At 40.0% G+C, this 60,948-nt stretch overlaps 3 protein-coding genes, 2 long non-coding RNA genes and 1 pseudogene across 5 annotated transcripts in view; 3 read left to right on the top strand and 3 right to left on the bottom strand.

Moving 5' to 3' along the window:
• Positions 1 to 4,264: 4,264 nt before the first annotated feature.
• Positions 4,265 to 10,771, top strand: LOC116255766 (G-type lectin S-receptor-like serine/threonine-protein kinase At4g27290). Its single transcript, XM_031631753.2, has 7 exons — positions 4,265 to 5,820; positions 6,927 to 7,043; positions 7,404 to 7,573; positions 8,423 to 8,633; positions 8,868 to 9,105; positions 9,190 to 9,340; positions 10,073 to 10,771. Exons 1-7 carry the CDS (start codon positions 4,506 to 4,508, stop codon positions 10,385 to 10,387), a joined length of 2,517 nt encoding a protein of 838 aa, XP_031487613.1. The 5' UTR covers positions 4,265 to 4,505; the 3' UTR covers positions 10,388 to 10,771.
• Positions 10,772 to 13,198: 2,427 nt separating this feature from the next.
• On the bottom strand, positions 13,199 to 18,545 carry LOC116255747 (receptor-like serine/threonine-protein kinase SD1-8). The gene is made up of 7 exons (XM_031631704.2): positions 17,074 to 18,545; positions 16,789 to 16,902; positions 15,964 to 16,196; positions 15,545 to 15,755; positions 14,834 to 15,074; positions 14,240 to 14,390; positions 13,199 to 13,933 (listed from the first exon to the last, which is right to left on the bottom strand). The coding sequence occupies exons 1-7, from the start codon at positions 18,449 to 18,451 to the stop codon at positions 13,628 to 13,630; spliced, it is 2,634 nt and encodes an 877-aa protein (XP_031487564.1). The 5' UTR covers positions 18,452 to 18,545; the 3' UTR covers positions 13,199 to 13,627.
• Positions 18,546 to 20,601: 2,056 nt separating this feature from the next.
• LOC116246257 (uncharacterized) lies at positions 20,602 to 31,874 on the bottom strand (annotated as a pseudogene).
• Positions 31,875 to 34,777: 2,903 nt separating this feature from the next.
• On the bottom strand, positions 34,778 to 39,735 carry LOC116255817 (G-type lectin S-receptor-like serine/threonine-protein kinase At4g03230). The gene is made up of 7 exons (XM_031631851.2): positions 38,983 to 39,735; positions 38,270 to 38,383; positions 37,448 to 37,572; positions 37,115 to 37,322; positions 35,924 to 36,161; positions 35,669 to 35,819; positions 34,778 to 35,174 (listed from the first exon to the last, which is right to left on the bottom strand). Exons 1-7 carry the CDS (start codon positions 39,632 to 39,634, stop codon positions 34,872 to 34,874), a joined length of 1,791 nt encoding a protein of 596 aa, XP_031487711.2. The 5' UTR covers positions 39,635 to 39,735; the 3' UTR covers positions 34,778 to 34,871.
• A 2,317-nt stretch (positions 39,736 to 42,052) lies between these two features.
• LOC126409708 (uncharacterized) lies at positions 42,053 to 47,209 on the top strand. The gene is made up of 6 exons (XR_007572315.1): positions 42,053 to 42,282; positions 42,429 to 42,627; positions 42,774 to 42,966; positions 43,365 to 43,490; positions 45,728 to 45,916; positions 47,133 to 47,209. It is a non-coding gene; the product is annotated as an uncharacterized LOC126409708 (long non-coding RNA).
• Positions 47,210 to 58,240: 11,031 nt separating this feature from the next.
• Positions 58,241 to 60,948, top strand: part of LOC116255854 (uncharacterized) — a 7,651-nt gene continuing 4,943 nt past the window's right edge. The window contains exons 1-2 of the long non-coding RNA XR_004172981.2: positions 58,241 to 58,393; positions 59,545 to 59,709. This is a non-coding gene — a long non-coding RNA (uncharacterized LOC116255854). The remainder of the gene's footprint in view (positions 58,394 to 59,544; positions 59,710 to 60,948) is intronic.

Genomic DNA, 60,948 nt, shown 5'->3' with positions numbered 1-60,948 from the left:
TGGAACGATTCAAAATGAAAGGCTTCATCCATGAAGTTTAATCTTTTTTTTTTAGTTTCCTCCAATCTTCTATATATTAGTTGAAACGTTTACTTCAACTCATTAGATTATTTTGTGGTAGTAGTTGCAAATGCTTTGGATTTATCTGCCCACAATGTACTTGTGTTTTTTTTTTTTTTTTTCATGAGGAAGATGCTTCAATCATCCTTGATTCCTACCCACCCACCAATTTCAACACAGTAGAGATGAATGAAGCAGAAACACAAGCCAAATGGAAGTTATCTAATTAAACAAAGACATAGATATGAATGATATTTTTACAAGTTGGAGCTTGATTTAACCAGGCTATAATTAAGCTGACCAGGGTTTTTTTTTTTTCTTTTTCGTATTAAAATTGGTTATTAGGTTTGTTTGTTTGTTTTTTCTCTTTAAATATCAAACAAACTGGATGATTTGAAAGAGCGAACTGGATTTAATTAAAAATTTGAATACCGTGATTTCTACTAAATTAAAAATAAAAAGTACAAAATTAAGAAAAATGAAAGTAACATTACCAACAAAAGTCGACCTCGAATAATGATACAAAACCGCCTTTTAGTTTCTCTAGCGCCTTTGAGTGTCTAATTACCCCGCAAGCACCATGGGTGCTATTCTATATGCATTCAGTTATATTTATATGACTTAAGGCACAAATTAAATTGTATAATATTTCAAAATAGCAGCCTTAATGCTTTCTCGAATTATAAAATTCAAAACAGTATATTCATTGAAGTTTCAATGAGTTTTCATCCCCATATTTTCATATACTTTGCATCTATTGATATGTTTTAATTTATATGAAACAGCTTAAAATATTGGTAGGTGCACATGTAACATAGAATTGAGTATCAGCGGGCTGCCGAATGTTGCCAGATATCTAAATATTTAAAAGCTATGGGTAAATGCAGTATAAAGAACTAGTATATATACCGTAAACCTAATGCTTGCATGGCACTTTCAATGCAGACAGCTGGATTTCAATATCTCTGTCTCTCTCAGAGAGATAAAAACTAATCCTACTGACAGATGCAATATAAATGGGAAATTAAAAAAAAATGAAAATGGGATATCTGGGATGAATTTTATGAGATGAAGAAGACAAGATAATTATTTTTGGTACTTTACAAAACGTATTTTATACTTCCGATCTAGTCCTATAGATATCAATCTTTTGTAAACTGGTACGTATCAGCCGCCTTACTTTTAAGATTAAGAACAGAATCAATATTTTTTGGCTTAAATATGTCGACAGCTACATGCGAAAGTGGAGGAAAGTTTCTATCGCGAGTTAGATTGCTTCGAGAAACTAAACAAGTTGAGAGCAATACATTGTGGAGTCGAGTGACTCGGTCTTTTGTTCCTCAGAATTATGATTTAAGAAATCGAATGATATCGGTGCACTTGACAACGGCCAACAAAGTTAAAAGAAAGAAGAAAAGAGAACAATAGTTTAACCTTATGAACATCCAAGTGATCATTAAAAATTCGAACAGTTTAACCAAATCGAGAAAGAAGACGAAAGATTAAAAAAAAAATAAAAATAAAAAAGGCCACCTTACAGGACTTTGGAGTTTCCAGTTAACAAATTTGTTTGCTCTTTCCAACTTTGCGTTTCATTTCTACTTTCTTTTTCCAAAAAATTAGACATGCATTGGGTAGTTTTTTAAGAAATCAGACATGCTATGGAGAACTTATGGAAACTTAAACCCTACTGTTCAAAATTTTTCACAAAACTAAAGAATGTTTTGTAAAATTTTCTTGAAGTAATTTCTGAAAGAAGATTATGCAACTATACCTATCTAAAACAAGTTATTTCAATGAGCTTGAATAATTGAATCTATAGTTTCAAAATTCTATTACGCGTCACGGATATGCACAAGTTGTAAGTATTCCCAGAAAGGGATTCATATTGCATAAGTTAGTTTGTGGTCTCGTTCGACAAATTGCCATCACATAGTTAAGTTGCGGCCTCATGTATTAGTCAGGATTAATTTATTAAGTTGGACTGATTTTACAAGGAGAAAACATATGAACAAGACAGTAAAGGAGAAGCCTTTTAATGCCCGGAAAACTTGACTATCAGTCCTTAATTTCCTTGAGAAAGAACACCTACCAAGGTATTTAATATTGAAAGTAGTGCTTGAATTTATCAGAGACCATTCCTTTGGTGGCCCTTGTGATGAAGACGGAAAGGATCAAAGAGCCCAGCAAATCACGGTGCTTGTACACAGACAAAAAAATATTGGCATTTACTCATCTTATTCCCATGTTACTAGAACCTGTAATTGTTCTGTAATATGTTAAAAAAATTGAAGCAGATTCATCAAACACTTTAAATAAGTGTTCTAAGTGTTTTATATATGAAGATTCATGGAACAGTTACAGACTGATCCCTCCGAGCGGAAACAAAGATACGGAAAAATGAACGAGGGGAATTGTATTCACATTTTTTTAACTAGTGCCCCCAACAGTGAGTTATCATGAACACAGATTTTCAAAAAGGAGTATCTTCTGTCTCAGCATTAACACTGGTCGTACTTCTTAAAATCGTGAGAATGTCGAGCGTTTCACCAAGTAGAAAGTCTGCAGCATACATGGAACTGGAATTCTTTGTTTCTCCCTGGCCTACCGAATCAGAAAGGATCAGTGCAGAAAAAATCAGTACATTAATCGTTTAGAAAGTGATCAGAAATTAAACCAAAAGTGATCTCACAAGAATTTCTTATCAACATGGTAATTGAACAGTTAAAATCCGTTGCTTTGAGAGGTAAAATAGCTGAATCGTTGGGCTTCAATGTTGTGGGAGAGACCCTTTTCACGAAACGTTTCAGGAACTAATAAATTGCACACGTGAGTTTACATATATACGAGGAAATGCACGTATAATATGCATTAATAAGAAAAACACCCAAACAGAATGAGCTAATTATAATTCTACGCTGGCTGGGCCAAGATGAAAGAATTCATAGTCTGAGTTTACACAAGATAAACATTGTTTAGGAGTGCTTTTAACAGGAAATTAATTACAGTGAGTGCTGTTTATCCATACAAATTACTCGTATGACGAGATGCACGAGCTTTTACTTATATGTACGTGTTCCTCGTGGCCCAAAAGGCATTGAATCTGTATCTAACTTTCAAGGAAAGAAAAAGATAAAAAAGATCTTCGAGTCAATGGCTTCACTTATCTGAACCCGTATTACATTACAGATCATGGGATTTTAACTTTCGGAATTTTTCTTTAGCAAACCAAATTAGCGTGAGTTGCCACCATTTTTTTTCCCGAAAGAATCCAACCCATTCACATTCGCAAGATAATATCGGGTTGGAAAAAATTATAAGAAGCATTAGATTAAAGAAAAACAGCTTAATTTCCGTGACATTTTCTGCCTTGTATCTTCTACTAAGAATTACCTCCTCTGTTTAAACGCACTTCTTTTTCACTTCAGTAAAGTAAAAAATGTCAGAAAAAGAAAAAGGAAACCTTGCTCTTCAACTCTTAAATGCGGGTAGGCCTGTGGCACCTTTCCTGTAAGCCTCATTTATGAGGAGGCCAGAGAAAAGGAAAGACATTTACTGTTGCTTTCCCGTCCCCGTTGTGCGCAAATTGTCTTCTGTGGACCTAAAAAAACAGGGCACGTCAAAGCTCGTGCATCTCGAGTCTTCTTCCCTTTCTTCATCAGGCACTTCGCTATGAATTCTCAAAATCCCAGAGTTGTTCTAGTGTTCAGAACGAGCAACAAATTAACGGTTGACTTGTTCTTGCATTCTCCATGGGTGCACTTCTGAAAGAGTCACCTAAGAAGTTGATCGATCTGAGTCTGGGATGATATCATGATTGTCGACTCTTTAAGCAACCTGCGATCCTGCCACACTTGAATCGCAAAATCCATGTGTACAGATCAGTTTAACATAATCTCACATCCAAAGGCACTTAATGAAGAGAATGATGATCATATAAGTCTGAACACAGTTACTATCTTTAGCATATAAACACTCATTAAGTTTAAATGCTAAACCAAAGCCAGGTTTTGGATGGGGATGGGTCGAAATCCGCTACACCGCGTAATCCAGTGAGTTTCGAATTGGGTCCTTGTTTGATCATTAGCCAGTTAGTTCAGATAAGTAGGTATGTACTTAGTTGAACCTATATCTGACCATGATATTGTCTCAGAAACAAGAACAGTAAGAAGATCTGATTGCATACAAGTTGGTTGGTTTATAGGTTTGCCTCCTGGTCGTCTTCTATCCCCTTACTTCAATGCTGAATCCGGTGATTGGTCCATTTTGAGGGACACCATCGGATGTATTAATTTTGAGGATTGACGCCACAGGGACGGGGGTTGTTTGGTGCAGCACATAAAAGACCAACATGGCCGAGTCCCCAACGGCAGGAATGGCTTCGCTGCATGATAAATCAAAAAGGAAATCCTTGGTTTCAGATCATGAATGAGCGAGAAGGCTAAATGGGTGTCTTGTTATCGCAGCTATTGCTTGAGCCGCTGTTTCTTCTCCTGCTTTTCTGCCTCTTACAGGATCCTCTTGCTATTGCAACCGACACCCTCCTTCCAGGCCAAGCTCTAACAGGAAGCACAAGAATCACATCTGCAGATGGGGTGTTTGAGTTAGGCTACTTCTCACTTGGCAACCCAAGCAGATACTACGTAGGCATACGGTTCAAGGAAGTCCCAATTGACAACGTGGTGTGGGTGGCCAACAGAGACAGACCTCTTGAAGACAGCACAGCAGAGTTCAAGATATCAGAAGATGGCAACCTGGTCATTCAGACCAAACCAAAATCCTTGTTTTGGTATACCAACCTGACTTCAGCTTCATCCTCATCATCAAGGGTTGCTGTTCTTTTAGGTAATGGAAATCTTGTTCTGAAGGATATGAATTCTTCCGTCCTGTGGGATACTTTTAGTCATCCAGCAAATACTCTGTTGCCTGGCCAAAACTTGGCACTGGACAAGGTAACCATGTCAAGCCAATATCTGACTTCATGGAAGAGCTCATTGGACCCTTCTCCTGGGCCTTTCACTCTGGAGTATGGACCAAACGGAACTGCCCAGTTTGTCTTGGTCTGGAAGAAGACACAGCAGTACTGGACAACCGGGCTTTGGAATGGCCAAGTTTTCGGTGGGGTGCCTGAGATGGGAGCCAGATACCTCTACAATTTCAGCTTCTTCTCAAATGAGACCGTAAGCTATTTTCGTTACACATTCAACGAAACAGAAAGGTTGACAAAGCTTGTGGTGGATGTCTCGGGGCAGATCAAGCAGCTGGTGTGGGTCAAAGCGGCCAACCAGTGGAGTGTGTTTTGGGCACAACCCAGACAGCAGTGTGCAGTTTATGCCATGTGTGGAGCTTTTGGAGTTTGCAATCAAGATGATGACAAGAACCCCTGCAGGTGCCTTGAAGGATTTCATCCAGCATTAGCTCAAGACAAGGGTTTGAGTGCTTGGTCTGGAGGGTGCTTGCGGGAGACAAAATTGCAGTGCAAGACTGATCAGTTTGCGCTGTTAACAGGGATTAGGTTCACAGAGAATCCAAATTATGTGATAATGGAAATTGGTGACAAGTGCAGATCAACATGCCTGAAAGATTGCTCGTGTACGGCTTATTCTAACCAGAGTGGTAGCTGTTGGATATGGAAAGGTGATCTTCTGAATCTGCAGCAGCAGAATGATGGCGGTGGTGATGTTATTTACATTCGTCTGGCGAGCCTGGAGTTCACTGAGAAGCAGCCATACACGATAAGCGTTGGAGGCTCAAGTGAAGGTACCATAATTTATTTAGTCATTTATGTTTTTGTTACTTTGGTTATTCACAATAAGCTTGGATGATCAAGTCTCAATTCTGCGACTCAGTACCCTTAAGCTTTTCCATGGCAAAGTTCCAACTCGAGGTTCATGTCTCAGGGGACGGACCCATTTAGAAGCCTGGTTAAGTGGGAGTTCTTTAATGCACGATACAGAGAGGGTAGAACAGAAACTAAGTTCGTTCTGCGGGCGCAAACATAAGACACTGACTCTCGCTGCTAAATGCACCGATGAACACGCTGTCTCGCTGTTCTGCCAAATCGGTGGAATGGTGGAACAGGCGAACAGCGTTGTTCTTTGCATCAAACGCCCTCTTAGGCCCCTTTGAGCTTAACATGTGTCACCTAAATATGTAGATCCAAGACAGAAGATAAACCCATTCATGCACACACCCTGCTCTTTAGATGCACATACACAGGACCGTGTACATTTTTAGGCCCAATTGCAGTACTCCGGTTCTGCAAGTTCATGAACACGGTCACATGTAAACTCCTAAGGCTTGGCGGACCCGCTGCCCTGTTATAGGAACTAGATCACATGGGGTAGATACTGGATGCAGGTGGCACATCTGCTTTCTTCAGGTCCCGTGCTGCGGTCGTCCGCTAATGTTCCTTGCACAACGAAAGCGAAGTCCAGGAGAAGATTGTATCCGTCTAGGAATTCTGGGGGAGAAGTGGCTGCTACAACATCCCCATGGGCCCAAGAGCTATATAGTCTTTAATGGTGGCCATTATAGCAGCCGGTAAGGAAGCACGTTGGCACTTTCATGGCAGGCCCGCCTACTTGCACAACTTGGCAGAATGTAGTTAGAGCATTATGCATGATGCCTGCTGCTCGGACAATTGGCTTTAAATGCTGTTACTGTACGAACAATTGGGTCGAGTCCTCTTTTCTTTCCAGCTCAAAAATAAACCATGAATGTTTCTTAGATTCCAAAAGGGACCTCTGCTCTGCAATCAAATGGGTGTTACTGTAAAAGTGTATGCAAAAATGCGCTAGTTAGAGAGAAAATAGAGATACGAATTGGAATGCAATAGCTGAACTGATATCCTTATTTTGTTGTAGATAGACAAAAGAAGCGTTTAATTGTTACGATCTTCACTACGATTACAGTAGTGGCGGCATTTCTCTGTGCTGTAATAGGAGTGTATTCATTCAGGAGCTGGAAGGCTGAAGCAATCGGTAAGTGTTTCCTTCATTTACTTAGACCTTCCGAATCATTCATGTGGTCGCTTCCTTCGGCCCATGTGTCAAAGCATACTCTTCCTTTTCTCGGAACATCATGCTTTTATTGCATTATTGGCCGAACTGGTGTTGCTGGCTTTGGTTGCTTCAGTCTGGCTTGCAGTTGTAGGTGGCTAGAAAAGCAGAATTTTCCTTTTTTTATTTAATAATTAAATTTGGCCATTATATAGCCTTCTGGCTTCCATCCTTAAAAGTTAGGAATTCAATACCATAATATGCATTTGTACTTAGACCATGTTTCAGCTCGCATACTGTTTTTCAGTTCCTCAGGCTTAATGGGAACTTTTGGGCTTTTAGGTGGTACAGACTCACAATCTGAAAGACCTTTTCAGCCAATGCTACTAGGAGACGAAATGAAAGAGAACACAGGTCCAGAGTTGTTTGATTTTCAAGTAATAATGGCAGCAACCAACAACTTTTCAGAATCAAACAAGCTTGGACGGGGAGGATTTGGGTCTGTTTACAAAGTAATCTCTCTCTCTCTCTCTCTCTCTATATATATATATATATATACACACACACATCTGATTTTTCATTTTTTTGGTACATTATATATACAATGCCAACCAATGTACCAACAAAAAAAATGAAAAATCAGATGTTTAACTAAATTCTCGTGAACTAAAAGGATTAGCAGCTCAGTTTAAGACCTTTATAAAATTTGATTTACCTATTTTTCTTTTGGCATACGGATCTGGACACTCCGCATTTGCATGTTCTGATTGAATTTTTAGTCACTTAAAACTGCAAAGCATGTTCAGTCTCGAAAACAGAAACTCGTGTTTGGGGCCCTTCTTATGCCATTACCTCTCATGTGAGTAGGCCGACAAAGGGGGGCCCGGGATAAAGAACCTTGAATAGTCCAGGGACGAACACTCCAAAGCGGTCTCGTAAACCTGTGGAATATGGCTTGACCCTTTAGAAAACAAAAATAGTTGATGACAGAGTCCTAGTGAAAGATTTTAATGCCTTTTCAATCTATTCCAGATTTATTGAATCCTAAACTCAGGTTCTAGATTGTGAAAACATAATACTAATCTAAGGAGTGTACGCCATTGTATCTGCTCTTGTCAAACTCTGAATCTGTATCGATCTGGATTAGATCGAAGCGATACAGTAGGTAACTAATGTCTCCATTAGTTTAGGGTATAACCCAGATAAAGATTGTTTCCTAGTTGTGGGTGAAATCTGATATAATCAAACATAAGGACATTTCAGATAAAATTTGATGCCCTTCAAAAGAGTCGACGGAGAACCTTTTGGAAGAAAAAAGAAAGAACTGAATCAATATGGTGCTTATTTTCATTTCGTTGTAGGGTAAGCTGGGAGGGGAGATAGAAGTGGCGGTGAAGAGGCTGTCAAAGGGTTCACAGCAAGGCCACCAGGAGTTCATGAATGAAGTCAAGCTAATAGCAAAGCTTCAACACAGAAACCTGGTTCAGCTCTTAGGCTGCTGCGTTGAAGGACATGAGAAAATTTTGGTGTACGAGTACATGCCCAACAAAAGCCTCAACACCTTCCTCTTCGGTTCGTCACTCTTATTTCCTTTTCCATATTTTTCTTGAGAAATCGTAACAAAGTTGAGAATGGCGTTTAAATTTCGTTGCATGCTATGTCATTTGTGAAAGAAAGGATCCTCAGTTTCTTGGAAATCAACTTTCGGCTCCGCGAAACAGATCTTATTAATAAGAAACACGTTCCAGCAAATCTTAACGTCATGGGGTCTTTTTTAACGTCTGCGGCTGCAAATCATTTTTACAGATGAAGCCCTAAGAAGGCAGTTGGATTGGGCTAAACGCTTCGAGATCGTGATGGGAATTGCTCGAGGGCTTCAGTATCTCCACCAAGATTCACGACTGAGAGTGGTTCATAGAGACCTGAAGACCAGCAACATTTTGCTGGACGGGGAGATGAACCCCAAGATTTCAGACTTTGGTCTAGCCAGAATATTTGGTGGTGACCAAACTCAAGTTGATACCAACAGAGTGGTCGGAACCTAGTGAGTATACTCCCAACACCCCCTTGCCCCTTCTCTCTCTCTCTCTAGCAATTTTTAATGGCAATGGGCGTACACAAAATGCAGTGGGTACATGTCGCCGGAGTATGCATTGGAGGGCCGATACTCCACCAAATCTGACGTCTTCAGCTTTGGAGTCATAATCCTTGAGATTGTGAGTGGACAGAAGATGACAAACTTTTATGACACGGAGCACAGTCTCAACCTTCTTGGGCATGTAAGCATCTATACGTTACTCTTATTTGCCACCGCTATTATCATCAACCCACGACTAGATGGTAGTACAGAAGGTCTCTGTGATCAGTATGTCTCACGATTTGGTTAGTCTACAAATCTTAGAAAAGATGGTGCCCACAGAAGTCTAGCCGGGTCTAAAAGGAATAAGCGTTTCAACATTTTGGCGAAAGTCATTCATGAGTCAAACCTGAGAGCCTGTGTCTGCTTATTGTCTTCGGTCCAGTACAAGACTTCCATGTGCATCTTGACGCAGTTGCTGCGAGACTCAGATCTCAATTAATACATGCTCTTCAAGCACTAAAGAGTGGCCATAGGGCTGGGTGCCTGAAGGGAAGTAAATACTTGGCCTGGAATGCCTGGCACCGGCTGCAGTTTTGCAGATTACGGCATGAATCTTTCGCAATTTGTGGTTGTACCTCGTCTTCATCTGGTCTGACCGTCCGGTGTATTTAGCAGACCCCTAAATACAAGCTGCAAACAGAGATCTGGTGAATACTGGATCCATATTGACTACTGCCCATAAACAGAGAATACGCTTGCTTAGCTTGAATTCGATGTCAATCTTGGGGGTGACTTGAGCTTGGTCTAGCCTTTTTTACATTGGGGCGGTGGCCTGATGTGCATCTGTACTAATTGATTAATATAACCATCTATTAGCTTTTAACAACAGATATATTTATTAACATTATGATTATTGCGTTGTGCTGTGCAGGCATGGAAACTTTGGAATGAAGAAAAAGGGTTGGACTTGCTTGATCAATCGTTAGGATGGACATGTCACTTACAGCAGGTGAAGAGGTGCATCCATGTTGGTTTGCTCTGCATTCAAGAAGATTCAACAGATCGTCCCACTATGTCCTCGGTCGTTCTTATGCTGAGCACCGACTCTCCGATACTGCTGCAACCCAAACCACCAGTCTATTCTTACAGGGGCAAATCCTCAAAAATAGGTTCATCTTCTCTGGATAGTGAGCCTAAGAGTTATTCAACCAATGATTTCATAATTTCATTAGTGGAAGCACGGTAAAGGTTCACACCCCCAAGTGGACTAGATGGACATATTCAGCACATGAGAAGCATCCCTTCGCCGCAAGGTTGAAGGTGGGTTGTGCTACTTGCTTGTCCATGGGAACCGCCAGGGTTTCACCAATCAGAGGCCTGCCAAATGTCTGGCCCAGTAATAGTAGCATTCTTCATTGGATTAGCCTCAAGACTGAAAGGATCAATGTAAATTTGCTCTTGAAAGTCAACACTTTTCTCAAAATTTTGGTTTATCATGCTCTTTGTTGGTCAAAATTTTATATTGTCATGGCCTTGAACTTTTATAAAAGGTTTGGTCTAACAAAAAACATGTGCCGAATTGATTGTCTTAAATATGGGACCAAAGTTTGCTTCCCCAGGGAGGTCCGTGTACATAGACTTGGTGAGAAATGGATGCTAGTTTTACTTCTTCGGTCTTGTTTGGTGGTGGATTTTTCCAGTCTTTCGGACACAACTGGTACATTCCAAAATAACCTTAACTCTGGGGTTTTTACCCTTGGGCGTAAATCTCCTTTATATTTTGGATTCTCTTCTTCAATCTGAAATAGAAAGGAGAAAGGGAAAAAAAAAGGAGTTGCTAACTTGAAATCTAATTATGAAAGATTTCGTTGCAAATTGCAATCAATAGAATAGTGTAATACATGATACAATTATTTACTACAATTCAATTACTATTCTTAATCTCAGTATTTTATTCCAGTATCACTTAAATTAAGCATCTTATCTAATATTGAATATCCAAGCCTAGATCCACATTTATTTTTCTGATCTCCCTCTCTTTATTCTGCCCGGAATCCGAGTTTTGCTGAGGTTTAATTCACTTTTATTCTTTTTATTTCCCAACTCCTTGTTGGCAATTAAGTTGTCCAAGAAGTTGTATCGTATTTGTTAATTAGCAGGTCATGGAGTTGCAGTCTTCCTTGTTACATGACAATTTGGTTACACGTCTGCATGGAAGGCCTAGTTGGCTGATCTTCAATTTAGCCCCAATCCATTTGGGCCTTCCCCTTTCTCATCTAGGAGGAATTGACAACGGATACCAATCAGTGTAGACAAAGAAAAAGGTCTCACTTGTCTGGGGAGACCAAAATAACCACTTCTTCCATTTCTCTGTGTCTCACCACAGGCAAATTAACATGCACCTTTTAATCTTTGTTTGCACCCTCCAACTCTCACAAACTTCTTTCGAACTCCCTTTCAGCTCCTCAAGGTACTCTGCTTTTCCACCCTTGTCTCCCTTCTCTCTTTGTTGCATAGGCCACCTCCCTGCCAATTCATGCTACAAAGGTGAAGGCAGCGGTTTGCTGTCTTAGCTGAAGCAAGTTGCCTGGTTTATATGGTTTTTCAGCAGAGTTGTTTCGGCTCTTCTGTGACGGTGGTTCAGCAAAATGTTACTATGTTCCTAGTTCCTACAAGTCTTACCATGTATTCAGGCAGGTGTCAGCTATCCATCTTCAGTAGGCCACTTGTAGTGGCCTTATTTACTAAGGTTTGTTTTAGTTGTAAGTTCGTCTTGCTTCCTCTCGACTGTCTTGGCCTTCTGGTCTTTCATCTGGAACTTACCCTGAGTCCGATACTAGACTTGAAATGCATCTATAGTTCAGGGTAAAGTGCTATCAATTAAGTTGCTATTCTTCTCTCAGGGTGACCCTAGTAAGTCATTGCTTGTCATCCCTCCCCATGCATGCTCTAGTCCTCTTTCCTATGCTAGCAATTATCATCAACCAGTTTAACCATATTTTACATACCTTTCTTTGGGATTCAGACATATCTTTCTTGCTGCACAAACAGTAAAATGAGCTTCATACCTTCAATGTAAAAGTTAATTTATAACTGCAATGGATGCATTTTCTTCCAAGCAGATAATAAAAAGTCAGGAAAAAAAAAGGTGCGGTTACTTGGCAACTGTAAGTGTACGCATTTAGTTTGCGATGTCGATTACAGCAGCATCTCAAACTTGTTGAAATCAAGACATTAGAGCAATTAAGAGTTGACTTTCTGTGCATGGTATCAAACATGTCGGCACTTTGTGACAAGGAAAAAGTAGGATTTGATCGAAGCTGGTCCCTGCAGTATAAACATCAAGCCATAATATCTAGTAGAGGGGACAGTTGTCGGTTTACATCCATGTGCTATTCTGCAATAACTGAAATGTACTATTACAGTTGGGGTACTGAAAGATATTCTACTTGGTGCTTAGGACATTAAACAATTTGGGACCAAGGTTAAACATATTCTGTAGGTCATTTTTAAACAAAGGTAGAATCTGTGTAATTAATGGATTGATTTAAACATGTCATTTGCGAAACCCAGTGAAACAGAAACAGGGATGAAGATAGGTCAGTGGGTTCGATTCGACAATTGTACATTTTTGTAGTCGAGTTTGAGTTCAGATCAAGACAAGAAAGGTACCAACCAAAGTTCCAATCGACATTTTTCTTAACAGTCTGATTCAAATGTGAGAAAATGAACTGAACGCAAAACTTAATGAGAATTTATTTCCTGTCTGAACTATCATTAAAAATTAACAAGTTTCTTTAAGCTTTTTTCGTGGGGTAAGGATAGGGAATTTAGTTTTTGCTCTTTTCTTCCCCAAAAGCACGCGGTTACTAATTAAGGAATCACGGTAATTCCCATCTTTTTCTTACTGAAGGAAGTTATGAAAAAAGTATCCAAATAGTATGACTCGTAAATAACAGAGCGCCTAATAGATATTAAAATTGGGAACAAAAAAGGAAACTTATTCAACCCAATTTTTTAGTTAATCGGCGAACCATCAATTGGAAGCAATTGCCCATCAATTCAGGTAACATTGTTCTATTCGCAGTGAAACAATGACATCTTTAAGTTTTGGCTCACTGCAACATGCATGCATGAGGCCCGTTAGTAGCTCAAGAAGCGCCACAACCACTAATTCTAATTAGTGGTCTTGCTGGCTGACATTCATGCTGAAAAGACTTTGATAGCTAATTTATGATGCTACCATTAAAGATAGTGAAGAAGTGGCAGGAAGGGTCTGTGAAGGGTGTTAATTGAAAGACCCTAGATCAAGTCCGGACTTCTTCATTTTGTTTTCTGAGATCCGCTTTGGCGTCGTCTCCTGGAATCACGTTCTTGACTTCATCATGTTGTTGTCCGCAAGATCGAAAAGATGAACTTGCGGATGAAGTAAGACATGAAAAGAGCGGAAAAACTTGCAGAATAAAGTGATTATGCACTGACGTTTTCACCGAGCTTCCAGCACAGAGATTGTGTCTTCCTTGGCTGCGGATTCACTTTCTATAGAAGAGGAACCCACTTCTGAACTTTTACCTCTATAAGAATAGGCTGGCTGTTTGGGTTTAGGCAATTTTGCAGACTCACTGCCAAGCATGAGCACGACAGAGGACATGGATGGCCGATCTGCTGCATCTTCTTGAACGCAGAGCAGGCCCACATTGATGCATCTCATCACCTGACTCAGGGAGCAAGACTTGCACAACAGATGATCTAACAAGTCCAGCCCTGCGCCCTCATTCCAGAGTTTCCATGCCTGCACACCAATATTCGTCAATGTTGTCCCTTTGTCAAACTCACCATTATATCAAGTGCGCACAACAATGATCAGAAATTTACTCAGAATTGGCATATACGCAGCTAGCTAATTAAATCAGCTCCATAGGGAGGACCAATATCGAAACACTAGAATCCTATGTACTACCCAATTTCCACAAAATACAATGAAAAAATGGCTGCGATTCTTTAAAATAAAAAAGCAGTTCTAAAGTAAATTTACAGGAGGCAAGTTAGGAAGATCAATTTTGTGACAGGAGAGAGGAAGTGTAGCTTGGAAGCTTACATGTCCAAGAAGATTGAGGGAGTGATCGGCGTTATGGAAATGGGAGACCTTCTGTCCACTGACGACCTCAAGGACTATGACCCCGAAGCTAAAGACATCAGATTTCGTGGAGTATCGTCCTTCCAACGCATATTCAGGTGACATGTATCCGCTGCATATCAGTCACCAACTCAACTACTTTAAATTAAAGAGTACAAGTTTGTATAATCAGTACCAACTACCAAGTTAAGTTTATTTTTATTCTATGATCGTTACAAAACAAATGGCCTCTCACAACACACTGTCTGATGCATTGCATCGGGCGTATGTTTAATCACGCCCCCCATGCAAGGTACCGGGCAGCCATGATTAGACGGAGGTCTGGATGGCTAGCTATATATATATATACATATATATATATATAAGAGAGAGAGAGAGAGAAATAATCTTAACTACTGCATACATGGCTTTCTCTAATACTCTTTCCTTTTTTCTCTTCATTTAATGCTAAAGAGAAAACATTTGCAAAGGGAGAGGAGTCAGGGAATGTTGTTTTGTATTTTGCAGTAGCCAGAATATAATTCGCAGATAGACGGAGGGATGTAGAGAGCTTACTAAGTCCCCACCACCCGCTGGGTCTTGACTTGAGCTTTGTCACGGCCATCATAGATTCTGGCCAGACCAAAGTCTGAAATCCTGGGGTTCATCAAGCCATCTAGCAGGACATTGCTGGTTTTGAGGTCCCTGTGAATCACCGTCAGTCTTGATTCTTGATGAAGGTAATGAAGCCCTCGGGCAATCCCCAATAGTATCTCAAAGCGTTTCTCCCAATCCAGCTGCTTGCTGAGAGTTGAATCTATATACGTTTGCAAGTACAATAGTTTAGTTATTTAATAAAAATCTTTGTTTAATGTACTCCTTTCACACCACATTGACATAAGTTTCTCTGACTAATTGTCTCTTTTCTTATCGAACATTAAAGTAATATCTCATGAAGAGAGGGAGATAGTCTGAGTATTCACAATCTTAACAACCATGACTATTGTGTTTATCTGTAAAACTACATTCATCTAAGGAATGAGAGCAGAGAGTGACAGGATGGGAAATCAAGCTTGTTAAGTTTTTTCGGTTGTAGGATCAAATGTTATATATGCTGCGTCTGATCATGTTAAGCAGAATATGGTCTTACGTATTGCCACACGAAAAGTTTTTTTCGAAAAAACTAATGTCGACTAAAAACTTGACCTTAAATGAACTGATTGGTTCACACAAATCGCAAATAACAACTATAATAGATCAACTAAAGAAGAAACATGACCAACCTACCGAACAATAACGTGTCCAGGCTTTTGTTGGGCATGTACTCATAAACCAAAATCTTCTCTTCTGCCTCGATGCAGCATCCTAATAGCTGGACCAGGTTTCTGTGCTGAAGCTTCGCTATTACCCCGACTTCATTCATGAACTCCTCTATACCTTGTTTTGAACCCTTGGACAGCCTCTTCATAGCTACTTCTTTCCCGCCTGCAAGCTTACCCTATGCAGGGAACATAAACTGCCGTGTCATTTCAACTTCTTACCCAAATCATGACTTAAAGATATTAGTTTTTAAGTGCAATTATATAAGACCCAATTAATTAGATCTGAAGAAAGTAACCATGTGTAAGCTTGTGGATGTTTAATATATGTGTGTGTGTGTGTGTGTGTGTGTGTGAGAGAGAGAGAGAGAGAGAGAGAGGGTCTACTCTGTAAACAGCCCCAAAGCCTCCCTGCCCAAGTTTGTTCGTTTCTGCAAAACTGTTGGTAGCCTTCATGATAGCTTTCAGAGCAAATATTGGCAATTCAGGTCCTCTATTCGCCCTCATGGATTCTTTAAGCTTAGCCCGTAATGCAAACAATGGCAACTCCGTCCCTCCTGCCGCTCTCTTGAATTCTTCAACCTCAACTGGCCCATGGGATAAAGTTTTACTTCTCACAACTGCACCATATCAGACGTCAAAACATTATTCTTGAGTGAAGAGGGAAAACCTAGAACTTAACCCTTTAGGAGAAGCAGTAGATAAAAACCTCTCATGTACATATAGCATTTTTTCCAGCAGGGGAGACGGTGAAAAAGTTTAGTGGAACCTGATATTGCTAAGCGCAAGTTTGGATTGAAATGCATGCAATACCCAAATTAACGTTAAGCAAATCTCTGCAAAGGTATGCTAACAAAGACATACTTCTAGTATACATTGAACTCGTGACCTATTCCAACTAGAAAGTCATGCCGGTTTCTTGGGATGGGTGGAGGTCTTGTGCAAGTAGTGTCACAAGTTTCACAACTGGATACTGTTCAAGCTCTAAGCCTCACAATATTTTGAAAATACTGAAAAAAAAAGGACGTACAAAAGAGAATGTTTAATTGATTCTAAAGTAAAACATAATCCGCAACTATCCATATGGAAACGTTCAGTTTTGCATTAATGTCACTGTCGTAAGATTATGATATATACATTGAAAATGTCGAAGGTTTGTAAGGCGATTGATGTTGAAAATTCCTCAAATTAATTACAGACCAGTTTACTCACCAGTTGTCTTAGATTTGCACCGCCAAAAAATAGCCACCACTGCAACACCACATGTAATTGGCACTGCAATAATAGTTGACAAAAGTCTAACTCGGGATCGTTTTCTCGCTCCATCTGCAATAAAAGTAAGTCAAGTTTCATTAATCTTTTTTGGCTACCCATAACGACCCAATGCAACATACTGATTACCTCCCATGCAACAGGCTGAAAGAAACATGCAAAGCTCTGTTTGTATGACTTGTTGAAATTATTAAAAGCAATATTGACAAATGGGTGAAAATTTACCGTCAGTTAAGCTTCCATTGAATAGAGAAGGGGTCTTTACTGCATCAGTCCCGCCGTTGGAGGTCTCCAAGCTTGCAACACGAATGTAGATATCATCTCCACTGCCATTAGAGCGTTGCTGGAGATTGAAAAGATCTCCCCTCCATAATGAGCACCTGCTGCCCTGATAAGAGTAAGCAGTGCAAGAGCAATCTTTTGTGCATGCTGATTTACACCCACCTTCACTTCCCACTGCCGTTACAGTATCAGGATTCTCAGGAGATCGCATCCTTGAAAGCAGAGAAAACTGATCACCACCACACTGCAATTTGGCCTCCCTCATGCACCCTCCAGACCAGTCATTCAGCTCCCAGTCCTTAGCAGACGTCGGTTTGAACCCGTTCACGCATTCGCAAGGAGTCCGATCATCCTGATTACAGATCCCAAAAGCTCCACAGACATCATAAACAGCACACTGCTCTCCGGGTTGTGCCCAAGCAACATTCCACTGCTTAGCCTCTTTGACCCATACCAACAGCTTGATCTGCCCAGAAACATCCATCATAAGCTTCGACAAGGTTCTGTTGTTATAGGCTGTGTAAGTTAAGTACTTCCCGGCCTCATCTATAACAAAGCTGAAGTTGTCGCTGAGATTGGCTCCCATCTCGGGCCGCCCACTAAATAGTTGACCATTCCAAACCCCTGTAATCCAATAGTTCTGCAGCCTGCTCCTAAGTATAATAGATTGGTTTGTTCCAGTTGGGCCAAACTCTAGACTGAACTGTCCAGGGAAAGGGTCTTCTGTGTTCTTCCATGAAAAAAGTAATTGGTGGAGCCTCAAGATCCCACCTGGCAGCAAAGTATTTGTGGGGTGACTGAAACTGTCCCACATGACAGTACCAGATGAATTCCCATCTCTCAGAACGAGATTACCATTGTCTAGAAGAACAGCAGCTCTTGAGAACGCAGATGAGGTTGGATTCAGGTTGGTGGACCAAATCACTGTGGCGTCCAACTGGTTCCTAATGACCAAGTTGCCGTCCTCCGTGATCATGAACTGTGATGTGTTGCCCTGAAGAGGCTTGTCTCTATTGGCTACCCACACCACATGATCAGTCGGGACCTCCTTGAACCATATACCTATGTAGTACTTGCTTGGGTTGCCGAGAGAGAAGAATCCCAATTCAAATATCCCACCGGCAGAGGTGATTGTTTGGCCTCCGGTAAGAGATTGGCCTGCAATGATCGTGTCTGTTGCAAAACAGTGACGGGTTTGTAGGAGATGGAAGAGCAAGAAACATGGGAGAATTATATCCCTTGGCCTCCATGACATCTTGGCTCTCGTTAGGACATCCCCTTCTCTGCGAGTTTCCATGGCAGAAGATGACGTTGGTGGCATTGCAGAAAACAGAGCAAGAGGTCAGAAAAGAGGAAGGGTCTGCGGGTGAGAAGAATGAGAAAATATTATCAAAATTGAAGGGATTGTCGATCGATAGGAGACACCATGCTTGGTCCATGAGATTTTGCAATCAGATGTTTAAAGCCCACAACCAGCTTGCACGTTTGCATCTTGCCACGTCTTTCTCACCATGTGAGACTATTTAAGATTGCCCTTTTCCGCAGTAGACGACTCGAGAGGACAGCACCCGTCCGAGAAATTCAAGATGATGATTATGAAGTTGCAACAGGCTGCCAAATTGCCAAGGCTCAGGCATGTCAACTTGCATACACATATAAAAATCTTGAAAAATATCATTCAATCTGTACAAATTTTGAAAATACTAGTCGACTTGCCTAAAAAAAGTTGATTTGCTCCGCCTCTAATTTAAGCCACTTTTCTTACTAACCAACCATAACCATAGTAGAGAGAGACCCATAGGGTGTGAGAGAACGAAGCCGTGTTTGAATGGTTGGACCGAGTTTTCATGCAACTTTGGTTGAAACAAAGAAATCGACCAAAGTTTTAAGCTGCTTTTTCCATTAACCAGCCATGGAAAGAGAGATCCATACAAAGCGACAGAATGAAGGCGTGTTTGAATGGTTAGACCGAGTGTCAAAGCATAACTTTAGATGCTCCATTTCAACCATATCACCGCTGAAACAAACATGCCATTCAAAGTTTTAGGCCACTTTTTATGTTAACCAGCCATGGAAGAGAGATCCATTGAAAGCGAGAGAATAAAACCGCCTTGGAATGGTTAGACCGAGTGTCAAAGTTTTAAGCCACTTTTTCCATTAACCAGACATGGAAAGGAAAGCGAGAGAAAGGAAGGCATGTTTGAATGGCTAGACCGAGCGTCATGCTACTGACTTTAGACGCTTCACTTCAGACTTTAAACCATATCAGGGCCGAAACAAACGCGTCAAACAAAAGTCCTAAGCCATATTTTCCATTACTTTTTGTCGCACCCTTAACACCCAAGTTGTGACACACGACTACAGCAGGGGTAGCCATCCCTGCATCTCTAAACATGCTTTCATCTGGGAGAAAATATGCTGCATTGCACCTAGGATTTTTTTTTTTTTTTCTGTTACTTTATGATTCGCAAAGAAAATCTTCAGACCTTTTAGAACTTTTTTTGTAGCTTCTTGTTTTTGAAAAAATTAAGAATATAAATAAATTGTACGGTTTCTATGCATACAATATATTAATTATGATTCACGCAATCAATTTGATTGATGTTTTATAAAATTAAACGTATAAATTTAATTTTCTAAAAGGTGGGTGACAATTAGTAGTTTGATTTTGAAATATAGTTTTCAATGTGAATCATATAATTAAACAATCATCCAGTGAATCGGAAGGCTTATAATCACCATAAATAATTCACATGTGTCTCTGTGTGTGTATGTATATATATAGTGCTGAGAAATTTTCATCTTTGATTTAAAAGTTGAGTGGCGACTTTTGCCCAAATGTCAGACCTCTTATTCGATTTTTTCTTAATGAAGCCAAATATTTCAATTGATTTTTTATTTTTCGGAAACTTTCCTTCGTTGATGCTTGATGGTACAAGAAACGTAACATATAGCAACATCCAGGCTGAATTTATCAGTCGGTTAGATCGTGTTAATGAGCTTAATAAGTCTATTCAATCAAACAAAAAACCGATTCAATGGGGCTTTAGCTCTGATTTGTAAGGAAATTCTCCCTGTCTAAGCTTAGGGTTTCTGCAGCTACCTGCAGAGTGGCATAGCAGAGCATACTTAGTAATAGTGATATAAAATGTCTGGATCCAGGAGAATAAATTATAGAATGGAAGTCAGGCTACAAATGAATTGGTACAGCCAAAAGACTTCCAACTGGACTCATCGGCCGGTCGCACAACTTTTAGTTCAAAAGTTGAGCTTCAGGTTTTTCTGGTTCTTCGGGAATTCTAGTCAAGCAAAGACATCGTCATATTCCAGAACCAAGATTTGCACACAAATTGAGATTTTTCCAAGAATAACATTTCAGAACATAAGGAGATGGTTCCCTTGCATAGTAACGTGCATCACAAAATAGCTTTCGTAAAAAGATAGAGCTACATGTGAGCTTCTGTCGGCAGATGCCTCCAAAAACTTTATTTATTCACATATTGGTTTCCTAACTATTTGATTTATTTATGCAAACGATTGCCACACGGTGCAATCGAGCTTGGATGTCGATGGTATATGGCTTCAGAATACGTGAAATAAGGAGGACAAAGATCTAAGAAGTTTTACAGACCCTGAAGGGATCAACGCAGCTAGATTGCTAGCTCTCTATCGAGCTTCGACCGCTGACATTGGAATTGTTGTAGGTTCACTTCCTGTAGGAGGCGAACTTCCATCTATAGGCTTCCTCTTGTGAGAGTAGGCTGGATGCTTAGGTGCAGGGAGTACTGCGCCGTCTTCGCTCAGCATGAGACAGATGGAAGCCATGGTCGGACGATCTGCAGCATCTTCTTGCACACAAAGCAATCCCACATTGATGCACTTCATCACCTGATCTAAGTTGCACGGCGTTCCCAATAATGGATCAAGCAAATTCATTGCTTTATCTTCATTCCACAGTTTCCATGCCTGCCCAATACAACTCAAAAGCATCAAACACAATGACCAGTTACAATGAGAGATGTGAATGACAAAGCAATTGAGATGACTGGCTGGCAAAGAAGAAAGGATCAAGAATTCGTACGTGGCCTAAAAGGTTAAGGGAATGCTCCATGTCTTGGAACCTCGTCATCCTCTGCCCACTCACTATCTCAAGGACTATGACCCCCCAAAGCTGAAGACGTCGGATTTTATGGAGTAGCGGCCCTCCAATGCATATTCTGGTGCAATGTACCCACTGCCATTTTCATCATGAACTAATATAGCAAGCTTGAGAGATGATGATGGAAGTCCTTGTAAATGGTGGTATAAGAGAGATGGAGAGAAAGCACTCACTAGGTGCCCATCACTCTGTGGGTGTTTTCTTGACTTTGGTCACCATCCAATATTCTGGCTAAACCAAAATCGGAAATCTTAGGGTTCATCTCTGCATCGAGGAGAATGTTGCTGCCTTTGAGATCCCTATGAATCACTCTCAATCTTGATTCTCTGTGCAGATACTGAAGCCCACGAGCAATCCCCATCACTATCAAGAAGCGTTTCTCCCAACACAGCAGCCTTCTAAGACTTTCTTCTGCATCATGGTCAGTAGTGCAGATGTTGAACAATTAGTTGAGGGGAGAAGGAAAAGGAAATCGGAAATCAATCTCTAGTACTGCTGAAAGTCGTCAGACGACTTGTTGACGGAAGAAAGTAAAAAAAATCAGAAATCAATCGCTAGCCTTGCACATTGGCACAAAACAGGACAATTTATCTTTACATTGCACTGAAGCATGTATACATGTTAATCGAGAACAGATCCCAGCAAAGTGAATGAGAGTGACAGACCGCCGAAGATGAATGCGTCGAGGCTTTTGTTCGGCATGTACTCGTACACCAAAATCTTCTCTTCTCCCTCAACGCAGCATCCTAAAAGCTGGACAAGGTTTCTGTGCTGAAGCTTTGCGATTAACTTCACTTCGTTTACGAACTCTTCCACACCTTGCTTGGAATCCTTGGACAATCTCTTCACAGCTACTTGCTCCCCTGAGAGGTCACCCTTTTTCGACGTATAAACCGCCATGTTAGTTTACAATTGATTACTATTTTCTACGTAAAACAGAAAATATATATATATACATCGCATTGAGGGAAAATCTATCGTCTATATCTGCCAGATCTATCTTCAAAGGTATTTAGTTATAACTGCTGATCAATTCACCGGATTCCAAAGCTGGTCAAGGTTAAACACCACTGCAAGTAAACGTTTTGGCCAGAACCACACCGAGACAGAGACAGAGACAGATTTGGAATTTCTGAAATGGCGATCTTACTTTGTAGACAACACCAAAACCTCCCTCTCCAAGCATGTTTGAATAAGAAAAATCGTTGGTTGCAGCAGCGATAAATCGAAGCTCATAAAACGGTAGGTCAGGTCCTCTGCTCTCTTCCCCTTCTCCTCCAAGATCAATTGCAGAATCAAGACCTGCTTCATTTGGTTCCCCTGCATCATTTGGAGCCCAAAAGCATTTCACAAAGTTGAGAAGAAGAGGAGAAAGAGGTCCTGATATGAATAAGGAAGCTAAAAGCCTCGGTTCTTTTTTTCAGGCCACTGCACTTAGGCGACACAGAGCCAAGGAAAGCAAGGCTGCGTGACACATGAACGCTCTCATGTCAGCCAGCTTGTGAACTGGAGAGACTATATCATGAGAGGCTGCGTGTATCTAGATGGCAACGATGAAACGAAAATACAACAAATTTTGCTGTCCCCAGATCATAATTGGTCAGATTAGTCGCTTACCTCTCTGTTTGGCATTGCGCCTCCAAGACCAATATGCTCCTACAGCAATGCATACAACTGCTACCAGAGGAATTGCTACAAAGACTAGAAATCGTGCTGATTTCGGTCCTCGCCCACCTGAGATAAAATAAGAAGAGTTTCCACTGGAGTTATGGAGTCTTCTCTGATTGATGGCCCTGCCCTATAACTCTGTCAAAATTCATTCCGGACCGACTCAGTGTTGTGAATTTTTATTTTTTCGACCGAGTCATTCTTCTAGAAGATTAAGAAAATTGACCGGATGAAATCGAATTGTTTTTAATTCAGAATTGTAAAAGCCAGAAAAAGAACGTTAAGAAAATACAAAGGATGTATAAAACATATTACAGTTTTAATCTTCAATGAATTGAACATAAAGAAATTTCAAGGAACGATTTTGAATGCAACCAATAATTTCTCTAACTAGGAGAAATTTCTTTGTGTGGTCTGGCAAATTTCTGTATGGGAACAACGCCTGAATTTTTTTAAGGATGGCGAACCCAATTTACCTCTAGTTGAGGCTTCAGTGATCACAGGAGAAGGCTGCGTCTTTGTGGTCTCATTCGTGGCAATCTGCAAGGCGCCGGCAAGACGAACGTAAACGCCGTTTCCACTACCTTCAGACAGCTGTTGGAGATTGAAAAGGTCTCCCCTCCATATAGAACAGTTAGTTTCCTTATAAGAATAAGCGGTACATGAACAATCTTTCAGACAAGCTGACTTGCACTCATTTGCACTCGCGAGTGTTGTTGAAGCATCAGGTTTCCCAGGGGCATTCATCTTCGGCAGTAAAGAAAACTGGTCACCTGCGCACTGCAATTTGTTCTTCCTTGTGCATCCATCAGACCAATCATTCAGTTCCCAGTTTTTAGCAGATGCCGGCTTGAACCCCTCAACGCATTGGCAGGGATTCAGGCTAACCTGATCACAAACCCCAAAGGCTCCACACAGACCATAGACTTCACAGGTCTGATACTCTGTGGGCTTCAGCCAGAGAAGAGTCCATTGTGATTTATCTTTGTCCCATATATATTGCTTGAGCTGCCCAGTATGATCCACTATATACCTTGACATGCTCCCGTAGAACGCGTAAGTGAAGTAGCTCACTGTGTCGTTTGTGACATAGTTGAAAGTTATGGCTGAATAACCTCGCATCTCCGGCGAGTTAGCGAAAATGTGGCCATCCCAAATCCCAGTGCTCCAGTACTTATGAGTCCTGTTCCACAGCAGAAAACATTGTGCGGTTCCATCTGGATCTATCTCAAAAGAGAATGGCCCAGGGGAGGGGTCCTGTAAATTCTTCCATGAAGTGAGAACTTGGCGCTGCTTGGTTACCTTGTTCAGTCCAAAAATTTGACCAGGCAAATAGGTGTTTGTTGGGTGGCTGAAACTGTCCCAGAAGATGGTGCCAGACGAACTGTTATCCCTCAGAACAAGATTACCACTGTCCAGAAGGACAGCAACCATGGAACTTGAACGTGGGCTTGGATTTAGGTTGGTAGACCATATCACCGAGGACCCTGATTGAGTTTGAAGAACCAAGTTACCATCTTCGGAGATCTTAAATTCTGCTGTGTTGTCCTGTAGAGGTCTCTTTCTGTTGGCTACCCAAACCACATTGTCTCCTGGCTTATCCTTGAACCAAACGCCTATGTAGTATCTGGCTGGATTCCCGAGAGTGAAGTAACCCAATTCAAATGCTCCAGCAGAAGATCTAATTGTCTGGTCAACCGTTAGAGCATGAGTTGGGTAAATCGTGTTCACATAAGAACATAAAATCTTTTGCACGAAGCAGCACAGCAGAAAGCCAAAGAGAACTGTAGGTGATGGCTGCCTCGTTAAGCCTCTCGGCTGTCTGCATGTTTCCATGGCAATAGGTAATCGATGCAGGTGTCTCCAAAAACAAAGATGAACCCCCAGATACTTGACATCTAGCCTTTTTATTTTTATTTGTTAGCATGCCGGGATCAAGCACAGTACATTACCCCTCTGATCGAGTGAATGCTGAGAGTGATAGAAGCGACAGAGAGAGCAAAAGTTGAATAAAGTTATAAAAAAATGACGATAACAAAAGCAACCAAGTTGACCACAAGAAATGACAGCCCTTTTGACAGTAGTTGGGCCCCTTGAATGTAAGCAGAAGAATTTGTTTCAAAATGGGGCTCCATCTTTTGTCATAAATATCGGGTTTTTGATAGAGACGTTCATTTCTATCAGGTGATTTGTTGGAGAGCTTTTTCTCCGGAAAAAAAATTGACAATTTGTAAAAGAAAAATAGGTAAAATAAAATAAATGAAAAACTAACCAAAAAAGACATAAAAAAATCATTAGACAAAATTATAAAAATAATGTTTTTAGCGATGATAAATAATGTACGGTAGGATTCAGGTTTAATCTTTTTCAAAAAAAAACTTCTTTTTCTATTTTTTAATATTAATATTTTTTTAATGAAAATAAACATTTTTGGGAATCGACAATTCTATATGGGTGAAGAAGATGTTTGTGTAAAGGGAAAACTTAAAACAAAATGGAAGAAAGAGAAAACTGAATTGAATACCCACGAAATCGAAAATTAATGGACATTCATTTTTTGTATTTTTATATATAAGAAAATTAGATTCTAACAACTGCCTTTTGCCACCACTTTTTCTCGGTAACGAAGGGAGGCTTTAGATTTTAAAAATGTGCAAAAAAGAAGTGCCACTGGTAATTTATTAAAATTTTTAGGAGCAAAAAGATAATTTAAAAAGAATTTTGTATAGGTCATCACATGTAACCGATGATTTTCAAGTGATCATAAGTGAGTGAATTAAAAAGTGTGATGTTTTCATGTTTGGCTATTTGGACGTTCTTTTCATCAGAATGAGACCTACGGCCTTTAACGTGAGAGTATTTAAGATCATTTACGACCGTATGATAATGGTATGCCTCCAAATAAATCTTCTTCTTCTCACAGATGCGAAGACATAATAGCAATAATAATGACGAAAGTAAGGAACAGATATATTGCTTTGACACAAGGGAAATTGGTGGATCGAATTATTCTACGCTTACTACGGGTTTTAAATTGAGGGCACACATCCTAACAACAGAAGCAACCCATTTTTTGTCATATGTATATAATAGGGCATTCATTTTTTTCTGGAACAAGTTTATGGAATAAAGAATGGCCAATTACCTTCTTAGGAACTGTTTGGCAACGAGAACAGACAGATGATAAAGTTTTGGTGTTCTTAGGATCGGATTACCAAGTTCATGGTGTTAAAAGAGCGGCAGCCAGAGCTATGGCTCCATCCAGATGCTTCTCTAGAGCTTTGGACCGACTCGGAAATTCTGTAACAAGTTCCCATGAAACTGCCAGCATTGGATTTTATTTTTTATGTTTTTTTTTTCAATTTTCTCCCTTACAAAGAAAATATTTTAGTAGATATATACCAAAAGTTATCGCTGTTTCCTAATTCTAGGATGATGAGGACATTTTTCATATATAATTTTTTGGAGTACTTTATCCAAATCTTGGTACCATTACCAATCAAATTTGGGTTCAGATTCAAAATGCAATTTCACAATTAAATGTCAATACAATTAAAATCTGGATGACTGATTTCGATGATTGCTGGCTCGAATTTGAGCTAACAATAATTACTTAAACTACATCATCAACTTCGTAGAAGCAAAATATTCCACTACATTTCATCGCCGGAGGCATTTATTCTGTTATGAGAAAGAAAAGCCAGCAAGAAGGAAAATAATATATAGCAGGGCGTTTGATCTTCACGTCTTACTTTATAATATTCGGGTGCACGTATGACGACTGTAAAAAGCATTTTTGGCAGCCTGATGTTATTTCGATATTTAGACCTCAATTTCAATATTAATCTGAATTCAAACTCGGTTAGACGTTATTTTTATCTGATGTTAATTTTTTTCCGGTGACTAACTTTTTTTTTTTTTAAGCAGTCTGATGAGACACCCAATCCATTGACATTTTTACCCTGCTTAAGGATCGGGAAAAAAGTTAGAAATTTTGTCTAGGAGGGGCCGAACTATACTTCTTAAACCGTATTAGAGCAGAAACAAACACGGCAATCAAAGTTTACACCTCCAATATTTTTTAAAAAAATTATAAAAAACAAATCACCGTTCAATTTTTAAAAGTTTACAAATATGAACACAATTTTTTGAGAAAAAGTCTCAAGGGGCTGCCTATCTCACAAACAAACATCGACTTCTAATTTAAAATGGAAAATACCTCTTATTAAAAAGAATCACTTCTCTATCGGTCAATGAATGATGTTTTGTTTACACAATTAAGTTTCAAAAATTAACCTTCAAGGTGTTTTCTTTTTTGTTGCAGGGTTGTAGCCATACAAATGCAATCATCAGAATTAATCCAGGACCTACAAATGCAATGCAAAGAAATTGAGATTTCTCAAAGAATAACACAACATTTTAGAACACACTGTATAATAATCTGCATGATAAAAATAACTTTCCATAAAGGGAGTCACCGTATAAAACGTTTGCCATATGACGCATTTGTTGATCAACAGTCAAAAAGTATTTACGACTTGTATCAATAGAACCGCAAAGTTGGATGTCCGTGATGCATTTAGAGCTAGAAAATGGTCGGAGCGACGAGAAAGATCTTATAAAGTTTTAGAGACCCTGAAGGGATAAACGCAGCAAGAGTACTGCTAGCTTCCTACCGAGCTTCCACCGCTGAAATCGGGGTCGTTGTAGGCTCACTTCCTATAGGAGGCGAACTTGCATCCACAGGCCTAGCCTTGTGAGAGTAGGCTGGATGCTTAGGAGTAGGGAGTGCTTCTGCGTCTTCGCTCAGCATGAGACAAATGGAGGACATGGTCGGACGATCTGCTGCATCTTCTTGCACGCAGAGCAGTCCCACATTGATGCACCTCATCACCTGATCTAAGTTGCACGGCGTTCCCAATGATGGATCAAGCAAATTCACTGCTTTATCTTCACTCCACAGTTTCCATGCCTGCAGCCCAATACAACTCACAAGTATCAAGCACAATTTACCAGTTACAATGGGAGATGTGTATCACAGAACAATGGAGATGGCTGGAAACCTTGTCATCCTTACATGGCCTAGAAGGTTAAGGGAGTGCTCCATGTCTTGGAACCGTGTCATCCTCTGCCCACTCACAATCTCAAGGACGATGACCCCAAAGCTGAAGACGTCGGTTTTTATGGAGTAGCGGCCTTCTAGTGCGTATTCTGGTGGCATGTACCCACTGCCATTTTCATCACGAATTAATTTAGCATGCTTGAGAAATGATGGAGGGAAGTCCTTTATAAGAGAGAAGCAGAGAAAGTACTCACTAGGTGCCCACCACTTTGTGGGTGTTCACTTGACTTTGGTCACCATCGAATATTCTGGCCAAACCAAAATCAGAAATTTTAGGGTTCATCTCTGCGTCAAGGAGAATGTTGCTGCCTTTGAGATCCCTATGTATCACCCTCAATCGCGATTCTCTGTGGAGATATTGAAGCCCACGAGCAATCCCCATCACTATCTCGAAGCGTTTCTCCCAACCCAGCAGCCTTCTAAGACTTTCTTCTGCACCATGGTTTGTAATGCAGAAAATTGAACAATTAGTCGAGGGGAGAAAAAAAAGGAAATCAGAAATCAATCCCTAGGGCTGCTGGAAGTCGTTGGACGACTTATTGAGTGGAGAAAGTAAAGAAAATTAGAAATCAATCGCTAGCCTTGCACAATAGTCACAAAACAGGGCAATTTATCTGTACATGCACTGAAGCATGTACATGTGTTAATCGAGAACAGATCCCAGCAAAGTGAATGAGAGTGACAGACCGCCGAAGATGAATGTGTCGAGGCTTTTGTTCGGCATGTACTCGTACACCAAAATCTTCTCATCTCCCTCAACACAGCACCCTAAAAGCTGAACAAGGTTTTTGTGCTGAAGCTTTGCAATTAGCTTCACTTCGTTCACGAACTCTTCGACCCCTTGTTTGGAATCCTTGGACAATCTCTTCACAGCTACTTGCTCCCCTGAGAGCTCACCCTTTTGCAATGTTTAAACCGCAATGTTAGTTTACAACTGCCGACCATTTTCTACGTAAAACAGAAAAAGAAAAGGAATCACATTGAAGGAAATTCTATTGTCCAATAGTAAATCGGGTTCTCTGCCATTTATGACTACTGATCAAGTCAGCGGGTTCTATAGCTTGTAAATGTTAAGCGTCACAGGAACTAAACGTTGTCCAGAGAACCCTTGCCCCTGTATTCACTTTGCTCCAAGAATAGTGGGAAAAGAGATTCATCAATTGCGACAGATTGGGATTTAAAATTTGTGAAATGGCAGTCTTACTTTGTAGACAGCACCAAAACCTCCTTCTCCCAGCCTGTTTGATTCAGAAAAATTATTGGTGGCAACCATGATAGCTCGAAGCTCATACAACGGCAGGTCAGGTCCTCTATTGAATTCCCCTTCTTCTCCAAGACCAATTGCAGCAGCTAGATGTGCATCGCTTGGTTCACCTGCATCATTTGGAGGCCGGAAGCACTCCACAATGTTCATGAGAAGAAGAGGAGCAAGCATTCGTAATATGAACTAAGGAATATGATCTATATGCAGATAGCAAGCTGAAAGCCGCAGTTCTTTTCTCATTTTCAGGCCACCAATGAGCGATAAAACAGAGAGCTGAAGAAAGCAAGGTCGATCGCTCTCATGTCAGCCAGCTAGCTAGTTAACAAGAGAAACAACTTACTAGATTGGAGACGATGATAAGAAAATTAGCAACTTGTGCTATTCCAGAATCATAATTGGTCAGATGGATGATTACCTCTCCGTTTGGCATTCCGCCTCCAAAACAAATATGCTCCTACAGCAATACATAGAACTGCCACCAGAGGAATCACTACAAAGACTAGAACTCGTTTGCGTTTCTGGCCTCGGCCACCTGAAATAAAACAAGAAGAGTTCTCGTTAGGGTTAAGGGGTCTTCTCTTATAGATGGCCTTGTTCTCTAACCCTTACAAAATTCATATTTCTGGGCACAACTCGTTGTTGTGAAATTGTGATTTTTGGATTGAGTCGTTCTCTCAAGAAGATTTAGAAAATTGACTGGACGAAATCGAATTGGAAAATTAGGAGTATACTTTTCTTTCTAATTCAGAAATGTAAAACACAAAAAAAGATTAAGAAAATTCAAATGATGTCAAAAAAAAGGTGAAAAATAAAATGCATAATATTTCGAATGTTCAATTAACTGAATATAAACAATGTTTAGGAATAATATATTTACAATGTAACCAATAAATTCTCTTAGTGGGGAAAAGTTCTCTGTGCAGTGGGCAAGTTTCCGTATGGGAACATTAATGCCTGAAATTTGTCAAGGATCCAACCACTACAAGGATGCGAACGACAGTAACAGACGACGATGGCTAGAGAAATCAATGTACCTCCAGTTGATGCCTCGGTGATCACAGGAGCAGGTTGCTTCTTTGCAGTCTCATTTGTGGCAGTCTGCAAACCGGCAAGGCGAATGTAAATGCCGGCTCCACTACCTTGAGGCAGATGCTGGAGATTGAAAAGGTCTCCCCTCCATATAGAACAGTTATTTTCCACATAAGAATAAGCTGTACATGAACAATCTTTCAGACATGCTGACTTGCACTCTGCTGCACTTCCCAGTGCTCTTGCAGCATCAGGTTTCCCAGGGGATCTCATGTTTGACAGTAAAGAAAACTGGTCACCTGCGCACTGCAATTTGTTCTTCCTTGCGCACCCATCGGTCCAATCATTGAGTTCCCAGTTTTTAGCAGATACCGGCTTGAACCCATCAACGCATTGGCAAGGATTCAGGCTGACCTGATCACAAACCCCAAAGGCTCCACACAGACCGTAAACTTCACATGTTTGATACTCCGTAGGCCTCACCCAGAACAGAATCCATTGTGATCTACTTTTGTCCCATATGAATAGCTTGACTTGCCCGGTATGGTCCAATATAAACCTTGCAATTATGGTGCTACTGTAGAAGGAGTAAGTGAAGTAGCTCACAGTGTCATTTGTGACATAGCTGAAATTGATAGGCCGACCTCTCATCTCAGGCACTGCACTAAAAACGTGGCCATCCCAAGTCCCAGTGCTCCAGTACTGCTGGGTCTTGTTCCACATCAAAATCATCTGAGCAGTTCCATTTGGATCAACCTCTTCAGAGTAAAACCCAGGGGAAGGGTCCTGTAAATTTTTCCATGCACTGAACCGTATGATCTGCTTGGTTGCCTTATTTACTCCAAAAATTTGATTTGGCAACCAAGTGTCCGTTGGATGACTGAAAGCGTCCCAAATGATGGTGCCTGCAGAAGAGTTTTTATCCCTCAGAACAAGATTACCACTGTCCAGCAGGATAGCAACCATGGAATTTGAACGTGGGCTTGGATTCAGGTTGGTAGACCATATCACTGAGGACCCCGATTGGGTTTGAAGAACCAAGTTACCATCTTCGGATATCGTAAATTCTGCTGTGTTGTCGTATAGCGGTCTCTCTCTGTTGGCTACCCAAACCACATTATCGACTGGGATATCCTTAAACCAGATGCCTACGAAGTATCTGGCTGGATTACCAAGAATGAAGTAACCCAATTCAAATATCCCACCTGAAGATGTGATTGTCTTGTTCCCGCTCAGAGACTGAGTTGGGTAAATGGTGTCTGTAGAAGAGCATACGTTCTTTTGCATGCAGCAGAAGAGCAGGAAGCACAAGAGAAGTCCAAGCGATGGCTGCCTCGTCAAGCATCCCCTCTGTCTGCAGGTTTCCATAGCAACAGCTAATCAATGCAGGTGTCGAGAAGGAAACAAAGATGGGGTAGCAGTGGAGCTAGATGCTAATAAGAAGGAAATAGTACCACACCCAGATTCTTAGAATGCTCTCATGTTTCTTGTTAAGTTACATCTTCTACAATCCACTTTTGGTGACTTGATTGTCTGGCAACAGATCCGCATGCAGCCCTAGAGACTTAACATCATGTCCTTTATTTTATTTTGGTTAGCATGTTCGTTACAAGCACGGTACCTTACCTTTGGATTGAATGAATGCTGAGAGTGACAGAAGATAGCCGTATGAAAGTCGGCACACAGAGAGAGAGAGAAGAAGTGGGGCCCGTTGACTTGATCTGTTCTCTCTCCCTACCCATTCAACGGGCCCCACTTTTCTCTCTTTACATGCATATGTACACATACATTTTATATATAAACGTGAACAGATCTAAACAAAAGCCGAGCCGATCAAATGGAAAATTTATTCACAAAATTGGTGACGAGATGAGACATGATGAACATATCAAGAGAAAGTAGTCCACTTTAAAAACTGGGGAATTGCCCACAAAATCGACAATTGACGTTCATTTGCTGCCTCTTTATAAATAAGAAAATTAGATTCTAACAGCCACTTACTTTGGTCATCACATATCACCGACGACTTTCAAGTGACTGTAAGTGAGGTCGTGAAAAAATAACGGTGGTGTTTCGTGTTTGGCTATTTTGACGTGAAGCCTACGGCCTTAATGTGAGAGCGTTTAAGATCAGTTACGACCGTATGATAATGGTATGCCTCCAAATAAATTTTCTTCTTCTGGAGAGATGTGACGACATAATAGCAATAATGATGACGAAGGTAACGAACAGACACATGGCCATGTCAAAATTGCTTTGACGCAAGGGAAATTGGCGGATCGAGTTATGCAAATTGAAGGCGAGGGAGGGTACACATCCCTTCGCAATCATCTGAACAACAGAAGTTATTGCATCGGCGTCCCATTGAAAACAAGAAAGAGACGTGAGAAGGTAAGGAGCCCATTTGTCAGGGACCATCTTAAGGAGCATCTTCTGGTGAGCCAGAAGAGGTGTACAATGACTGCTTGGTGGTTTTATGTGTTGAAAGAATGGAGGTTGTTTGATGGCCCTGAGGAATTATTCAGGAACAGGTAGGAATAGGTCAATCATACACAATCCAAAATGAAGGTGTGGTTGATGAGCAGGAAAAGAAAAAAATCTGGTTACCTTTTAGTTCACGATCCTCTTCAGTGTGCTCAGCTACTCCCCTCATTCCAACATTCATGGCATCGAAGTCGACATTGGCTTTGGGACCGTAACCTGCACCACCCTTCGATCTCTTTCTCGTTGCCATATAGCTCAGCATAACCGATATGCCTGTATCCTGCCTATGATGACAAGAAGAAAAAAGGAAAAACATACTTGGTAAGACAGTGTGTTGGTGATATCTTAGAATGACTGCAGAAAACTGCTGCTGCAGGGGACCTTCTTTATCCGTTTCACAAACCAGCTGAAACCAAATGCATCTAATCAAGCAGTCAACATGTGCCCCTATCATGCTGCCATTAAAATAAACAAAACAACAAATGATGGATTGTTGTTTTAAATAGTTACACAGAAGAAGATTGTTGGGAGCTGCGACGAAGTGTGAGAGGGTGGGGGGGGAGGGAGCGGCCGGGGGCGAGGAGTGGGGGTGGGAGAGAGATACCTTGTAGAATTGGGCAGCGAGGGAAGCGGCCTTGTTGGAGATGGCGACCTCCTTCTTGTACGCCATGGGAAAATGGAGGCCCTGCTCCCGGTACTGAGCTTCTGCTTTTTTGAGAGAAGTCAAAATTTAGGGTTCGAGAAGCGGTGGACAGACCGGCTTAGGTGATGGTGGCAGCGCCAGCGAAGAAAGACGAAGGGTGGGACAACGAGGCCTTCTTCGCGACTGCGCCGAGACGGTGAAGAATGACGTGAAGCCCTGACGGGTACCTTTTTTCATCCCGGGAAAATTGTCCGGCCCCTCTGCCTGTGGGTCGGAAAAGTTTTCCGGGGTTCGAAGACTTTTCTGTAAAATTTTCCTCTGGAATCAGCTTTTTGTAATGCAGGGATGCTGCACAGTACCATTCCGAAAATTTCCGGTTGGACTGTGTAATTCACACACGGTGTAAACGAAGGGATACGATATTGGCCGGATGTGCGGCTAATGGCGGTGACAATGGGCAGCATTCCTAATCTGATACAGTTGAGCTTGTTCAGACACTTCCTTTTTTTGTTCACGCCAGATTGATTCTGCTCGATCGATGCCCACATATATGTGTACCTGTATTAACCTTTCGGGGCTTAATCGATTCTGCATTTCATTTTTCTTGAGTTAACTTCATCCGTAAAAATAGAGACTACAACCCTCTCCCCTTAGAAACCCAGTTAGCGATTTGTGGCTATTTGAACCACATTAATGGTGAATTCATGATGAAACAATGTCCTGGGTCGTTTCTCCAATTTGAAGAGTTACTATGGTTGAAGATATGGGAGAGTTGCAGCACTGGCAACACAAGAGTAATGAAGAAATTAAGAGGAAGTGGGAGAGGAGGAAAGCATCTACCGTTTGGTTCAAAGAGAAGTTTTTCATTTTTGTGCTATTTCAATGTGCTAAGGTGCTTATTTGGTCCCCTTTGAATTCCCGCGAGCCCAATTGCTGCTGCTGAAATGCTGCTTTTCAATAATTAAGATTATTAAATAAGATTTGTAATTTTTTTTCTTGAAGACAGATTAACTAGGATTTTTTTATCTCATTTCCACAAGGCATGTCCTGTTGGTTCTCAACTGGCTATGCTCAGAATCCATTTTCCAGCCTCTACTTTTCCCGGTTATGTTGGGGCCGCCCGTGAATGACCTATGTTCATCTAACCTTGTCCATTAGATTTTCTGAATGAAATCTCAAAAGAAACTGGGGAATCACAAAACGGTGACTATTTAGATGCATCCAAATTCTGTTAAGATATATATATATATATATATGTGTGTGTGTGTGTACAAAGAGTATCATATTTTGCAGCAAATTTGGTCCAATTATTTCAGAAACATCAAAACCAATAACGATCCTCTGAAACCGTCAATTCTTGTATTCTTGACTATTATCTGGCTTCCACCATTGAAATTGGGGTTGTCGATGGTTCACTTCCCATAGGACATGAACCCAATTCCCGATGTCTATCTTTGTAAGAAAAGGCTGGCTGCTTAGGTACTGGCAGAGTTGCAGAGAAACTACTGCTTAGCATAAGGACAATGGAGGACATCTTTGGACGATCGGTTGCATTCGCTTGAACACACAGCAGGCCCACATTGATGCACCTCATCACCTGATATAATTGGCATCGTTTTCCTAATAATGGATCAAGGAGATCCAATCCCTTGCCCTCATTCCATAGCTTCCATGCCTGTATAGTACAACTCACGTATATCAAAATCAATCACCGGATACAAAATTTTTGGTGCATAAACTATCAATGGTCAGAAAATCCCAAGGCATCTTACTTTTGTAAATAAGTAATATATATATATATATATATATATAAAACTTTTCCAGCCAAACACCTCTATCACATCCTAAATCAAGCTTTTACTACAGGAGAGGGACATACTAGCCGAAAAATCTAGATCATGAATGTCAAATCCTTGTACTAGGTATATATGTGTATTTTACAGGGCAAAAAGGAGTTGCTGCCATGTATGATTTCAACTCGTTGATACAGTGTTTACAAATAGATCCTCAAAGCTTATTCTCCTGCATTTGTTGGGTCTATATGAGCAAACAGCTTATGTGCTTTTACACTGACATAGTGTGTAAGCTAGTGAAGCCGACGTAGACCATGATGCCTGTTCATGACTTAATAAAACGGAGAGAAAGAGGAAAAGGGGTGCACATACTTACATGTCCTAATAGATTCATGGAGTCCTCTGCATCTTGGAAACTTGTCATCTTCTTCCCACTCACAATCTCGAGGGCTATGACTCCAAAGCTGAAGACATCAGATTTGGCGGAGTAGCGCCCTTCCAATGCATATTCTGGCGGCATGTACCCACTGCACGCATTTTAATCAACGATGTAAAGTCATACATGGGCTTTGGGGAGTGTTGGGAGACACAGAGCAGAACCCACCTCATAACATTGACCGAGAGCACTTACTAGGTTCCTACAACTCTGACAGTACTTGCTTGAGTTTGATCACCACCAAGAATTCTGGCTAGTCCGAAGTCTGAAATTTTTGGGTTCATCTCTCCATCGAGCAGAATGTTGCTTGTTTTGAGATCCCTGTGGATCACTTTGAGCCTAGATTCTTGATGGAGATACTGAAGCCCACGAGCAATCCCCATCACTATCTCAAAGCGTTTCTCCCAGTTCAACGGCGGGTCCAATGTCTGATCTGCACATTGTTTACAACAGTTCATTCTGGATGAACATTAAAAAACAAAGTCTTGCTGCGATATACGTTTACACGTGGACAGTAGATCGGAAATGTTTCCTGCAGTTTTTGAAAATTGGGAACTTGCTTTGATCATAAATAATACAGATGGAGAAGCATAATTGATTTCAAGTCAATCGGCCGAACAGTGGTTTTCCTGATGAACAGTATTCATATTTCTTGATGTTCTTACCATGGAACTAATTGTAGGAATGTGATCTCTTGCGAAATGCCCCTGAAGCTTAATGTTAATCTATGTTACAGATAAAACTTCAATAAGCGCAAAAGCGCTTTTCTAATTCATTTTCATCTATATATTTCGCGTTCTTGATATTCTTTCTTAGGCGTTCCATGGAAGGAAAGCCATTTCTGAGTTCCGGGGCAGGGGCCCGCCCGATTCGACCGACCAATGGGGCAGGCTGATCCACTTTGATCCAGGAGAAACCCCAGTCAGCCCATCTTTGCGGAAAAACTGCAGTTGAATCAAATTTGACTCTTCCGGCTAACAATTTTAAAGAGTATAATCTCAAGATTGTTTGTTTCCTTGATCAACGAAAAACTGAGGTTTAAGTGAGACGACTTGAAACACATGATGAATTTGGAAAATAGTTAATACCGTAATATGGTAGCTTCTGTTACGCAGAAAATTCAATAGGGTACGTGGTGAAGCTAAATTTTGACACACTTGTAATATACTTTCAAACGTCAACTTTTCCTTTTGTATTTTAAATCTCTCTCTCTGTGTCGGTGTCTATGTGTGTGTGTGTGTGTGTATAGTTCAGGTTTTGATATTATGGAATGGGGATTCAAGTCCTTTGTTTCTGAAACTTGCAAGTCCTTTCATGCGAGAGGAGGTAGAAGGTAAGGAGTACTTGTGGCTAAACAGAAGAAGGTAAGGAGCACTTGTGGCTAACCGAAGAGGAATTTGTCGAGGCTTTTGTTGGGCATAAACTCGTAGACCAAAATCTTCTCTTCTCCCTCGACACAGCACCCTAAAAGGTCAACCAGGTTTCTGTGCTGAAGCTTTGCTATCAACTTCACTTCGTTCATGAATTCCTCGAGCCCCTGCGCTGATTCCAAGGACAACCTTTTCACAGCCACTTGCTCTCCTGCAAGATTACCCTTATATAGCAATCCAACGGCCATACCATTAGTTTGCGACGTTAGGTATTACTTAAAACAAATCACTGCTGTGTGTGTGTTTGTGTGAGAGAGAGAGAGAGAGGATTATGGAGCAGCAAGAGTACTTTATAAACAGAACCAAAGCCTCCCTGTCCAAGCTTGTTTGATTCAGAGAATTTGTTGGTTGCTGCCATGATATCTCCCAGATCAAACATCGGTAGCTCTTGCCCTCTGCTCTCTTCCCCTTCTCCTGTGCCAATTAGATCAAAGATTTTCTCTTCACTTCGTGCACCGGTAACCCATTTTACATCTAAAGAACATCAATCTACGCATAAAGGAGGAAAACTTCGACGCTATGTAAGACTAAGACTACTGAAGGTTTTATTGAAATGACAATGGCACTCATTCCTACACATTCAGGTAACTGCACCCGGAAAATTAAAATGTGAAGATAAATAGAAAGGGCGAAGCAATAGATCAATCCAATTTTATGGCGTGAATTAATCAAGTAATATCCCCAAGAATAAAGTAATTTGCTTACATTATTAGCTCACTCATTTGATACCCCCGATTTTGGATGCATGCCACCATGCTACATTAACAGATCATACATTGTGCACAATGACTTTCTGCACCGCTACAGTTTTTGAGACTTAAAGCATCAAAAGATCAGATTGCAGTAGAATTTGTGAACTTAAAAGATCAAGTTTTTTAGTGTGTATAAGCAATTGATCTAACGTGGAGGAATAAGTGAAGAAGCAATCTAAAACACATTCATAATCTGAAAACAAATTAACAAAAGATATGCTAGATTTTCTTTTTTTTCTAAGGGCCATGTTTTGGCTTGATTTCTTGCTCTAACATTAGAATAAAACCGTTGTGACTTCTGAGACAATTATATCTCTTATGAGATTAAGCCATATAAAATCTCCAAACAAGAATGTCACCTATTATTTTAGTCTTGCACCTCCAGAAAATGTAGGCTCCTGTGGCAGCAGATAGCATCACCGCCAGAGTAACAGTCAGGGAAATTGTAACTCGCCAGTGTTTCCTGCCACCACCTGCGATGAAATATATAAGACAGAAAGTGGTGTAGGTTAGTCCACAAGAGTAGCGCATAAAAGAAGTCTAATTGCTTTGTTAGTAAGTGCATGATAAAGCACTTGCTTGTTCCTGCATCTTAATTTTCATTGCACTTTGCACAAAAAACATATATCTCCTTTTATAAGGAGCGAAATATGCAGGACTGGTGCTCCCGAGCTTGCTTCAGGATAGTAATGACCGTCTGTTCACAAAAACAGTTACATTGATATGGTTCGCATGGAATGGTCATGTCTTAGTACATTATAAATTAACACTAAGAAATCTACAATATCAATCTTAAAAGGTACTTGATATTTAGGGGAAAAAATAGAACAAAATATTTTTTCTTGTGTTTTTGGCCGTAGGCAACGCATTGTCATGGTTAATATTTTGACGATGACGACCATGGTTACTTATCCTGCTTCTCTCTTCACTAACTTCAAGAACGGAACCATGCAAATCAAATATCTATCGGGTGGGATGCGTGATCAGCAAGCAGTATTAGGCCATTGGGGCCAACTCCTCTCTCCATCTCTCTCGGTCTCTCTAATTAAACGCATTCAAGCGTGCAAATTACCTCCAATTGCACCTCTATTGATCAGGGCAGTGGGCTGCTGTTTCTTCGTGGTCTCATTGTTGAGTGTCTCTAACTCTGCTAGTCGAATGTAAATATCGTCTCCACTGCCATCAGACAACAGTTGTAGATTGAAAAGATCTCCTTTCCACAGGGAACACTTGCTGTGCTGATAAGAATAGGCTGTACATGAACAAGCTTTCAAGCAAGCCGATCTACATCCCTCGGCACTTTCCGCTACCGTCGCAACACTGACATTGGAAGCAAGCCTCATCCCCGTCTGCAAGGCAAACTGGTCGCTTCCGCAGCCCAACTTTTTCTTCCTTCTGCACCCTCCAGACCAATCATTCAGTTCCCAATCTGTAAAAGATGCAGGCTCGAACCCGCTGAGGCACTGGCAGTGGTTCAAGTTCTCCCGATTACAAACCCCAAAAGCTCCACAGAGGCCATAGACACTGCAGATTTGATCCTCTGCGGGCCCAACCCAGAAATTTAACCACTGTACTCTACCCTTCGCCCATATGAATAGCTTGACCTGTCCGGTGTAATCGACCACGTACCTAAAATATATGGCGTTTTCCACTTTTACTATATAAGTGAAATAACTTACATTTTCGTTTGAGGTAAATGGAAAGTTGATGGGCGAGCCTCTCATCTCAGGCACTTTACCGAAAATATGACCATCCCAAAGACCAGTTGTCCAGTACTGCTGGGTCCTCTTCCAGAGTAGAAGGATCTGGGCTGTTCCATTTGGGTCGATTTTTAGAGAGTAAAGCCCAGAAGATGGATCCTGTAAATTTTTCCATGAAGTAAGCACCTGATTGTACTTGGTTGCCTTGTTTAGTCCTAGGCGTTGACCAGGCACCCAACTATTTGTGGGGTAACTGAAGCTGTCCCATACAACACTGTTAGAAGAGCTGCCATGATCTCTCAACACAAGGTTGCCATTGTCTAGAAGAACGGCAGCTCTTGAAGATGACTTTGCAGTCAGGTTGGTAGACCAAACCAAGGATCTTGATTGCGCCTGAATGACCAAGTTCCCATCCTTTGAGATCTTGAACTCTGCCTTGCTGTCTGGGAGAGGACTGTCTCTGTTGGCAACCCACAGAAGGTTGTCGACTGGGACTTTCTTGTACCAGATGCCTATATAATATCTGGAGCGGTTGCCAAGTGAGAAATAACCCAGTTCAAAGATCCCTCCTGAAGAAATGATAGTTTGGTTTCCAGTGAGAGATTGTCCCGAAGAGAGAGAGTCTGCCGAAGAACACAGGTGGGCATGTAGTAGGCAATAAAACAGCAAGAAACAGAGGAGGATTCTCAGCCATGGCTGCAGCAACAATTTTGCACCCGTTACGCCACTCCATTTCGTGGAGGTTTCCATATCAAAAGATGTTGGCTCCACTCGATGAACATAATAAAAGAAAGCAGGGAAGGAAGTAGAGGAATGGCATGTGCACCAAAATATTTATAAATAAAGTAAATGATTGGACAGCTAGCCTTGTCCTCTGACCTTTGCAGATTTGACCCACCCTGTTCTACTAACAATGGTTAGCTGTTGCAACAGTAATTAGATTAGATGACTCATTAATGCACTTGTTGGTCTTCATCTCTAGCAGATTCAAGTATTTCCAGGCCCATGATGATCAGACCCGTTCACTCAGACTTGGTTGAGTAGGATTGGAGATTGACCTAGTCCACAACAATTTGGTGAAGGAAGAACCAAGTCCCAAGTTCATGCAGAACTACTTCTCAGTAGCTGGGTGCATGGCGCTTTTTAAGTTCCATTTCTTTTGTTCTGTTCTGCATGAATGAAACTGCTGTTCTATTCTGCAGTGACACACTTTTGCTGGCAGCAACTCGAAGAGGAGCTGGATTCTTACCATTATCTCCAGCTAGGTTTACAGTTGGAGAGAAACGACCGCGATGCACTTCCAGTTTCTGTGGGGGATGGAAGAGTCACATTTCAACTTGCAAGAACATTATAAGAAGGCATGGAAGGGTCGCAATTTCAAACTGGAACACTTCAACGTAAGTTCCCTAGCTACTTGACCGATAGTTGACAGCAAAAGTATGACCACCATATGAAATTCAAAAGCGTATGACTTGTTTATGAAATTCAAAAGCTTATGACTTTTTTATGAAATTCAAAAGCTGTACATTCTCGTGATTATATTTTTCACGCTAATGTCATGGACGAGACACGACGCCATGGCTCTGTCAGGATTGCTTAGAAATCGGGGAACTGATCTGTAGGATCTTACAGGTGTACCGAGAAATTTAAAGAAAGAAATTTAGTACCGGTTGCATCTCAATTTGAGGAGCGGAAAAGTAACGTTGCATCTGGTGTTTAATTGACGGTGGGGGTGCAGATCTGTCTGAAGTGATTGCACTGATGTTCAAGTGAAATTAAGCAGAAAGTTAGATAATAAATGAATAAACGGGACTTGTAAGGCCGTGTAACATTACATCCTCTATCCATGGTGATGTTAACATTAAAAAGGAGAAAAACTAAAAATGGGGAAAGTGTAATAAAAATGGATCAAATTATTTAAAAAAAAAAAAACAGTTTTCCCTATTTTTTCAGTTTTTCATTTTTTAATATTACTATAAAGTTTTTTCAAAGAAAATAAATATTTCTGAAATCGACAATTCTATGGTGAAGAAAATGTTTGTGTAAGGAGAAAACTTAAAAAAAAAATGGAAGGAAGAGAAAGATGAATTGACAATCCAGTCTCATTTAAAACAAGTTCTGGTAATAGACAGATATATATACATATAAGTAGTCTTCTTCAACAAGACACAGTAACAGAAAATCGAAAATTAATGGACGTTCATTTTTTGCATCTTTATATATAAACAAATTTGATTGGAACAACTGGCTTTTGCCACCACTTTTCCTCTTTTTGTACATGTAAGGAAGGGAGGTCGGTGGAGATTTTAAAGTCAGAAAGATCTTTATATATTTTGTACTTTGCTAACTAAGCATCAAAATATTTGTTTTTTAAAGTTGGGAGTCTTTGTTTATTCATACCTGAAGATCTTTCTGATTTCAGGCGGTAAATCAATGAAACGCTTTGCGCTCTCCCCTTGGGCGGTGCCCTCTCTCTCTCCCCCCAACATGGACACGAAGGGTAAGGGTTCATCCCTGATTCCCTCCTTAGCCGGATGAACCAGTATGGGGATATCGATGATGGCCAGAACACGCTTGGTTATGTCCTAGCGCTCACAGTCGACAACTTCTTTGGGTGTTGCCTCAAGACGCTTGTGCTAAGGTCGGAGATGGCTACGTTGAACAGGAAAAAGGTGAGTTAGGGTTTCTGGGCGAGTTTCGACAGCGTCTATTTCACATCTTGCACTCCTTATTGGATTCATTTTGGATACTTCGAGCAGAGGAAGTTTAAGGATTTCTTTTTTTATTTTTTTGGTGCTTTTGAAAATCTCTGACGCAGGATCTGGAGTTTTTGTGCATCATTGGATTCGCACTCTCCCCTTGAGCGGTGCTCCCTCTCCTTTTCCCTCATTGGTTCTTCCCAAATGCCTTCCTCAGGTGGATGAGCCAGTACGTGCTCACAGTCGATAACTTTCTGTGAGCGTCGCCTCCTGACGCTCATGTTAAATCCTGGGATGGCTACGTCGAACGGGAGAAAGGTGAGTTACGGTTTCTGGGGCGGGTTTCCAGAGTGTTTATTTTTATGTTTTTTGTGTTTTTTATTGGATTTTGGATATTTCGAACATGGCAAGTTTTCAAGATTTCTTTCTTATTCTTGTGGTGCTTATGGAAATCGTTGATGCAGGATATGGCGCTTTTGTGCATCAACGGATTCAGACTGTCTGCCCTTGAGCGGTGCTCCCTTTCTTTTTCCCCCATTGGTTCTTCCTTAATGCGTTCCTTAAACGGATGAGCCAGTACGTGATCACAGTCGATAACTTCTTTGTCTCCAGACGCTCATGTTAAAGTCGGGGATGGCTACCTCAAACAGGAGAAAAGTAAGTAAGGGTTTCTCGGGCTGGGATGCTCGATGTCTTGGAACCTTGGCCTTGTCATCCTCTGCCCACTCACAATCTCAAGGACTATGACCTCAAGACAGCTGGGTTGGGACAATTGAAATAGGAAAGTTCTAATTCAATATCAGACGGGGAAGAGAGTTTGATCTTAAAAGCAATCACAAGGGTTTTGATTTTCGTTCTACTTGGTCTTCTTGTAGTGTGCATGATTGTTGTGGGGATGTGCCTAGGGTTCCGACCTTGACTTGCTCTGGTTTTTAAGGATCGGATTTAGGAAAATCAACAATTGAATGAGAATCGAGCCACTCGCTTTTGCCGCCACAGTTTTGGTCCTTATTTTTTTTGTTCGGTTTACTAACTACAGTTGTCTTTTCCTGTAGAGCACCTCACTGTCAGTTAACAATATTCTTGCATGTTGTGGGTCTATGTGTGGAGGTGGCTGTGATGGAGGCTGACCTATCAATGGCTGTCAATACTTTGTCCAAAATGGCGTCGTCACAGAAGAGGTATAATATTAAAGATTGATATTCTGTAGCTCGGTCTTTGAATTGTGTAGTAGACATAGTTTCCCAAACGAGTAACCATGTAGAAATCCTTCATCAAATGTGCTGCTGATTGACTTCTTTTGGTATGCATTATACAGTAAGAGCTAAATTTATCCTATGCTTGGGATTCCTTCACGGATATAGCAATCTTTATGCACTATTTTTGAACATAGAAATAATATGCCTAAAGATGGGGATGAGAATGGAAGTGCAGCCGATGTTCTTAAGAAAGGAGATGAGAGGATAGGTTCTGGTCTTCAAGCTGCACAGCTGCATTTTTCACACATCCTCCACTCACATCGGTATTTCCAAAAGTACAACAAGGCTCAAGCTAAAAGCTAAGCCAAAGAATGGAAAGGAAGAAGGTTGAAGATGCCCGGCCAAAAAAAACCCTCGTTGCCTGTTCATTGAAAGTTCAACCAAATTTTACATTTGATTCTTGGAATTCATCCTCTGGTGTTGGTTTCGGCTTTGTGTTGAGAGAGAATTTCTTCATTTGAAATTATAAAAAAAGCAAAAAAAATAAGAAAAGGAACTGATATATGCTAAAATAACCAAAGTCAACCAGCTGCAATATAGATTTCTCAGCTGAAGCCTTCCTTCTGTTTTTCTTTTTCCTTTTTTTTCTACAATCTTATGTGCTACAAATTGTATTAGATATACCATGTTAACCAGTGAGTATAAACTATAAAGTGATTCTCTATCCCTCGAACTTGGCTTGTGAACTTCTCTACTAATAACTCATACTAGAATTCAAAACCAATTCATCATAAGTAGCTAATCAATCATGTAACCATTCATGTAACATACATACACACATAGAAGCTTGAAGGATGCTTGTCCACCAAGAACAGTCCAAGATGCCCGCCCTTCAAAGCTGTCTGTCACCCCCAAACTAGCCTTGTTGATGTCCAAGATGCTCATCTGCCAACCAACAAATTGTCCAATTCACTTGATGTTCTTTAAAGTTTTTAAGCTTGAACGTTAAGCTTCCTAAAAGACATTAATTACACATTTAAAGCGGAAGGTAAAATATAGGATGACTTCATGTAAACTAGCACAGAACTTCCAGGGTCTATTTGGGTCTATATTTTTTATAAAAGATTTTATAGAAGTTCAAATTTTATGATTAAGTTATTGAAGATTCCAAGGAGTAATCATACATAATAAGAACTTATTTGTTTCGATAACTGTTAAGTACTGGGAGTAATTTTACTGGTCGTTCTAACCTAAATTATGCAATTTGCCAACGTTTTATGTGTGTCTTAAATATCAACCAAATTTTATTGATTGATGCTGAACCACAGCTCAATCAAACTATCAGGAACCAAAACCTGGTCGGATTCAGTTGCATTTGTTTTCAACTTTTTCAATTCTTGAACCTCTGTTTACAATAGCTAGGTTTTTTCTTATATATACAAAAATTGTCTGTTTAACGTTTAAGTTTTTAATTATGATATCTCTTGTTTTTGCAATTTTGAAATCATAGATCAAGGTAAACTACGTATTCTATTTATCCATTTGATAGATGATGCATTGATTTTTTGGTCATGTGACGTTTCCTGTACCATAGTTATGTGTTATTTATAACATTGAGGAAAGATGAAGTTGGAAGGATGCGTGAGAATTTACCATTGATCTTGTTTCATAATTCATTTACATTAACTCGTGGACAATGTTACTCTTGGTAAGGTTCTGGCTTTGATTTTGAAAAAGATTGTTGTTAGTCCATAAGTTGATGATGCTTACTGAATAGGCCATCATAATCCAATTGATGCAGCTAGTTGTGTTCGGCCATAATATGACTTAATTTCCATTGAGACATTCTAAAATCAACAGTATTGCAAGTTCCATTCTTTGTTTGTGGTTGCTATTGATGTGTTTTGCGTATCAATGATGGGTTTTGGCCCTGAGTGAGACTTAGAGATATGTACAAAAGGGATTGAAAATCTGGGTGGTTAAGTCTGCCAGACTTACTTAATCTTATTCGGGTTCCTAGCAGAACTTCATTCATGAGGATTGTGCGTACATGGTAACATAAACCAGGCTTGTATTCTTTAGTCTGTTCTTAGTTCACATTTTAAGCTATAGGTTAAACTGTTTAAATATTAGACATACTCATGTTGGTCTCTGTAAAAATCTATGTGGTTCATGGTCACTATATGTTTGGTTTGAGATCCATAATCTATCTGTCGCAGGGACCTTTCTGTTTCCTAGAGGGGAATTAATTTTGATGGAGTTTTTTCGTGCAAACATGCTTCTGGACAGCAATATGAAGAATGCAATGATATAGCTACCAAAGGTGAATGGTGGTTGTTGGATTGATCGTGCGCGCTTTTGCTGTGAAGGATATCTCAGGAACCTCAAAAGCATTGCTGAATGATCAGGTATACCACTGGCATCCAAGATTTCAAGCATCAAACTGAGGTCGATTCCTCAAAACATTTCTGTGCAATCATATTACGAGAAACACCCGCAGAAAATCCCGTGTTCGACATGAATTCCTCCAAGCGCCTTGCATTTGTCAGGTAGAGGGTAACTGATCAAGATTCTACAAACTTAAATAATCGTAATTTCAATGCTAAAGGAAATTGAACAACTGAAATAGGAAATAACGTGGACTGCAACTTTCGAACAATGAAGGCAATTAGAATGACAAACTAGCTCATATTAGGAAGTCAAGAGTGCCGGTGCAGAAATCAAAATGTGAAGTGGATTCTTAATAAACAAACAGTTTATTAGACAGATAAATTTGTTTAACCCTCAAAGCTGTTAGTGTTAAAAATCACAAGACGGAGACTGATAGAGAGTGAGAGAGCTGAGAGTTAGGCCGGCATCTTAGGTGCATGCCTAGTGTGTCTGCCAGGGTTGTGCACGCTTCGCGGTCTTGGGCGTGCGCTCCAAATAACCGGCTGTATTTTCGGCTGGTTTTCATGATTAGTTACAATAATGTATACCGGTGGCAAAAATCACCGTTATAGGGCTACAGCGGTGAAGGTTTCCAACGGCGACAAACAGCACCGGTAGAAGTTGATCTAGCGGGGAATAATGTCATCGGTATAAGTGGCTATAGCGTCGGAAACAAGCACCGGTATAGACAAATACCGGTTGTCTTCGTCGCCACTATTGAGCTATAGCGGTGGTTGTTTGGTAAGCATATCTTCCCTTCTTGTTGTACAACAAGAACCAGCTTAAATTTGAAGTGCTTCGTTTAACCTTTTTTTCTATATAATTCAAACAGTTAAATACAAGATTCCCATACCTTATAATATGCCTGTTACCATTCAAATTTGGTGTATATTTATATTTTTCAGATTCACGATACATGACGGCGTGGGTCTGTCAGTATTGTTTAGAAATCAGGGAAGCCTATGGGATCAGTTATAGGTGTGCCAAAATATTTAAAGAAATTTACCATCGGTTGCATCTAAATTTAATCAGGAGAAAACAAACGTTGCATCTGGTATTTAATTGATCGTGGGAGTGCAGATCTGTCTGAAGTAATTGCATTGACGTTCAAGTCAAATTATGCTGACAGTTAAGTAATAAGTGAATAAACGAGCCTTGTAACATCGTGTAACACTAGATCTTCTTTCCAAACAGGACCGGTGTAAAATCTTGTCTTTAAAAGCAGATTTTCCAATGATAAAGGGCGTTTGTCGTTCTCGACTTCAGATTTCAGGGTCTCATTAGTTTACAGTCATGATTCAGGCAAATTGTTGATGTGAGAACAATAAATGTAAAAATCTCTTGTTTCCGAAGTTCGCATGAGTCTTAACTCAGGGGAGATTTAAGATGCAACCCAGCATTTTCACAATGTAATTTACGCATCTTTACTGGTGCTGCCGTACTTTCTTCTGCTGAATCTATTGTCATATGTTAGTTCGGTTGATACTGGTGTAAGGTGCAATAAGAAGAGTGTTGTCAATATGGTTACTGGGGATGCTTCGAGGTGATCAAGTTTCTATGACTAATCAGTCATGATCGAAAGCGTCAAGCACACAAGCAGGATCATTGCTGACTGGACTGGACTTCAACTTGTTGTATAGTGCCATTCCGATTCGAGATTGAAGGCATTTCAAAGGTACCGTTTGCTTCATGAATGGAACCTGTTATCTGGATCTGCACATGATTTGCAGATTCAAAGATTAAATGAACTCTTACTCTGGCATTATTAGAAGGGAAAGAGTATGCACAATATTCATCAAGTGACTAATATAGGTTCTTTTCGATCTTCAAAATCAACAGTTGTGAACTTGGCAAAACTTGTAGGACATGCTTCTCGCTTGTTATATTATCAGTTGATTAAACCGTTTTTTGTTTATGAAATAGACATGGTAACTAACTTTAGGACTTATTATGGACAGAAAGCAGTCCTGTTTTGGTTTTCTTAACTTGTTTGATGTGTAAAATTTAATTCAGTGTATTGGTCCGTCGCTGCCTTTCTCAGCTTCCAATATTTGACTTAGGAAACCAACCACTTGACCTTAATTCTCATTGTTTTACATTTAAATCATGTCCCAGTGCAGAACCCATCTCATAACATTGAGCAAGAGCACTCGCTAGGTTCCTACACCTTTGAGGGTATTTGGTTGAGTTTGATCACCACCAAGTATTCTGGCTAGTCCGAAGACTGAAATTTTTGGGTTCATCTCTCCATCGAGAAGAATGTTGCTTGTTTTGAGATCCCTGTGGATCACTTTGAGCCTAGATTCTTGATGGAGATACTGAAGCCCCCGAGCAATCCCCATCACTCTCTCGAAGCGTCTCTCCCAGTTCAACGGCGGTCGAGTGTTTGATCTGCACATTGTTTACAACAGTTCATTCAGGATGAACATTCAAAAACGAAGTCATAGAGTCTTGCTGCTATACACGTTTACATGTGGACAGTAGATGGGAAATGTTTCTTGCAGCTTGTGAAAATTGGGAACTTGCTTTGATCAGATTGAACTATATTATATAGATGGAGAAGCATAATTGATTTCACGTCAATCGGCCGAACAGTGGTTTCATGATGAACAGTATTCATATTTCTTGATGTTCTTGCCGTAGAACTAATTGTGCAAATGCGATCTCTTGCGAAAAGCCCCTAAAGCTTAATATTAATTCATGTTACAGATAAAACTTCAGTAAGTGCAAAAGCGCTTTTCTAATTCATTTGAATCTATATATTTCGCGTTCCTGATATTTGTTCTTAGGCATTCCATGACGGAAAGCCCATCTTTGCGGCAAAACTGCAGTTCAATCAAATTTGACTGTTCCGGTTAACAATTTTAAAGAGTATAATCTCAAGATTGGATGTTTCCCTGATTAAGGAAAAACTGAGGTTTAAGTGAGACAACTTGAAACAAATAATGAATCTGGAAAATAGTTAATAACGTAATATGGCGGCCACTGTTATGAAAAAAAATTCAATAGGGTACGTGGTGAAGCTCTATTTTGACACACTTGTAATAAACTTTCAAACGTCAACTTTTCTTTATGTGTTTTAAGATCTGTGTGTGGGTATAGTTTCACACAACAGAGCAGGCTTTGATATTATGGAATGGGGATTCAAGTCCTTTGTTTCTGAAACTTGCAAGTCCTTTCATGCGAGAGAAGGCAAGGAGTACTTGTGGCTAACCGAAGAGGAATTTGTCGAGGCTTTTGTTGGGCATAAACTCGTAGGCCAAAATCTTATCTTCTCAACCCTTAAGTTTAACCAGGTTTCTGTGCTGAAGCTTTGCTATCAGCTTCACTTCGTTCATGAATTCCTCGAGCCCCTGCTGATTCCAACAGTCATATCATTAGTTTGCGACGTTAGGTATTACTTAAAATAAATCATTGCTGAGAGAGAGAGAGAGAGAGAGAGAGAGAGAGAGAGAGAGAGAATTATGGAGCTGCAAAAGTAACAGAACCCCCTGTCCAAGCTTGTTTGGTTCTGAGAATTTGTTGGTTGCTACCATGATATCTCCCAGCTCAGACATCGGTAGCTCATGGCCTCTTCTCTCTTCCCCTTCTCCTGTGCCAATTAGATCAGAGATTTTGTCTTCACTTCGTGCAACGGTAACTCATTTTATAGCTAAAGAACATCCATCTACGCATAAAGGAGGAAAACTGTGACGCTATGTAAGACTAAGACTACTACTGAAGGTTTTACCATCTGAACCTATATGGGCCTTGTACAACAATTAATGTTGGTTGATATGGTGTGTGGTTGACTTGATTGGTGTTGCACTTATATGCTTGGTACTTGTTAGTATGTGCTTATATTTGCACATAGTTTAAATTAAAGAAAAGCATTCCTGTACCGCTTTATTCAGGCTGAACCTGATCTCTCTCTTTCCTTCAAAAAGTCGACGTTCCTTGGAGCGAAAGTAATAACTGACAACCCCCACCAAATCACCCCCTCATCGGACGATCTTCTCTGGTACTGCATCGACTTCTGGAAAAATGGTACACATCCTCTGCCTTCCACTCTTCTTCATCTTCTTCTTCATCTCCCGGATGCCAGCATTCTCTGTTGGTTCTTCTAATAGCTAGCTAGGCCTGTGCTGCAATTCTCATATATATCATCTTCTTCTTTCAACTTGTCGCAGAAGTGGGAGATTGAAGCCAACATCGGCTGCTGCAACGGCTGCCGGGAAAGAGTGGAAAAGTACCTGAAACGCGTTCAAGGTAACAAAATTTGGCACCCACTTAAAACTGATCTTTGCATCGGAAATCAACGGGGCAGATTGATACATATAGATGCAGGTGAACTTGTACTGCAGGAATTGTATCCTTATACTTAAAGGCCGTTTTGGCACATTCCAGCTAAATGGACTATGTCCTTATGTGCAGTTGTTTGTGAATTACTTTGCTAACTAAGCATCAAAATATTTGTTTTTGAAAGTTGGGAGTCTTTGTTTATTCAAACCGAAGATCTTTCTGATTTCAGGCGGTAAATCAATGAAACGCTTTGCGCTCTCCCCTTGGGCGGTGCCCTCTCTCTCTCCCCCCAACATGGACACGAAGGGTAAGGGTTCATCCCTGATTCCCTCCTTAGCCGGATGAACCAGTATGGGCTTTTCGATGATGGCCAGAACACGCTTGGTTATGTCCTAGCGCTCACAGTCGACAACTTCTTTGGGTGTTGCCTCAAGACGCTTGTGCTAAGGTCGGGGATGGCTACGTTGAACAGGAAAAAGGTGAGTTAGGGTTTCTGGGCGAGTTTCGACAGCGTCTATTTCACATCTTGCACTCCTTATTGGATTCATTTTGGATACTTCGAGCAGAGAAAGTTTAAGGATTTCTTTTTTTATTTTCTTGGTGCTTTTGAAAATCTCTGACGCAGGATCTGGAGTTTTTGTGCATCATTGGATTCGCACTCTGCCCTTGAGCGGTGCTCCCTCTCCTTTTCCCTCATTGGTTCTTCCCAAATGCCTTCCTCAGGTGGATGAGCCAGTACGTGCTCACAGTCGATAACTTTCTTTGAGCGTCGCCTCCTGACGCTCGTGTTAAATCCGGGGATGGCTACGTCGAACGGGAGAAAGGTGAGTTACGGTTTCTGGGGCGGGTTTCCAGAGTGTTTATTTTTATGTTTTTTTGTGTTTTTTATTGGATTTTGGATATTTGGAACATGGCAAGTTTTCAAGATTTCTTTCTTATTCTTGTGGTGCTTTTGGAAATCTCTGATGCGGATCTGATGTTTTTGTGCATCATCGGATTCGCGCTCTGCTCTTGAGCGGTGCTCCTTCTTTTTTTCCCTCATTGGTTCTTCCCTAATGCCTTCCTTAGGCGGATGAGCCAATACGCGCTCACAGTCATAACTTCTTTGAGCGTCGCCTCCAGACGGTCGTGTTATAGTCGGGGATGGCTACGTCGAACAGGGGAAAGGTGAGTTAGGATTTCTAGGGCAGGTTTCAACAGTGTTTATTTTTTTATTTTGCGTTTTTCATTGGATTTCTGGATAATTCAAACATGGGAAATTTAACAGATTTCTTTCTTATTCTTGTGGTGATTATGGAAATCGTTGATGCAGGATATGGCGCTTTTGTGCATCAACGGATTCAGACTGTCTGCCCTTGAGCGGTGCTCCCTTTCTTTTTCCCCCATTGGTTCTTCCTTAATGCGTTCCTTAGACGGATGAGCCAGTACGTGATCACAGTCGATAACTTCTTTGTCTCTAGACGCTCATGTTAAAGTCGGGGATGGCTACCTCAAACAGGAGAAAAGTAAGTTAGGGTTTCTCGGGCTGGGATGCTCGATGTCTTGGAACCTTGGCCTTGTCATCCTCTGCCCACTCACAATCTCAAGGACTATGACCTCAAGACAGCTGGGTTGGGACAATTGAAATAGGAAAGTTCTAATTCAATATCTGACGGGGAAGAGAGTTTGATCTTAAAAGCAATCACAAGGGTTTTGATTTTCGTTCTACTTGGTCTTCTTGTAGTGTGCATGATTGTTGTGGGGATGTGCCTAGGGTTCCGACCTTGACTTGCTCTGGTTTTTAAGGATCGGATTTAGGAAAATCAACAATTGAATGAGAATCGAGCCACTCGCTTTTGCCGCCACAGTTTTGGTCCTTATTTTTTTGTTCGGTTTACTAACTACAGTTGTCTTTTCCTGTAGAGCACCTCACTGTCAGTTAACAATATTCTTGCATGTTGTGGGTCTATGTGTGGAGGTGGCTGTGATGGAGGCTGGCCTATCAATGGCTGTCAATACTTTGTCCAAAATGGCGTCGTCACAGAAGAGGTATAATATTAAAGATTGATATTCTGTAGCTCGGTCTTTGAATTGTGTAGTAGACATAGTTTTCCAAACGAGTAACCATGTAGAAATCCTTCATCAAATGTGCTGCTGATTGACTTCTTTTGGTATGCATTATACAGTAAGAGCTAAATTTATCCTATGCTTGGGATTCCTTCACGGATATAGCAATCTTTATGCACTATTTTTGAACATAGAAATAATATGCCTAAAGATGGGGATGAGAATGGAAGTGCAGCCGATGTTCTTAAGAAAGGAGATGAGTGGAGGATGTGTGAAAAATGCAGCTGTGCAGCTTGAAGACCAGAACCTATATGTTTGGTTTGAGGTCCATAATCTATCTGTTTCAGTATTAACTGAGTTATGCATTCTGTCCGTTAGAAACTCTTTGGTTTTTGTTTTTGGATTTTCTGTGCCATAGAATAGTTAATACTTAATACCTTACGTGTATTTCTGATTTTTTTTTTCTTTTCTGTTGGATCCATGTTTTGTGCATTGCTATTTGGCTGAAGACTGATTTTTTTGTTTGATGTTTCGTTTCCATAGAGGGGGTTAATTAGTATTACACTATGACTTAATAATAGTTAGTATTTCGAACTTTATAATTTTTTTAATTATACGTGTATTTCTGATTTTTTTTTTTTATGTGGAATCCATGTTTTGTACATAGTTCTTCGGCTGAAGACTGATGTTTTAGTTTGATGTTTTTTTTCCATAGAAGGGGTTTGTATAGTATTATTCTATAACTTAATAATAGTTAGTATTTTATAATTTATAGACGTGAGATTCAATGTTTGGTGAATAAATATTATGCTGTTGTGCCTAGCTATTCAGCTAAGGCCTTATTTTCAGTTGTCTTTGTTTTACTTTTATGATTTTATCATTTATGAATTATGATTTTTTTAAGATGAAAGGTTTATGATGTTAAGTCTATTTGCATTGGATTTTTCAGTCTATTTATGTTGGATTTTTTTGTTTATTGTGCCTTGGCATTTTGTTGGTTGTTTTGTTTTTTGTTTTTTGTTTTTAGCTATGTGTTCTGTCCCGTCAGAAACTCTGTCCGTTAGAAACAGAGCTATGCATTCTGTCCATTAGAAACTCTTTAGTTTTTGTTTCTGGATTTTCTATGCCATGGAATAGTTAATGCGTTATGTGTATTTCTGATTTTTTTTTTTTTTAGTTTCTCTGGAATCCATGTTTTGTGCATAGCTGTTCGGCTGAGGACTGATTTTTTAGTTTGATGTTTTGTTTCCATAAAAGGGGTTAATAAGCATTGCACTATAAGTTAATAATAGTTAGTATTTCTTATTTATAGACGTGAGATTAATGTTTGGTGAATAAATGTTATGCTGTTGTGCATAGCTATTCAGCTAAGGCCTTATTTTCAGTTGTCTTTGTGTTACTTTTATGATTTTATCATTTGTCTAATGATTTTCTGAAGTAATTGCACTGAACCGCAGCTCAATCAACTATCACGAACCAGAACCCGGTGGGTTCAGTTGCATTTGTTTTCAACTTTTTTTCTATTCATGAATCTTTGTTTACAATGACAAGGTTTTTGCAATTTTGAAATCGTAGATCAAAGTAGACTGCCTATTCTATTTATCCATTTGATAGATGATGCATTGATTTTGTTCATGGGACGTTTCCTGTACCATAGTTGCTTCTAGATCCATGTGCAGCCCTGTAAGGGGAAAAAAAAAACATGGGGTCCATTTCTGATCATGCAAGCTCTCTGATCATTTGCAGTTATGTGTTATGTATAACATTGAGGAAAGATGAAGTTGGAAGGATGCGTGAGAATTTACCAATGATCTTGTTTCGTAATTCATTTACATTAACTCGTGGATAATGTTACTCTTGGTAAGGTTCTGGCTTTGATTTTGGAAAAAAATTGTTGTTAATCCATAAGTTGACGATGCTCACTGAATAGGCCATCATAATCCAATTGATGCAGCTAGTTGCGTTTGGCTGTAATATGTCTTAAAACCATCCAGTTATGTTGGTGGTTCTATTTCGATTGAGACATTCTAGAATCAAACAGTATCGCAACTTCCATTCTTTGATTGTGGTTGCAATTGATGTATTTTGCTTATCAATGATGGGTTTTGGCCCTGAGTGAGATTTAGAGATATGTACAAAAGGGACTGAAAATCTGGGTGGTTATGGGTGGTTAAGTCCACTGGCTTAATCCTTATTAGGTTTCCTAGCAGAACTTCGTTCATGAGGATTGTGCGTACATGGTAACATAAACTCTAGGTTAACTGTTCAAATATTAGACATACTCATGTTGGTCTCTGTAAAAATCTCTGTGGTTCTTGGTCACTATATGTTTGGTTTGAGGTCCATAATCTATCTGTTTCAGGGACCTTTCTGTTTCCTAGAGGGGAATTAATTTTGATGGAGTTTTTTCATGCAAACACCAAGATGCTTCTGAACAACGATATGAAGAATGGCAATGATATAGCTGCCAAAGGTGAAGGTGGTTGTTGTTGGATTGCTCGTGCGCACTTTTGCTGTGAAGGATATCTCAGGAACCTCAGAAGCAAGTCCCAACTTCCATTGGCTGCAGAATGATCAGGTTGGCAATACCACAGGCATCCAAGATTTCAAGCATCAAACTTAGGTCGATTCCTCAAAACATTTCCTTCATTTCTGTGCAATCATATTAGGAAAAACACCCGCAGAAAAACCCATGTTCGACATGAATTCCTCCAGGCGCTTTGCATTTGTCAGGTAGAGGTAACTTATCAAGATTCTACAAACTTAAATAATCGCAACTTTAATGGTAAAGTAAATTGAACAATTGAAATAGGAAATAACGTGACTGCAGCTTTCGAACAATGAAGGCAATTACAGTGACAAACTATCCCAGATTAGGAAGTCAAGAGTGCAAGTGCCTTCAGTGCAGAAATCAAAATGTCAAGTCCATTTTTCATAAACAGTTTATTAAACAGATAAATTTGTTTAAGCATCAAAGATGTAAGGGTTAAATCACAAGACGGAGGGAGAGAGAGAAAGAGCTGAGAGTTAGGCTGGCACCTTAGGTGCACACCTAGTGTGTCTGCCAGGGTTGTGGTGCTCGCTTCACGTATGGGGGGGTGTGCTCTCCAAATAACACCGGCTGTATTTTCGGTCGGTGTGGGCGATCAGTTTTAACTACGTATAGCGGTGGCAGATATCACCGTTATAGGTCTACAGCGGTGAAAACTTCCAACGGCGACAAGTAACACCGGTAAAAGCGTGATTTAGCGGGGGAAACCATCATCGGTATAAGTAGGTATAGCGTCGGAGAAACGCACCGGTATAGACAAATACCGGTAGTCTCTGTCGCCGCTATTGAGCTATAACGGTGGTTTTTTGCCAAGCATGTCTTCCGTTCTCGTTGTTTAAGAAGAACTAGCTTGAATAGAAGTGCTTCGTTTAGATTTTTTTTTTTATACATAATTCAAGCAGTTAAATACAAGATTCCCATACCTTAAAATATGTCTGTTACCATTCAAATTTGATGTAAGTTCTTGTAATTATATTTTTTCACTTTCACGAGACATGACGGCATTGGTTTGTTAGTGTTGTTTATAAATCAGGAAGTCGTCCTGTTTTGGTTTTCTTGACCTGTTTGATCTGTAAAATTTAATTCAATGTATTGGTCAGTTGCTGCCTTTCTCAGCTTCCAATATTTGACTTAGGAAACCAACCACTTGACCTTAATTCTCATTGTTTTACATTTAAATCATGTCCAGTGCAGCTCCTAATTGTGATTGCAACAAAGGCATGAAAACAGAGGCAAGAGAAACAAACCAAACAGGAATATGTCGAGGCATAAGTCGATTGTCATCGACGTCAAGTTGCTTGGCATCGAATTCTTGCAGCTTCTCGTCGATTCTTTGGGGTGTCGATAGACAAGGTGACGCTGACAAAACATCAAGGTGACAAGATTCGAACCTATGGCCCTCTGTACCCAAAAAAGATGCGCTACACCTCGCCTGCGAGTGTCGGTCTCACACCCTTCTTTTGCTTCTGCTTTTTCATTGATTCCCCGGGCTTGAACCATGTCTCCCGAACAATCTCAGTACATATGGCGCAAGACGATTCCACAGTTCGAGGTTGGAATGGGATTGGGTGTTTTCATGTCTCACCGTAGTGCCCGGTTTGTCTTTCTTTTCGATTGATGAACAAGAAGGAAACTCGCGACTATCCTCGCTTCGCATCTCTTCTGTTGGGCATGTATTCGTAGACCAAAATCCTCTCTTCTCTTCCTCTTCAACAATGCAGCCTACAAGCTGTACCATGTTTATATGTTGAAGCTTTGCTACTAATCTCACTTCATTCATGAACTCCATAGTGCCTCCTTTCCAGCTCATGGATAGCCTCTTGACAGCTACTTCCTGCGCTCCTTCCAGCATACCCTTACATCTCTTCCTCTTCAACAATGCAGCCTACAAGTTGTACCATGTTTATATGTTGAAGCTTTGCTACTAATCTCACTTCATTCATGAACTCCATAGTGCCTCCTTTCCAACTCATGGATAGTCTCTTGACAGCTACTTCCTGCGCTCCTTCCAGCATACCCTTACATCTCTTCCTCTTCAACAATGCAGCCTACAAGTTGTACCATGTTTATATGTTGAAGCTTTGCTACTAATCTCACTTCATTCATGAACTCCATAGTGCCTCCTTTCCAACTCATGGATAGTCTCTTGACAGCTACTTCCTGCGCTCCTTCCAGCATACCCTTACATCTCTTCCTCTTCAACAATGCAGCCTACAAGCTGTACCATGTTTATATGTTGAAGCTTTGCTACTAATCTCACTTCATTCATGAACTCCATAGTGCCTCCTTTCCAACTCATGGATAGCCTCTTGACAGCTACTTCCTGCGCTCCTTCCAGCATACCCTTACAATCACAAAAATGCGAACTTATTATCTTGTCCACTAGAAGCACTTGAATTCTCATAAGCCTCCAAGAGCCTGTATGAGACAATGTCATCATGCCTTTGAGAAGTCCACTATTTATCACCCTTTATGCCATTTCAGTGGTGGATTAATCAGATTTCTGTCAGTTTTTAAAATCTGACTCCACTAACCAAACCAAAAGGCTCAAATCTAAAAGTGATCAGAAAAGAAAAATTCAAAATCCGACAATCTCTTACGACTCTCTAATTTTTAATAAACTTGAAATAATATAAAAACTGTTGATTTGGATTCATATAGAATCTAAATAATGGAGCACAAATTTCAAATATATATATATATATATATATACACACACCCACACCCACACCAACACATCTAAAGAGGTGGGGGAGAGTGAGAGGGATATAAGTGTTAGTTTGTATATAGAACCAAAGCCACCTTGTACAAGCTTACTTGATTGGGAGAAATTTTTTTATTGCTGCCATGATAAGTTGCAAGTCAAATAGTGCCAGCTCCAATCTTCCACATTTTTTTTTTCCCATACTGAATATTAGGCGTGCTTTTTTAAGTGAATCTATGCCCACTTCAAACTTATGTATAATTTCAGTCAAAAGCATGAAACCATTCTAGCACATTGAATTTCTTCATTCTAGAAGAGACCTCCTGTTACCAGGCTTCACAAGTAGTGCGTTTTTTTAGTTTGCTTTGCTTTTTTATTTTAATTTCAAGATAATACACAGTTTTTCTGCTCACAAGAACAGAACTGATTATCAAATGAATAATCTGCTACTTCATTTCAGAATTTGATAATTTAAAGTAAAGAAAAACGAGATATATTCGAAAATAAATTTTAAAACGCGAGATTTTGATTTCCAACGCAGTTTTTCAAAAAAACGGTCGGATCGAAAAAACGCGTCTTCTTTTACGCTTCTTCTGTTTGGAGCCCACGCCCCACGGTGGCATTATTTGTAATTTCAAAAACATTTTAATGGTATAAGCGGAATAAATTTTATAAAACGATAAAGTTAAAAGTTAAAAAGCCTTCATCGACAGAGAGGAAATAAGTCGAAACAGGAAAACTCGTCGGCATTTAGGGTTTTGCAAATTTCCGACTTCCAAGACGCCAGTCCGATGGAAAGGTGGTACCTGCCGACGGACCGGTGCGTTTTCCGCCACCCAGCAGATCTCCGACCGGCGAGAAGCAGCCACAGCGGTAGGATTCGATTACAAACGATGGTTTTTTCAGTCTATTTGCATGGATTTTCAGTCTATTTGTGTTGGATCCCTTAGCTTATTGTGCCTTGGTTTTTTGTTGGTTGTTTTGGGTTTTTTTTTTGTTTAGCTATGAATTCTGTCCGTCAGAAACTCTTTGGTTTTTGTTTTTGGATTTTCTGTGCCGTGGAATAGTTAACGCGTTACTTGTATTTCTGATTTTTTTTTTTATTTCTGTGGAATCCATGTTTTGTGCATCGCTCTTCCGCTGAAGACTGGTTTCGGTTTCCTTTTGTGTTTGATGGCCTGGAATTTTGATTCCAGAATTGAAAAAGACTTGTTTGATGAAATGATAATTAAAAATCTGGAATTCAATTTAATCTGAAAAAGTTGCGGATTGCTAAATTAATTATACCTTATTGTTCTTGCTAATTTTTTCTATGTTTCCAATTACTAGAAGTTCTTTTTAGGCCCTTATTTGACAGTCTTCTTGAACTTATGGCCCTTATTTTAAAAATTGTAAAAGATATTAGTTTCGATTTTTTGACTATGGGCAAAAGATGTGCCTAAAAATGCACTTTTTTCTTTGATGATAGAAGAACCTTAAAAAACTACACTACTTAGGTGTGGTGGTTTTCGAACATTTGTGTAGTTGTAAACGTAATGTGGATTTATATATATATATATATATATATATATAGATGATGTTTCTACATTGAACAGTCAAATGTTAAATATAATCACGTATTTAAAAAAAGGACATGATGTTGAGTTCAAATACATATATAAGCTTCAAAATCTAAAATATTCTTCTTATCAACCACCCCCTTAATCATCTTTTTGGAATCTTGTATGTAAAGGTTCAGACTGGATTTATTTATTTACCGAACTACTTACTTTTGGAAGGTGTGGTAATAGGCGTGTGTGTTTTGATTTGTATGGTGAAAAGTCCTTCATCTAACTTTATCGTCTCTTCTTAGGTACTTGATTTTTTGGGTGTTGAAATATTTTGGAAAGTCAATAATAGCTAAGTTGGTTGCATCTATTTCTTAGATCCTAGGGCGTGCATCTCCTGAAACTTATATGATGTTTTTTCATATACCTTTTTTTAGTCATGATGTGTGCAACTCACTTATTTCTTGTTGTCTGTAGCTAGAAATGGGTCTTTCAAATCCTTACAGTAGTTAACGGGCGATTGAACTTCGTGCATTGACCAGGCTACTTTGGCATGGACAGCAGGTCATGTGTTGGCAACTAGTGGCCTGGATGGTTCATGGACTTCTTTCACGATCAATATGGAAAATTTTTTATTAGGAGGTATTGTTCTTTTGCCCAAACAGTTGAACAATCACTAGGATTGACGGTTTTTCTTATATATATTATGCATGATCTTTTTTGTGTTTAATACATATGAGAGCCTCATATATACATATGTGTGTGTGGGTGGGTGGATGGGTGTACATTTAATATGCATGCTTGTATACGTGAATATATGTAACTCTTTTAGATTCTTTATTTTTCTGTATTATTATATTTTCAGCTGAGTTGGAGCTAGTCCAGTGGGTGGTTCTTCTCATACTTCGTTGTTTTTTATTATTTTTGGATGTATATATAGACCATGATATCTTTTTGTAAATATTTTGTTTTTACAGCTTCTTCGGATTTCAATTACATTATTCTCATTCTCCATTTCCTTTGTGATTTGGCGTTAGTGCCCATCATTGTGAGATTGTTGTGGGTTTGTGTATGTGACTGTTATCAGTCTTCTTTTCATGGTATTAGAGCCTGGGTTGTTTATGCTGTTGTGCATAGCTATTCAGCTAAGGCCTTACTTTCAGTTGTCTTTGTTTTTCTTTTATGATTTTATCATTTATGAATTATCATTTTTTTTTAAGATGAAAGATTTATGATGTTACGTCTATTTGGATCAGTCTATTTGCATTGGATTTTTCTGCCTATTTGTGTTGGATTTTTTAATTTATTGTGTCTTGGCATTTTGTTTTGTTGTTTTGGTTTTTTTTTTAGCTATGCATTCTGTCCCGTTGGAAACCCTGTCCGTTAGAAACGGAGCTATGCATTCTGCCAGTTAGAAACTCTTTCGTTTTTGTTTTTGGATTTTATGTACCATGGAATAGTTAATGCGTTACGTGTATTTCTGATTTTTTTCTTTTTATTTTTGTGGAATCCATGTTTTGTACATAGCTCTTCGGCTGAAGACTGATTTTTTAGTTCGATGTTTCGTTTGTTTAGAAGGGGTTAATATAGTATAACTCGATAACTTGATAATAGTTAGTATTTCATACTTTATGGACGTGAGATTCAATGTTTGGCGAATAAATTGTATGCTGTTGTGCATAACTATTCAGCTAACGCCTTATTTTCAGTTGTCTTTGTTTTGCTTTTTAAGATTTTATCATTTATGAATTATCATTTTTTTTAAGATGAAAGATTTATGATGTTACGTCTATTTGGATTATATTTTTCAGTCTATTTGCATTGGTGTTGGATTTTTATATTTATTGCGCCTTGGATTTTTGTTGGTTGTTTTTTTTTTTA

This window comes from Nymphaea colorata, chromosome 1 (assembly GCF_008831285.2).
Source record: "Nymphaea colorata isolate Beijing-Zhang1983 chromosome 1, ASM883128v2, whole genome shotgun sequence".
NCBI classification, from domain to species: Eukaryota; Viridiplantae; Streptophyta; class Magnoliopsida; order Nymphaeales; family Nymphaeaceae; genus Nymphaea; species Nymphaea colorata.
Note: the sequence above shows the minus strand (reverse complement) of the source record. Positions and strands in the feature narration are given on the sequence as shown.

Excerpts from the sequence above, each read along its gene's own strand:
- LOC116255766 (XM_031631753.2), top strand. The coding sequence starts at position 4,506 with ATGGGTGTCTTGTTATCGCAGCTATTGCTTGAGCCGCTGTTTCTTCTC. Across the intron at positions 5,821-6,926 it reads CGTTGGAGGCTCAAGTGAAG|ATAGACAAAAGAAGCGTTTA; the intron begins GTACCATAATTT and ends ATTTTGTTGTAG. Across the intron at positions 9,106-9,189 it reads AACAGAGTGGTCGGAACCTA|TGGGTACATGTCGCCGGAGT; the intron begins GTGAGTATACTC and ends CACAAAATGCAG.
- LOC116255747 (XM_031631704.2), bottom strand. The coding sequence starts at position 18,451 with ATGCCACCAACGTCATCTTCTGCCATGGAAACTCGCAGAGAAGGGGAT. Across the intron at positions 16,903-17,073 it reads CAATGGAAGCTTAACTGACG|ATGGAGCGAGAAAACGATCC; the intron begins GTAAATTTTCAC and ends CTTTTATTGCAG. Across the intron at positions 16,197-16,788 it reads GTGCAAATCTAAGACAACTG|TTGTGAGAAGTAAAACTTTA; the intron begins GTGAGTAAACTG and ends GATATGGTGCAG.
- LOC116255817 (XM_031631851.2), bottom strand. The coding sequence starts at position 39,634 with ATGAGAGGCTCGCCCATCAACTTTCCATTTACCTCAAACGAAAATGTA. Across the intron at positions 38,384-38,982 it reads CAATAGAGGTGCAATTGGAG|GTGGTGGCAGGAAACACTGG; the intron begins GTAATTTGCACG and ends ATTTCATCGCAG. Across the intron at positions 37,323-37,447 it reads GCTTTGGTTCTGTTTATAAA|GGTAATCTTGCAGGAGAGCA; the intron begins GTACTCTTGCTG and ends TTGCTATATAAG.